At 42.0% G+C, this 72,089-nt stretch overlaps 1 protein-coding gene and 1 pseudogene across 2 annotated transcripts; one reads left to right on the top strand and one right to left on the bottom strand.

Annotated features, from left to right (window-relative positions):
- Nucleotides 1-12,760: 12,760 nt before the first annotated feature.
- Nucleotides 12,761-51,403, bottom strand: LOC148530741 (cathepsin W-like). 2 transcript variants are annotated; one of them, XM_088468435.1, is made up of 12 exons: nucleotides 51,332-51,403; nucleotides 50,832-50,886; nucleotides 44,704-44,817; nucleotides 44,373-44,515; nucleotides 41,042-41,135; nucleotides 40,448-40,528; nucleotides 33,106-33,225; nucleotides 32,156-32,220; nucleotides 29,705-29,786; nucleotides 22,920-22,922; nucleotides 15,159-15,217; nucleotides 12,761-12,868 (listed from the first exon to the last, which is right to left on the bottom strand). In XM_088468435.1, exons 1-12 carry the CDS (start codon nucleotides 51,401-51,403, stop codon nucleotides 12,761-12,763), a joined length of 996 nt encoding a protein of 331 aa, XP_088324561.1. The 2 variants fall into 2 exon arrangements, with proteins under 2 accessions (XP_088324561.1, XP_088324560.1); XM_088468434.1 differs by lacking the exon at nucleotides 22,920-22,922.
- A 1,261-nt stretch (nucleotides 51,404-52,664) lies between these two features.
- LOC148530740 (5S ribosomal RNA) lies at nucleotides 52,665-52,783 on the top strand (annotated as a pseudogene).
- Nucleotides 52,784-72,089: the final 19,306 nt, after the last annotated feature.

Genomic DNA, 72,089 nt, shown 5'->3' with positions numbered 1-72,089 from the left:
CACGCGATGCATTTTCAGTTCCTTTGTCAAAATATGCTGAACCCGTTTGAATGAGATGCCAAGTGAAGCCGAAAGTTCGCGTAAAGTTAACTTTCTGTCATTTTGCAACATTTCCGCAGCTTTGGCAATGTTGACATCTGTAACCGTGGAGGACAGTCTCCCAGAACGCACTTCATCAGTCACTCGCGTATTACTCTCTTTGAAATGCTTCCACCACTGAAATACTGTAGCATGGCTAATTGTTTCCCCACCGTAACATTTCATGAGTTTCATTTCCACTTTCCACTTTTTTCATGTTTAACACATAATTCAATCAGAAATCTCTGACGTAATCTCACAGACACGTCTTCCTCATCCGCCATGATGAAATGTACAAAGATCTTCCACTCACTGTGACCAAACAAAGAAGACTACGGAAGCCCAACTGCAGGTTCAGACACGATGTATGAGCTTCACAATACTCAGCACAGCGTTGTCACGTCTACCTATGGGACAGAACAACAGAGGCAGTCTCATTACTTTTCAATCAGCCCTCGTGTGTGTGTGTGTGTGTATATATATATATATATATATATATATTTATATATATATAGTGAACTAAGTTTGACTATAAGGGTCCATGTTGACAATACCAGGCAACCACAACAGATATTGCACATGACAGGTGTGGCTGTCTCTGATTCAATTATGTGAACACAGACAATCTCTGGTGAGTTTAGGCATGTTTTTCATCTCACAAATTTACTAAAGGCAAACTGGTAAGTTTGGGAGAGAGCTCTCTCTTCGCACTCGTAAAACTCGGGTGAGATCGCAAACTGGACATCGGGCAAACTCAGAAGTACTTTTCATCTAAAAGATACAGCTCGCAAATTTACCAAGAGTCGAGATAACAATCTCGGGTGAGATGACAGCAAACTCTCCATCAAATTAAAGTTTTAAACACCTTCGGAGCTGCGAGTTTGCCAGAAACATACACAGATCAGTGTTATTTGTGTATGTTTCTGCCTGTCAATATTAAAAATTGGGGTTTTTTCATTTTTTTTAAATGACGTAGAGTCCCCCCCCAAAAGCCATAACCAGCCCCGGACTGGTCAGCCAGTCCTGGTTCCGAAAACTACAGGGAACAAAATGAGTAGGGTTCCACTGTAATTTAGGAACCAGCACCAGGCTGCAGGGCCAGAGTTGGTTTTAAATATAGGGGGAAAAAAATGTGTAGGGGTCCCCCTATATTTAAAACCAGCATTGGACCCAAACTGACCGGGGTGTAATTCCACAGCCAGGAGACCCTAGTACCGGGTCTCCATGGCCAATGCATTCTCACCCCAAGCCAGTCAGGCCAAGCCAGGGATCTCAGGGGAGGTGGGGACCACCCAAGTAGGGGTCCCCCCTCTCCTAAAACCCCAGGCTTGGTCTGAAGCCCGTTGCACTTCTCCGCACCCCTGGAGCTGGTGGTGGGTACGGGGGTAATAAAGTATAAAATAGAAGTAAACTATTGTATTTTACAGTGGAACTACAGGTTCCACCATGCCTGCCCTTTGGCACTTGTGGAACTACAAGTTCCAGCAAGCAGCCGGCACTCGTACCTCCACTGTAAAATAAATGGTTAAATAACGACACAAAACACACACCATAGATAGTATAAATTTATTATACAGCTGGTCAGTCTACTTGTCCTATGTAGAAATCCGTTTGGCTGTACCTGCAAAAAAGATCATATACTCACCTCCATTCTGGCGCCACTCTCCGTAGCATCCAGGTTCTTGTCAAAACAAAAAAATGACTTATGGAGCGTGGCCTGGCAGCCATTCGAGGAGGACATGTGGTATCAGGGCTCCTGACCTTTCTGAATTGTATCCTCTATATTCCTCCCTTGCCTGGCCCCTGAGACCTTGCCAGTGCCCTACCTGAGTTTCTCATCATGCACATAGCAGGCAGTAGTGATTAAAGAGCTTGGAGAAGGCTCCTGCCTCTCTAAAGATTAAGGCCTACTGTCCTCATTGGAGCCGGGACCTTGATTTTTGCAGCGACCCAGGCACCCTTTGCTGTGATCAGCCAGCTCCCCAGCAGGAGTGAAGACCCTGCGCATACCTTGCAGCTGCTGGCACTATCCCTGCTTGGATCCTATGTACTGGGTCTGGAGGAGACAGTGGGTGTGGCCATATTTAATTTATTCACTGCACTACAGGCAGAGTCCTAACATTTCTTATTTTTAGCACTTGAGCACCCTCTTGTGGATAATTGCAGGACATATTAAAAGCCTCAGAGCATACTACTATTATAGATACAAGAGCACTCAAGGTCCTCCGATTCGCCCCAAGATGCGACTAGCTCTTATGCTCTAACACTGGCCGGGTACATGGCGGCCTAGGCCACTTTTCACTGGGGAATGTGACCAGCAGTTGCCTCACCGCTGTCTAAATACATGTCTCATCTAATTTACTGTGAGCCATGGGGAAGATTATAAAGCATTCTGCCAAAAAGGACCCATACGCAATTTTTTCCCAAGTATATTTAAAACTAACACTGGCCCTGCAGCCTGGTGCTGGTTAATAAATTACGCTGGAACCTTACTCGTTTTGTTCCCCATAATTTTTGGAACCAAGACTGCTTTTGGGGGTGGAGCATATGTAATTTTATTTTAATCATTTAACCTGTTTTTTATAGATTCAACACACAAGCAGCCTTAACATATCTCACTGATATGTGCAGACTGCTACAGTAGCTCGGGAGAGATTTTCAGAGAGAAAACACTGCAATCTCGGGTGAGCAAATCTCATCTTCACTTGCAACTCGAGGGAGATATCTCGATCTGCATCACCATTGGAAAACTCACTTTCAGCTAAACTCACTTCTTAGTAAATTTGCGAGATGAAAAACGGGAAAATCACCCGAGATTCGGCGATGCAAATCGAGATTAAAAATCAAAGCTCAACCAATCTCAAATCTTAGTAAATTTACCCCTAAGTCTATGCTTTCCTCTTCTATCCCACCTCCATTTTGCCTGTGTAAGGAGTCACCTGTGTAAGATAGGGAAAAATCTGCATATGCATATACATTTTTGGGGCAAACATGCAGTAGAACAATTATATTTGATACATATTAAAGAAACATATTTCCAACTCTGCATGAGTCCCTGAGCAATTAAACCTAATAAGTGCGAAATTACCTGTTTGGGGATATTATGATATGCACTCCCTTATTTCTCTAGAAGACAGTGGTTTCCGTAAATTGTCCACAGTTATTTTCAGTGTTTGTGGTTTCCTACTTATCTCTTCATCATTTTCACATTTGAAAATGCCTCGGATCACCGTGCACATCATTCATTGGAACACATAAAATATCTTTAAGCTGAAAGACATTTAGAAACCCATAAGGTCATATGCTTGCATAAAGAGATTGGCTTTGAGAAGCGTATAAAAACATGAAGATTGCCAATCATTCATTAATTTCTGTATTTCTGTGTTTAACCTAATGAAATGTAAATTTGATATATATTTAACTTTCACTCCTTTTGCTCTAGCTACACTATTTATAATGAACACAATTTAAGCAATTTATGATGAGCACTTTTTGCACTAGTGCACCTGAATGATCCGCTTAGTGCACATCAGGGTGTAATCTTACCCTCCAATATCAGGAGACACATTGATTTGTGGACAGCCAGATACATCTTCAGAGGTGCACTGTGCCCTGTAAAAGTCCAACTTCCTACCAATTTACTACCACCAACCAGGTTTGGACCCATGGCGAGTTCACAGAAGAAGATGATGTTTGCAGAGGAGCAATAATTTGCTTAGGACAAAGGGAAGTGTGGGGTGAAATGAGGGCGCTCTTGCAGAGTAATGAGTAGGAACATCAGTGCATTTAGCTTTTGGTAACACTGTAGAAATTACATTACTTTTTGTGGAGTAAGTTTATTGATGGGTACATTTATGATAAGGTACATTTTTAGGAGACTTCCTTGCCTTGTGTAGTAGATCACAGCATATTCCCTCTGCAAAAGTACATGAGAGCTGGTGGTCTTTGGAACTTGTTCTATACTTTTAATAAAATCTATTAATTGAATCTGATTTGAACCTCAATGTTGCATTTTGTGAGGCACCTTGCTACAGTAGCTATATAACAATATTATTGGCAAAAAAACCCTCCATTAATGTTTTAGTTCCACAGCAACAAAAGCAATGACATTTGCACTGCACACCTATGGAGGTTAGGGGTGAAGGGCAAAGCAACCAAATGATACATACAGCAGAATGTAACGGAACTAAAACAAGGCCCTTTAAATCCATTATCACATGGAGAAGCCGGTAACTACCAGCCACCTGGTGCAAAGAAAGAGTGGAACAACACAGTGGAGATCAAGAGCAAAACACAGAATATGGACAAGGATGGCAAGAGGTGAAGGATGTTACAAAGTACCTGGGCCTGCTGGTGAGGTGCAGCCACAACCCCAAAATGACATGGATTTCTCTTATTTACAGCAGTACAGCATGTTGTTAACATGGCCCCGTTGTTCACAATGGGGAATTGACACGCCCCCACATGATTGGCCACACCCCCACAGTGGCCCAATATCCTGGCAGCCCTATTTTAGTAAGATTATAATTGACAGAGATGCTGTTGAAATTGCCCGCTCTTGTCGTACTCTTATCCCAGTATGACTAAAAGCTATGCTAAAACAAATTATCTTTATATTTACTGTATTAATGCCCGATTGTTAGTGTTACTGTTGGTGTGCTACAATTTACATACAGTACTTGTCACTTCAATGACATCACTGATAGAATGGCAATCCAAATGCTCAATGCTACAACCTGATTGTAGATCAACAAAAAAATGTAAAAAGTGTGTCAGGATGAGGCAGATCACTACTGTTATGAGCCATCCTGACAACTCATATCTGCTGCAGGTTCCGTCCAGAGTTGAGAGGCAAAGACAGCAAAGTATCGGGCGCGCGCCCGCTTTATCCCAGTATTCAATATAAAAGCTACTAAAACGGGAAACTGCGAAGAGGGATCTGCGTAAAAAAATTAATTTTTCCTTGAATAAATTGTAGGACCCCCCTAAAGTTGTAAAAACATGGGGGATCACTATGGGTACCCCTGTTTTAGCCTGCAAATGAAAGTCGGGGATTTAAATAGCCGCAGCAGGTGTTTTTTCCCGACATTGAAGAAGTGTTGCAGAAGAGCATTTTTTTCATTTTTTTAAGTGGTCCCATCAAAATTGGGGTACATGAAAATGGGTACTAGCATATTTTTATGTCCCTAAAGTAAGTTTTAAAAAATTCTGCAACTATGCACCTGCCGCTAATAGCCTATTCTAGAATACACCTGCCGCATAATTGCAGAATAGCCCTGAACCTATTTCCCTATTTTTAAATTAATTTTTTTGGGGGTTCCTATTTTTTTTAAGCTTGCACCCCTAAACACCAATTCTGCACTTTTTTTCGCCACCTATTCAGTGGTGAAAAGTTATCCCCGTTTTTTTTCAAAGACTTTTCGAACCTGCGAAAAGTCTTTGAAATTGAATACAGTGTAAAAGCAAACCTGCGATAATGACATCATAGGTGCGAAAACATCGCAGAAACTGAGTTTTCGCTCCCATATTGAATACCCCTAACAGTTTCTTGTGGAAGTCATGCCATACGGTCCCTGTTCCTGTATCTGCTGTTTGGTATTCCTGGTTCCTGTCCTGAGTCTGCCTTGCATTACCTGAACCTGTTGCAAGTATACCTGGAACATTCATTGTGCTGCAATTCCACTCTGCAAGCCATTTGTGTTGTGTACTGCTGCTATTCCATCCTGCATGTACATATCTCTTGCTGCTATTATACTCTGCAAAACACATTATGCTGCAATTCCATACTGCCAGCTACAAGTGTATCTGAGTTTATTGCTATAACATCTTGCAATATATCTGTTGTTTGTACTTGCCACTATTTTATGTAGTTATGTTTATATGCAATCATATTGTTATTGTCCATAGTGCACGGTGCTCTGTGATAATTACCATGCAATATTATTACTTAGTATTACTGATATTCACGCTACCTGCTTATTAGTGTGCAATCTATCTTGCTTGTGTTCATGGCTGCAGGCTGCTCCGTGGTTATTACCTTGCACTACTACTCCAGTTTTACCTTGTAAACTCCCGCTGTTTGTATAAGCCCCAAATCTTGAGGTTAAGACCTGGAGGCATCGTAAGTATTGGTGAGTGCATCAAACTCTAAGGGAACAAAGGGCGGTTGTTATAGGCAGAAGCCCTCCCTTGACTGACTCTAGGGGACTTTTACAAACACAAGGGTGATCCATTACATTATCTCTGGCCTACCCCCTGGAGTAAATTTATTATGGATCCCCCCTCGCAAAATTCGGCTCAGGTGTTATCCATTCGGATACAAGTTTTTGGATCTATCTGTGCGTGTTAAAACACAGGAGGACATTTTACGTCGGCTCCACTTCAGGCGAACCTAAGATGCATTTGCCTGAACATTTTTCTGGTGAACGTAAACTTTTCTTGAACTTTAAAGAAAGTTGCAAACTGTATTTTCACTTTCTTTCATTTCACTTTCATTCTGGGTCTGAGACACAACAAGTTGGAGTGATTATTTCCTTGCTACAAGGAGATCCACAGACCTGGGCTTTTGGATTGAGTCAGGATCATGTTGCCTTGCAGTCTGTGGATGCTTTCTTTGCTGCATTGGGTCTGCTGTATGATCCTGACAGAGCTGCGTCAGCAGAGGCACACCTGCGCACCCTGAGGCAGGATCATAACTTATTGTGCAGAATTTAGGCGCTGGTCCATTGACTGCGGATGGAACAATCCGGCTTTCCGTAGCCAGTTCCGTCTGGGGTTAGCTGAATAAATGAAAGACTGTTTGGTGCAATATCCAGTTCCTGAGACATTGGATAAGTTCTTGCAGCTTGCCATTAAAACTGATTGACGGATGCAGGAATGAAGGATGGAAAACATGTGGGGGCCCCTATTAAATATGGACGAAATGGGGGTATGCGCAATGAGGACCATATCGCTCATAAGTGGTACATTGACAAACCGTGATAAGCTAAGCTCAGCACTGTATGTTAAATACTGAAAAGAGGACATAACCCATTTAGCTAGTGGTAAAGGGGTTATGTCTCATTGTGAAATGGGGCCCATGGGCTCCACATGAATAAAAAAAAACACAGGCACACACACGGAAAAAGCACACAATATACACCCACAGGAAATAAAACACATATAGGCACCCACATGAAATATTACTCACCAGTTGCTCAATCTTATCCACATTACACCGCACATAATGCCCCTGATTCACATTACACCACATAGTAGTGTCCCTTATTCATATTATGACACACAGCAGTGCCCCTTTTACACAATGCCTACAGTAGTGCCCCTATACACAATGCTCACAGTAGTAGTGCTTCTTATACAGTGCCCACAGCAGTAGTGCCCCTTATAAAATGCCCCCAGTATTGGTGACCCTTTTGCAGTGGCCCCAGTAGTGGTAGTGCCCCCAGTAGTCTTGCTCCTTATGCAGTGCCCCCAGTAGTAGTACCCCTGGAATTGGCAGTTCCCTCAGTGGTAGTGGCACTTATGCAGAGCCCATAGTAGTGGTGCTCTTTAAGCAGATTCCCCAGTAGTAGTGCCCTCAGGAGTGGTGCCCCTTATGCAGTGCCCCCAATAGTGATGCCCCCTGTAGTAATGCCCCCTGTAGTAGTGCCCCCAGCGGTAGTGTCCCCAATAGTAATTCCCTCAGTAGTACTGCCCCAGCAGTAATGCCCCCTGTAGTAGTGCTCCCAAAAATAGTGCCCCCTGTAGTAGTGCCCCCAATAGTCATGTCCCAACAGTAATGCCCCCTGAAGCAGTGCCCCCAATAGTAATACCCCTGTAGTAGTGCACCAAGAAGGAGTTCCCCCAGTAGGAATGCCCCCTTTATTAGTGCCCCCAGAAGGAGTGCCCCCAGTAGCCCCCTGTGACTGTCCTAACAAGTCGGGAAACGACAGAGCCTAAATAAAGTGTAGGAGATTCATTTGAGCGTACGTCTAGTCTCTTCTAAAAATGTTGTGTTATTACATGCTCAATTATCATTCAAGCAACGTGTAGTATATATCTCCACTTTGATCCACCTGTCCACTACCTTTTGATCTCGTTGTTATTCGACCATCTCAGATAAGTCACCATCTCTAAAATTGATCTGCGAGATGCCTACAGTCTCATCCGCATTAAGGAAGGCGATGAGTGGAAAACAGCATTTAATACTCAATCCGGACATTATGAGTACTTGGTCATGCCCTTCAGCCTTTCTAATGCATCTGCAGTTTTTCAGGACTTATTCAATGATGTTCTATGTATATTTTTGGGAGTATTCGTGGTAGTTTATCTGGCTGATACTCTAGTTTACGCTCAGAATTTGGAGCAACATAGAAGTGATGTCAAGCAAGTACTGTTGAAACTTTGTGAACACCAGCTGTATGTCAAACTTGAAAAATACAAATTTGAAGTGAAATTTGATGGGACCACTTAAAAAAATGGAAAAAAAAACCTAAGTGCTCTTCTGCATCACTTCTTCAATGTCGGGAAAAAAAACACCTGCAGCCGCTATTTTAATCCACGACTTTCATTTGCAGGCTAAAACAGGGGTACCCATAGTGATCCCCCATATTTTTACAGTTGGTCCTACAATTTATTCCAGGTAAATTTTGTTTTTTTTCGCCGGGTCCCGTTTTCGGAGCTTTCAAATTGAATACGGGGATAAAGCGGGCGCGCGCCCGATACTTTATCAAAGGAAAATCTCTGATGTGGAGCGAAAAGTCCAGCACGGACTTTTGCTTCCATATTGAATACCCCTCTAAGAGTACTTGGTCATGCCCTTCAGCCTTACTAATGCATCTGCAGTTTTTCAGGACTTAATCAATGATGTTCTATGTGAATTTTTGGGAGTACTCGTGGTAGTTTATCTGGATGATATTCTAATTTACGCTCAAAATTTGGAGCAACATAGAAGTCATGTCAAGCAAGTCCTGTTGAAACGTTGTGAACACCAGCTGTATGCCAAACTTAAAAAATGCAAATTTGAAGTGAAAGAAGTCTCTTTCCTGGGTTATGTCATCACCCCAAAGGGATTTTCTATGGATCCGAGTAAACTTCAATCCATTATCAACTGGGTACAGCCCATGAACCTGAAAGCCACTGAAAGGTTGCTAGACATTGCAAATTACTTTAGGAGGTTCATCAATTCTTTTTCTGTACCGGCTGCTCCAATCACCGCTTGGACGATAAAGGGAGCTGATACTGCCAAGTGGTCCTCGCAAGCTATACATGCCCTTCAGAGCCGGCCCTAGCCAAATTAGCTCCCTAGGCAAGAATTTGGGTGGTGCTTCCCTGTAGGATCCTGAAAAATTGTGTGGCCTCACAGAAGAGGGCGTGGTCTCTCCCTTCCCCATTGTGCTGCGCTCCCAGCACCCCTCACCCAGCACAGATCACATCACACAGCACCTTTCTACCAACACAGTATCCCTCACCCAGCACCTGTGTCCCAGCACAGCACCCCTCACCCAGCACAGCACCCCTCTCCCAGCACCCATCACCCCTCTCACAGCACAGCATCCACGCTAACCACTAGCCATCATCCAAGGGCCCCATCCCTGCAAACTGCCACTGCCCGCTCAGTTTGCTGCTGCCAGGTCCGATCGGAGCTGTCAGCTGAACTCCGTTCATGGATGCTGCACATTGACTGTAGCAGCTGCCATAGTCTCTGCCCAGCCAGCAGTAGGTGACCCGGCCATGCTTGCCCCAAACCTCTGCTGATCCTAGGTGGGCTTGGGTGCCCCTAGGCATTTGCTTAGTTTGTCTATGCCTATGGCTGACTCTGATGCCCTTGAAACCTTAAAATAAGCCTTTGTCTCGGCCGTCGTTCTCCACCTTCCAAATCCTGAATCACCTTTCAAGGTTGAGGTAGATGCCTCAGAAGTCGGTGTGGGAGCCATTCTCTCCCAAAAGGATCCTGTGGATAATAAATTACATTCATGTGCATTTTTTGGCCCTAAAATGTTTTTCTGCAAAAACAAATTATGATGTAGGCAATCGAGAGCTGTTGGCTGTTAAATGGGCCTTTGAAGATTGGAGACACTGGCTGGGGGGGGCTAAACATACCATCACAGTCATCACTGACCACAAGAGTCTGCTATACATTGAATCTGTTGAGAGAATCAATTCCAGACAGGCACGTTGGGCTCTACTCTTTACTAAACTCAATTTTGTCATCACCCATAGACCTTGGTCTAAATATGTCAAAGCAGACGCCATGTCATGCAGCTTCATTCATGAACATGAGACAGTGATGTCCAAGATGCCAATTATTCCTGCAATGTCTAGTCATGCTGGCTTAAACCAAGATCTTTCCACTCAACTTCAAGCTAAGCGGAAACTTTAGAAGGATGTTTGTATGTACCTGAATGTTTGAGGGGTGCCATTTTGTCAGAATTCCATGCTAATAAAGTGTTCGGGCATCCTGGTAATTTAATGGCTTTGGAGTTATTGTCGCATTCAGTCTGGTGAACTGCCATTACTCAGGATGTCAAAGAATTTGTTCAAGTGTGTGACATTTGTGGCAATAATAAAAGTCCTCGAAAACTTCCTGCTGGACAATTTATGCCTTTGACTGTTCTCACCAAACCACAGTCGCATGTTTCAATGGATTTTATTGTTTAATTGCCCAGATCCTCCGATTGTGATACCATTTGGGTAGTTGTGGACCACTTCTGCAAGATGGCTCATTTTGTCCCACTGACCAATCTTCCTTCTGCCAAAGAACTTGGTTGGTTAAACAAAGTAAAAGTGTTTTTCTTTGTGAAACTGAGAATTTCAAATAATGCTGCAATTTTTGTTGTTTATATTTCCATTTCTGAGGTCCCCAGCAGTGTTAATTGTTTTTTTCAAGAGTTATTGGGACATCTTTAATTGAGTGGTTAATTAATCTTTTGTGTGATTATGCTGAATATTAACAGCTTCAGTAGCCATTTTAATACTGAAGTGAGTTATCATTATTGGGCATAATCAAGGAGTAAAAAACTTAAACACATCCAATTCTTTCTTTGATATGGGGGTAAGAAACAATGTAGCATGGAAAAGATGCAGGATTATTTGGATTCCACCTCTGTTTCAAAATGTTTTATTCTATAGCTAGTGTACACAAATGGAAGGAAAAACAGCACTCTCAATAACAACTCAATCCATAAATCACATAAATAATCAGTATTTAATTTCACAAGTCTATAAATGTGATGCCACAGTACATAATAGCATGTATAAATAAATAAAAGATTGCGATATATAAGATAAGATCACCCTAACCATACCATAACGTGTATAGGGTATTATACTCAGTCCCAAGAAAATAGCTGCAGAGCTTAATTATTAGCTTAGTCCACATATATAGACAGTCTCTTGGTGTAAAGAAGAAAGGCTGGTTTCAGCATGTAATAATAATTACCAGGTCCAATGTCCAAGAATGTTGGGGTCCTTTTTAGCAATGCTGGCAGAGCTTTTGCAGATGATATAGTCCCCTGGAGCAAAGGTCCGGTTTAGCTGATGGTTGGTAAGTGGACACCAATAGCCTGATGCAAAGGAGGGCTCCCGCTATGCTTACAAGTGGTGATGGGTGAGTAAGCCAGTCCTCACTGGCTTACTCACACACCTCCTAAGGGACTGGCTTACTCACCCACCACCACTTGCTTGGAACTGAGTATTATACCCCATATACGTTATGCTGTGGTTAGGGTGATTTTATCTTAAATATTGCAATCTTTTATTTATTTATGTATTATGTACTGTGGCAACACATTTTTATACTTGTGAAATGAAATACTGATTATTTATGTGATTTGTGGATTTAGTTATTGAGAGCGCTGATTTCCTTCCATTTGTGTACACTATTTGTGAGGACTGACTATCCTCTTTATTCACAGCTGCTCAACTTATTACTGGAATTATACATCCCACATTAGCACCACTTTGGTATCTCAGCTATTTGCATCTTTATTCTATAACTATCCCACTTGGCTAGATGGTGTTTTTTTCACATTCATTTCATTAAAGCACCTGTTTAAACCATATTGAAATATATCGGCCCATTCATTTAGATATTTATATGTATTTTTTTTTTCTTTTATCTGCCTGGGCTTGAACTAATCCAGAGCATCTGAAAAACTTTCTGATGTTTCCAAGATTGGTTTTCTAAATCAGACTTTCATAGATTCACATTTAATTTTAATCAGGATATCGGTGATTTCATTGATTTTGCAATTATTATTCTCAGACTTTAGAAAAACTAATGATACATATTGTATTGTAGGTTGTTTTAAACATTTTGGCAACAAAGGAATTGACATGAAAATCATTTAAAAATGTAAATTCTTATCACTATTATCATTATTTCTACAGATCAACCTTTATTCCTTTAGTAGATCCCCCTTTAAACAACAGTGAAGCTATTTGTGGGGGGGGGGCATTAATAATATTTAGGAACCTTTTTTATACACAAAGATTACTGTGTTGAAGATAAACTACACATAAAAATGTGTAACAAAATCTATACAAGTCATAAAGTGTATATGTATATATATTGTGAAACATGTAGCACTTTGAAAAATCAACATACATCTGTTTGATAGGAGTTTATTTTATTGTCCTGCATATCCTTATAGTATCTTCTTTTAGATTGTGATACAGATAATCAGAGTACAATAGATTTCGGTCATTTAGGGCAAGTAATCCATTGTTTTCCATAGTCTTTCACAATGGCAGTTAAAGGATATTTTGAGATTCCACAGACGTTTTTGCCACGGAAAATTCGGAAATAACCCTGAGGAAAAAGAACATTAGTTATGTGGTAGAACAACAGAAATGTGAATGTAGAAATAAAAATTGCTACTAGATACTTGGCACCTCTTCATTTCCTATAGGAACGACAACATGCAATCCCCAGTGCAGAGGGTGATTTAGGAACAAGCTGTAATATAAAGCAGCCACTGGCAAGTATCTGAGGCACCTTCCCAGATATACTTAGGATGTAAGGGGCTAAGGAATAAACTTTACATGACACAGATCTGGGGCTACTAATTATTAACTCCAGCTCCCTGTCAGCCATGGATCACATAGGAAAATAAGTCCCCTGCCGTAAATTACAGTAACATATGGACACTTAAACATATCTATTGAAAATACAATCAAACAGACACAATCGAATATATACATGTATATTGCTTCACATAAATCTAACAAGAACAAAGGAGTATATATCTCTGCACACACATAAAAAATATATCTCATGAGAACCCCGTATTGTTATGTTTTTAAAGTTCTATTTAAAAGTAATCATTAACAAAAGCAAGAAGAGGTATGTCTCTCATGTGGCGCACACAGAATAATCTTTGTTTTACTTCAAAACTTAGCTGTTATTGAATATACAAGATGTTAAAAAGTCCTATTAAGGACTAAGGCCAGCGAAATAGAGGTTAAAAAATAGTAAAGTATGTGATGAATTGGAAAATGTGCAATCAAAAATATTTTATTCCTACTGTGTGTTGTTCTTGTTTATTGATATAGTGGAAAATGAGTTAATATAATTTCAATTAAATCCAAGATGCTGTGTGTATTAAACTTTTATAATATCATCTTTAAGATTTCTGACTTACAGTCCAAGAGGAGAAGTAAATTATATCCACTTATCCATAGTTTATAGGGTAATTAGTGAATGTTATATGGATTTACCTTTCATTCCATAGTAATATTATCTAGAATAAATGTAGATCCTTAGCAATGTGTTAATTCCAAAATATATATAACAATATTTTAGGTGTTCCTCCTGGAAGCACCACTCTGACTCTCTATATATAAATATACACTTGTTCATATTGTAATGCTTGGTTGCAATTCTGAAGGCAGATGGAATAATTAGTTTTATTTATAAATCAATGCAAAGTAGCCATTCATAGTGTACTCTGTCCTTATATAGAGGAAGAAATGCCACAGCTTGTTATCAGACTGTATTCCATGGAATTGGTATTTATATTGCTTAGCAACAATGTTGCAGGTTTCTCTCTGACTACCGTACTTTGTGGCTATATTTAGTAAAGCTTCCATGCACATTAAACCAGCAGTGTTATTTGACAATATAGACCAGTGACTGCAGATGGTGTTAACACCAATTATTTGTAGTGTTACGTATATTTAGATGGATCTTATAACATAATAACTTATCACAGCTGTTAATGTTAATTGTGTGTGGCAGTCTCACATATTTTGGCTGTCCACTTTTTATATGTTGATTCTAGTGACCTTTAAATATTCAGAGGTCTTATATTAAAGTTCCACTGAGTAAGATCCTATTATTAAGGATACACTTGAGCTATGGTATTATAGATAATCTCCATTAGTGTCATTTATGTGGGTAATTTGTTTGTGACACTGATGAACTTTGATTAACGTTACAGGCAGTCCTGTTCTCTGGTCAGCAGCTTTACTGCAGTGTGATTTGTATGGGTGGTTTATCTATGTATTAACTCCTGTGGTCAACGTTTCAATGAATCAACATTTTCATTACATTGTGTATATTGAATCCTCTAAGTGCCGCATTTGTTGCTATTTCTACTGCAGCGGGTCTGGACTGGACGCATGTGTGCTGGCAACAGGGTGAAGTTAGTACATCTATGTTAATGAGTGCCTGATTTTATTGGAGTATATATACCGCTCCCTAATTTATAATAGGCAATATGAGAAATTAATTACCTACTTTGCCTGGGAACCACTTAGCCCACCAGGACCACCTTATGAAGTTTGTTATCCTGAAACCTCAGAGAGCCAAAGAAGTGTCTAAGAATTTGATTGACATCTTCACTTGTTGGAGAACCATCCTTCCTCCATCCTTAAGCTACAAAAATGGATTTAGGTCTACAAATTATAATCTCCATTTGTTAAATGCCTTAAAGCCTAACCTGCCAAGTGTTCCCACAGTTTGAATTACCAACACACGTTTTAAGTAAGAAAAGAAACCGTTACAGGACACAGATTTATGCACATTTTTTATGTGTATGTTATAATGTACAAAGAGTTGTGAGTTTGGAATTGTATCATTACATGACAGTAATACTTACATTTTCCCCCCAATTACTGCCCCAGCTGTTTTTTACAATCCAATAAGGGATGTCCTTATCTGAATAAAAAAAGAAATAAAAGCAATTGCATACTGGCAGTTTCATTGGCTTTGACAAAAATAATAACCCTAGATTTCATTATATATGTGTAAGGGATATAGGGCCTGACCCGATATTTACGCTAAAACTATCATAGCTGCGATCTCTTATGGACCGCAATAGCGAAAATATGCTAATGTCTTCCAAAACTAGCATAGGGATACCAACTGTTGCCTTTTCATATTTGTCCAACTACATGCAACAGCTTAAACATTGCTAACATCAACGCAGATCGGCCAGTCACGCAGCTTCTGAGTAAAGTCTGACCTGACTCAAACACTGCGTCTCTCCTGACCAGCTGAGAGCTCTCATGCTGCAATGGAGATCGCAATGGCTAATTTATGCATCCAATGAAACACTGATTAAATGGTCAGACACGACTGCGTTCTTCTAACTACCCCCCGTTACCTCCCCCAAATGCTGACTACCTGTCACTTCGCTAACTCTGCGTCAATATTGACAGTGCATAAATCTTGGAATCAGGCCCTTAGATTGTAAGCTCCAATGGGGCACGGACTGTTGTGAATGACTTTATATTCTCTGTACAGTGCTGCAGAATATGCTGGCGCTATGTAATTAACTGTGAACAAATAAATATGATGTTTTTTGTGCCAACACCTTTGTTCCCTTTTCTCAACTACAGTCTCAATATCTCCTCCCCTCTAGTTAAGTATTCACCTATTATGGTATTAGACGTTGGGTAGAAGCTAGCTGGCATGCTAGCTTCTAATGGTAAGAGCCCATTTATGACAACCGTCTCTAAAATAACGTAAGGCAACTCTAAGAGAAGCATTGGATTTAGGTATGGCTATTGCCTTGGTGAGGGATCTACTGCTATGACTAGGTCCAACTACAATGGAAGTCTGACTGCAAATAGGCGTTTACAGTCCAGCAATGGGAATCTATTTACTTACAATAAATGCCCACCACTTTTCAAGGTGTTGTAACTTTTTTGGAATTACCTTATAAAATGCTTGATCTGCTTTACTGTACTCTGGCCAGACTACATGTTATGAGACCTGCTCAAAGTATTTCTGGAATAACTGTATGCCAGTAAGTGATATATTTCATATTTTTGGGAGTGCTCTGAAATTCAAGATCTGTGGTGTCAGGTGTTAGACTTGGTCTACAAGGTGTTATTTGTCAGACTACTACCATCCCGGCTCTAGCCCTTTGTGTCTATCCTTCAGATCTACCCAAACATAACTGCTGCTGTATAAACTGGGACATATATTGATTGTGACTTAGGGGCATATTTATTAAGATTATTTTTACAAAAATAATGTGAAAACTGGTGTTTTCACATCCTTTTCACCTTATTTTAGTATCCCATAAATTTATTAAAGGGCAATTAGAGAAGCTTTCATGAAAAAATACTCCAACCCCTTAACTTCACATATTTTTAGTGAGCAGATTGCATTTCCCAAATGGGAAATGTGATCTGCTCAGGTTTACTAAAAATATATTGTGAAAAAATACCGGGGGAAGCCCTGTGATAAAATGACACCTGGCCCCTGTGATCAGCTTTGTGGTCTAAATAGACCACGAGCTGATCACTGCAAAAAAAAATATTTAGAAAAAAATAGATACTTACCTGCATCCAGGTAACGGCGATCGGTGCTCCAGTGAGGTCCTCTCTTTGGGGCCCTGGTCAGCTGGTCCCCAGGCTCCTGCACTGTGACCCTGGTCAGCTTCTGTGGGGGGCAGCGGTCGCTCATGGGGGTGTAGCGGTAGCCGGAACATGCGCGGACGCATACTCAAGGTATTTTTTGTGAAAAAGTATGCAAGGTGGATTCGCAGGGACAGAGCTTTATCGCAAGCTCTGTACCTGGATGTGATTTTTGATACATCCTTGTGATTTATTCAAATATTGAATTGAAATATTGCCAATACATATCTGAGAGGCTGCCCCTAAAACAGCCATTGCTCGGTTTTTTTTTTAAAACAAAACCTTTCCACCTTCTATTTATAAGGTCATCCTTAAAGTACATTTAGCATTTAGTTAAGAAAACAGTGAATGGTCCCATATTGTACTTCTGCCTCCTCACCATTAATGACATGGATCAGGTGGTACGAATTTGTGAATGATGGTGAAAGAGCGGACCTACTGCTTAGGGATGCTTACTCATATATCTAGGTACATGCTTATTTTCATGTAATTTTGATTTATTTGTTGTATTCTGTTTATAGCTATGTACAGGTTATGTATGTGTGGTCTATGGTTGCCCCCTCCCCTTTTCCTGTGTTTCTTTTCTGTACCCAAACTTTATTTTTTAAGTTTACCTTTTTGAAAATTCAATAAAAAATATTGATGGCAAACATGGAGATTTATGTTCTTAGCTGGTTAAATCCTTTACTTCAAGTTCCATAGGGGACACGGGGACAACATTGGGGGTATATGGCTGTACATGAAGAATGGGCACCAAACAGTTAATCTTTATTAGACCTCAGAGCAGCCCAGCCTCCTTCTCCCCTATAACCCGCCCCCAGCCCCCGGCAGGCCAGTTAAGTTAGCAAGCCCAAGGCTACCATCTAATAAACGTTTTAGGAGTGTGTGCACACATACAAAGTGGTTATATAATAGTTTTTTCCCAGCAGCTGTATTGTATTGGAGGAGAAGGAACACCAGCTCACACACAGATACAAACACACCACAGAGTTGGTTAGAAGAAAACCCCCGCAAGCCAGGTGTGTAAGGGTGGGCACCATGTGTCTCCTATGGAACTAAAAGAAAAGGATTTAACCAAGTAAGAACATAAATCTCCTTTTCTTCTTCTTTTCCATAGGGGACACAGGGACAATGCTGGGGACATCTCAAAGCAATTCCCCTAAGGGAGGGGACACTCCTGAGCTGCACTGAGAACTCTCCGCTGAAATGCCGCTGGGGAGGCTAAGGTGTCAAAGGAATAGAAATGGACAAATGTGTGGACAGGAGACCTAGTACCCACCCTGCAAAGCTGCTCAAACGAGGTAACCTGGCGAGCTACCCAAGAATCACGGATGGATCCAAGGTCTGCTTCATAGCCAGCCAATCCCGTTTGTGAAAATCATAAAGCACAAAAAGATAATTGGACTTACGGAAATCCCTAGTGCTGTCTACATAGATCCGGAGGGCCCGCACCACATCCAAAGAGGACTCTTCCAGAAAAGAATCAGGCAATTGAAAAGCCAGAACCATAATCTCCTGGTTGATGTGGAACAGAGAAACTACTTTCGGAAGGTAGCCTAACCTCGTCTGAAGAACTGTCCAGTCTGAGTGAAAGACTAAAAATGGAGAGCAAAATGACTATGCACTCAAGTCTGACACTCTCCGGCCTGATTCTATGGCCAGAGGGAACAGTGTTTTCCATGTGAGCCAGCACATGTCGACCGACTCACATGGAAGTCTCCGGAGGAACAACAGGTGGGCTGTGTTAAGAACGGATGGTAGTCTGGTCAGATATAGTGCCAGTCTTGAGGGTGAATTTGACATGGACTAATTGTGACCACGAGGCTTATGGAGGTGGCACAGTTTTTTGAGCTGTGTAGGCAGCCTTGGGGCTGGCGAGCTGTGGCTCGTTGTGGCCGGAGGCCTGGAGGTGAGATGCAGCCTGTGGGCTGAATGAGCAGCCTTGAGGGCTGGTTGCGGCCTTTATAGTTGTGGCCAAGGGACTGATGGTGAGAAGCAGACTTTGGGCTGTTGGAGCAGCCTGGAGGGCTGATAGTGACCTGGGGCCCCAGGAACATTGCAGCCTTTGGGCTGATGAGACTCAGGTGAGGTATGCAACAAAAACGTGGGGCTGCTACCAGTGCCGCCGAGATGACACTGGTGATGGTGTGCTTAACTGTGCATCCGGAATGCAGAGTTGCTACCAGTGTCGCCAGGATGACACTGGTGACGGTGTGTAAGATTGCGCACCTGAAATGCAGAGCCGCTACCAATGCCACCGGGATGACACTGGCGACGGTGTGCTGAGTTGCGCACCTGGAATGCAGATCTGCTACCAGTGCTGCTGGGATGACACTGGCGACGCTGTGCTAGATTGCACACCTTGAATGCAATGTAGCTACCAGTGCTGTAAGGATGACACTGGTCGATGGTGTGTTGGATTGCGCACCTGGAATGCTAAACTGCGACTGGTCCCACCGGGTTGACACAAGCCACTGGATGGTGACAGACCCTTTTTGGGTAGGAAGTGCTCCGTGCTGCCAAGATGGTACAAGCAGCACGTGTGGATGAGATGCAGGTGGAGCCACATGGATGGAATAAACAGCACATATGAACAGCTAGACTGATTCAGGAACTTGACTGACAAGCAGGAGACTGGAAACGGAAGTACGAAAAGTTCTATCACCGGCATGGAGTGAAGGGCTGGCTGGAATTTAACAGAACAGGGCCCAATCAGAGCAAGTCTCCATTAATGATAGATTATAGTGCACCTGGGCTGTGCACAGACAAGAGAATCAATCAATGTGCACCTGATGCTGCACACAGACCAGGCAGTAATTAATGCAGTGCCTCAGGCTGAAAACTGCAGATCCTAACAGTACCCCCCCCTTGATGAGGGGTTAAGGAGCCCCTAGACCCTGGTTTGTCCGGAAAGTCCTCAAAAAATCTTTTCCTCGGGATAGGAGCATGTAATTACTTTTACGGAATCCAAGGGCACTCCTCCGGACCATATACTTTCCAGTGAACAACTGGAGGCTGCCTTTGGAAATTGTAGAGTCCAGTATCTTTTCCACGACAAACTCTCGTCCCTGAACAAGAACTGGTGGTGGTCTGATCGGACGTCTGAGGGAATATCTGGTGGAAAGGAACAACAGTTTTAAAAGAGAACAGTGGAATGTATTATTGATCCTGAAAGATCGGGGTAACGTAATGCCACAGGGTTTACTTGGGCAATGATTCTGAATGGACCGATGAATTTGGGTCCAAATTTTTGTGATCTTTGGTGCAGATTGATGTTTTCGGCTGACAGCCAAACCAAGTCCCCCACCTTCAGACTGCAAGGCCTACAGTGTCTGTCTGCCCAGGCCTTGGAACGACCAGTGGCTTGCAGAATTGACTGATGAACTTTCCTCCAGATGGATTGTAATCTGGAAACAGATGAGGAAGAAGGACCTGAACTCGGTGCAGACTCAAAAGAATTGCTCCTGGTATGAATTCCGAAATGCAGAAAAATGGATACGTTGAAGATGTTGAATGGCAAGAATTGTTGTAAGCAAATTCTACAAATGGCAAGAGACACCCAGTTATTCTGACAATTAGCAATAAAACAATGAAGATACTGCTCCAGTTACTGATTGGCCTGCTCCGTCTGCCCATTGGACTGCGGATGATATCCTGATGACAGACCGACCTGGATGCCCAGATTTGCACAGAAGCACCTCCAGAATTTGGCCACAAACTGGGTACCTCGGTCAGAAATGATGTCCAAAGGAAGCCCGTGTTCTAAAGACATGTTGCACAAAAAGACCTGCCAGTTCTTTGGCTGATGGTAATTTGCGAGAGGGACGAAATGCACCATTTTGTAGAACCTGTCGACAATGGTCCACCATGACTGTACAACGAGCAGGTGGCGGGAGATCTACCACAAAGTCCATTGTGATGTGTGTCCATGGCTTGAGAGGAGTATATAAAGGACACAACAGACCTGTAGGAGAGGTACGGAGAGTCTTGTTCTTTGCACAGACATCACAAGCTGCCACAAACTCTCGAACATCTCGAGGCATGGACTGCCACCAAACCGAGCATGACAATAGTTCTAGAGTCCTGGCAACACCTGGATGACCTCCAGCCTTGGAGGAGTGGGAATCTTTAAGGACTGCTTTGCAGGATCTTTCTGGAATGGAAACTAAGCCATGGGGCACTTCAGGAGGAGCCTCCGATTGACATCATTTGAGAGAATCTCATCATAGCAAAGTGAATCTGAGCAGAGGGAATGATAGTCTCCTCTTGACCAACCGGAAAATGTTCATCAGAAAAACTTTGTGAGAGGGCACCTGCCTTTACGTTCTTAGACCCAGGCCAAAAGGACATGGTGAAGTTGAATCTGGTGAAGAACAGAGCCCACCACGCTTGTCTGGCATTCAATCTTTTGGCAGACTCGATGTATGCCAGATTTTTATGGTCCATCAACACAGACATGACATGGTTAGCTCCCTCTAACCAGTGGTGCCAATCCTCGAATGCCCATTTGATGGGTAAAAGTTCTTGGTTCCCCACGTCATAATTCCTCTCTGCCAACTGGAACTTTCATGAGAAAAAGGCACACAGGTGTAAGTTATTGTCCCTTGGGTCCTTTTGAGAACGTATGGCTCCCTCTCCTACCTCAGAAGCGTCCACCTCCACAATACAAGGAAGGTCCGGATTGGGATGACGGAGGACAGGCGCACACACAAAGGCCGACTTGAGCTGATTAAATGCCTGTTTAGCTTTGGGAGTCCAATTACAAATTTTTGGTTAAGTCCACGACTGGAGAAACAATAGTGGAGAATGACTTAATGAATCAACGATAATAATTGGAGAACCCCAGAAATCACTGTATGGCCTTCAGAGACTAGGGTTGCTTCCAATCTATGACCGCCTTCACCTTATTAGGGTCCATGGAGAATCCCTGAGAAGAGATGATGTAGCCCAAAAAAGATATCTCCTCCACTTCGAACTCACATTTCTCCAATTTGGCATACAAATTATTCTCCAAAAGTCTTTGCAGTATTCGCCTCACGTGAATACGGTGTTGTTCCAAGGATTTGAAGAAAATGAGGATGTCATCCAAATATACGACTGCAATGACTCCAAGGAAATCTGTCAAGATGTCATTGATGAAGTCCTGGAAGACGGCTGGGGCATTGGACAACCCAAATGGTATGACCAGATGCTCAAAATGTCCCGAGTGAGTGTTGAACGCCGTCTTCGATTCATCACCTTCAGGAATACGGATGAGATTATAAGCTCCGCGTAAATCAATTTTAGAGAATATTGTTGCCTCCCGTAGCTGGTCAAACAAAACAGAGATTAATGGCAGTGGGTAGGCATTCTTTATGGTGATCTTGTTTAGACCACGGAAGTCTATGCAAGGCCAGAGGGATCCATCCTTTTTCTGGACAAATAAAAAACCGGCGCCTACGGGGACTTGGATGGTCATATGAACCCTTTCTCCAGAGTGTTCTCAATATACTCATGCATAGCCTTGTTTTTGGGAACCGACAAGGCATAGAGCCTACCCTTTGGGAGTCTGGTATCAGGAAGCAGATCGATGGCACAATCATAGGCCCGATGAGGTGGTTGAACATCGGCTTTTTTCTTGGAATAACCTCCACCAGATCACGATAGGGAGCAGGAATTGTGGAGGTTTCTGTAGAAACAACTGCGGACAGACGAACAGGACAAGAGAGACAGTACATGAAGCAGGAGGAACCCCACTGTAGAGTCTCCCCCATTTGCCACTGGATAACTGGGTTGTGTTTTTTCAACCATGGTAGACCCAGAACAATGGGAGCCATTGGGCAATGGAGAAGAAGAAATTACAATTCCTCCTGATGGAGCACTACCCCTAACAGCGGAGAAACACGTTAAGGAATGGGGACACTCTGTCAGAGAACAGCTGCCTACGAACGAATCTTTGCCAGATCGACAGGTGTTTTTGAGCAGAAGCAGATCAAATGTGCTCATTTACCCACTGTCTCTTGCGAAGTGTGCCTTTATTCATGTCATCAGCCTGCCTTTTGGAACAGCGCAAGCCGCTTAAGCAGAGCCTTCACAGCAGCAGTCAGTATTCATGGAATAGTGGAAATCGATCCAGGAGAACTCTCACTGCTCCCAACAACGGCAGTGGTAAGAAATCTAAATGGGGAGACCGTGATCACTCTCCTAAGAGATTTGTGACTTTAATACCCCCGTTTTATACTGGCTGCTATCTTGGATTAATGCAAGGACACGATTTATTAGAGAAGTTGAGTTTTAATCTAACTTGTGTCATTATTGATTTTTTTCTCTGGAGAGAGAGATCAAAATATTTTTCTTAAAGGCAATTGAACATTATCTTTTATTTTTTGTCTGGTTGGATATTAACTGGCTGTCCCCCAAATTAGGGTCAAATTAGACGGAGTTTATTCCTAATCAGCACGTTTTTTCTATGTGAATATCGTTGGAAACACAATACTACGTTTTCAAATGTGTATTAATACTTATTGTGCAAGCTGTCTAATCATTTTTTATTGACATGTTTATGGATATATTTTATATATTAAAAATTGCTTGATATTTTTATATCTTTATGCGCTCCTTGTTTTTGAAAAATAACAGTTTTTGTATTTATATCTAGAGTATTACAGATATACTTTGTAGGAGCAGTACAAAACTATTATTGGAAATTAATTGTAGAATATTACTAATTATATATCAATTTAACAATTTTAATATATGCGCCTGAATTTTGCTTGTGTTGTTTGTTAGAGACTGAAACTTGACCAACAGAGGACTTCAGCAAAGTGGGGAATAGGACAGAATTCCTAGGAGAGAAGCCTAGATGTAACTCTCCACTACCATCTAGACCATGCCTTTTCCTGATTTGACAGGACAATGTGGAACCATATGTCCTTTTGCTCCACAATGCAAGCAAATTCCTAGTGTGTGCCTCCTCCGTTTCTCCTCGACAGGAAGACAGAAAGCTCCCAACTGTATCAGTTCATCCTGTACTGTAGAAGGATCCCAAGGCAGAGAATGGGAAGCTTGAGATGGCAGGCTCCTCTCCAGCCTGCGCTCCCGGAGACATCGGTCAATGCGTACGGACAGACTCATTAATTCATCCAAGGTACCTGTGGGGGAATATTGAACCAGGAGGTCTTTAATCTGATCTGACAGACCCAAATGGAATTGACTTTGCAGAGCGGGGTCATTCTATTCAGCATCCACAGTAATCCTCCACCGCCTGGTTCTCCTGTCTCAGAGAAAGAAGGCTAGCTTCTGCCAGCGTTGCCTTATCTGGGTCCTCATATAATAGTCCGAGAGCATTGAAAAAGGAGTCTATGGTCTGAAGGACTGTAGAAGTGGAGGGCAAACCGAATGCCCAAGTCTGCAGGAGGAAAATAATTATCCCATATTACTGGACCTCGGAACCTGACGATTGAGGCCTGTGTTTGAAATAAAGCTTGCAGCTTTCATTAAAATTCATAAAGTTCAAGTGATTCCCCGAAAAATGGTCAGGCAGATTTGATACTACGGGATCCAATCCATGTCTGCTCAACTAGGATGGAAAGTTCTTGGACCTTCTGGGTTAGCACCTGAACTTGGATTGCCAGGATTTGCACTGGATTCTGACCAGTTTCCATGGCTAACCTTAATTTTATGGCCGGTGATAATCTGGTCAGATATAGTGCCAGTCTTGAGGGTGAATTTGGCATGGACTAATTGTGACCACGAGGCTTATGGAGGTGGTACAGTTTTTTGAGCTGTGTAGGCAGCCTTGGGGCTGGCGAGCTGTGGCTCGTTGTGGCTGGAGGCCTGGAGGTGAGATGCAGCCTGTGGGCTGAATGAGCAGCCTTGAGGGCTGGTTGTGGCCTTTATAGTTGTGGCTAAGGGACTGATGGTGAGAAGCAGCCTTTGGGCTGTTGGAGCAGTCTGGAGGGCTGATAGTGACCTGGGGCCCCAGGAACGTTGCAGCTTTTGGGCTGATGAGACTCATGTGAGGTATGCAACAAGAACGTGGGGCTGCTACCAATACTGCCGAGATGACAGTGGCGATGGTGTGCTTAACTGCGGACCTGGAATGCAGAGTTGCTACCAGTGCCGCCGGGATGACACTAGCGACAGTGTGCAAGATTGCGCACCTGGAACGCAGAGCTGCTACCAATGCCACCGGGATGACAATGGTGACAGTGTGCTGAGTTGCGCACCTGGAACGCAGAGCTGCTATCAGTGCCTCCGGGATGACACTGGCGACGCTGTGCTGGATTGTGCACCTGGAACGCAGAGTAGCTAACAGTGCTGCCAGGATGACACTGGCGGCGGTGTGCTGGATTGCGCACCTGGAATGCTAAACTGCGATTGGTGCTGCCGGGTTGACACAAGCCATCGCATGGTGACAGATGCTTTCTGGGTAGGAAGTGCTCCATGCTGCCCAGATGGTACAAGCAGCATGTGTGAACGAGATGCAGGTGGAGCCACCTGGTTGGAATAAATGGCACACACGAAACACAGCTAGACTGATTCAGGAACTCAACGGACAAGCAGGAGACTGGAAACCGGAAGTACGAAAAGTTCTATCACCAGCATGGAGTGAAGGGCTGGCTGGAATATAACAGAACAGGGCCCAATCAGAGCAAGTCTCCCTTAATGATAGATTATAGTGCACCTGGGCTGTGCACAGACAAGAGAATTAATCAATGTGCACCTGATGCTGCACACAGACCAGGCAGTAATTAGTGCAGTGCCTCAGGTTGGAAACTGCAGATCCTAACAGGCTGCACATGGAGGAATCCCTTAAAAAGCTCCTGATGTCAGGCAGCAATGCAATCCATCTCCGAAAAAGTACAGAGTAAGCGGAAACCTAAACCTTTAGGGACAAAAGGCAAAAACCTAAATTCAGACTGTGGGTTAAGGCCCTTGACTGAACACCAATAAAAATAAATCCTCCAAACCTGGTGATAAATCCTAGCTAAAGCAGGTTTGCAGGCATGGAGCATGGTTTGAATGACCGACCTGGAAAAACCCCTGGCCCTCAGAATGGATGTCTCAATAGCCACCTTGTCAAAGTGCAATGGGCTAGATCCAAATGGAAGCACTGGCACTGAGACAGGAGATCCAGCCATAGTGGAAGACAAAAGACACACTGAACTCTCAAGGCATCCACCAGAAGAGCTCCCAGATCTCTAATGTGAGAATAGTACCTTGGCAGGTTGTGGTTGTGTCAAGACTCCATCCAATCGGCATCCAGAAGGCCCCAGCAATGAACCAGAATCTGAAAAACATCTGGATGACGTGACCACTCGCCTGAGTGAATTCCTGGCAGCTTAGAAAGTTCAGTTCCCAATTCTGGACCCCTGGAATGAAGGCTGCTGACAGAGCTGGAAGATGAACCTTTGCCCAGCTGAGAATGCGACTCACCTCCTTCATGGCAATGCGACTGCAAGTGCTGCCCTGATTGTTGATATAGGCATTGGCGGTCATGTTGTTGGACTAAACTTGGACCGGACAATGTTGGAGTAGCGGCTGCACTACACAGAGAACCCAAAGACCGCTCAAAGCTCCATAATGTTGATCGGAAGATGGCTCTCCTGAACCATCCACAGTCCCTGAAAGGAATGGTCCAAGCTTCCGCTAAGAGATCCTCCAGCTGTTTTGACTTAGGGAACTCGCTTGTACACTGGAGCCTTGAATCTAGGTGTCGGCTCCTCATCCTCAATCTGCAGAACTAGTTTAACTGCCTTAATCAAGACCTCTAAATCCACTTGAGATGAGATTTCCTCCTGAACAGAGGAGACTTTCCCATCTGAAGTAATGGACCTGACCTCCTCCAGGTCTGAGCAAACCTCAGAGCCAAAGCATAGGATGATTGAGGGATGGCCCCCGTTTGGAAGTACGGTCCTTATCCAGCATCTGCTGGAAGGAGGCAGACACCTGCGCCAAACCCCGAACTGACTGGGAGTAGAAACTCATCTATAGTGGTTCCAAAGCAGGTGGCTGCAGTGGAGACTGCAGAACCGTGACAGGGTGGGGCCCCATCGGAGGGATGCTGTCAAACAGTCAACAAGCTGCGTCATTGACTGTGACACAGAGGCAGCCCAAGCCAGCTCCTGGATGGAGGCTGTGGATGGGACTTCTCATTGTGCATCTGTACTGGATCCTGTGGGGGGGAGACCAACAGAACAAGATCTACATGTGCATAACACAGGAGCTCCCATCTCTTTAGCCACCTCTTTATGTGTTTTGCCTTTGAAAGACATAGGACCTGATTCAGACCCATTCACAAAGGCACGATCGCTCGCTGCCGGGCGATTGTTGCTCAGTGTGCATGTGTATAAGTCACAGTGCGCATGCGTAAGCCAGTCACTGCGATGGGGAATCGTGCGCTCGTAGCACAAAGCCAGAGCGCTACTTTGAGTGACAGATAGTGCCATTTTTACAGGGGAAAGTGCTTGTAAATGGGGCAGTGGTGTTGTGAACGCAGGCGTGTCAGGCCAAGAAAACACCATTTAAAAGGCGTACATAATTAGCAAAGTGGCGTCATGGTACATGTATTTCAGCCCGCAGTGATCGCAGTAGGGCTACCTCAAGGGCTGTGAGTAGCTCCGATGGCTCTTGATGTTACCGATTAATCCAACAATTCCAGGAGATGACATGTGTTGCGAGGGGAAAGGGTGCGTCTTTATACACTAGCGAGCGCTCAGTGCCGTAGCTCGATAAGACATAGAGGGCATCCTTACGCCATGCAGTGCGAGCGTGGAATTTGAATATCCAGCCCATTTTTGCCAGAGAGCGGCCGCATCTAGCGAGCAGGTCTGAATGAGCTCATAGTACCATTAAAGGCAATCCCCACACACTACGCTGTAGTAACAGACGTATGCAACTAGGGGAAGGTGCAATGAATGTAAGGCTGCAAAAAGTAATACCAAGTGGGGCATAATAAAGGAGGACAAAGTGAACCCCTCAGCCTGTTAATACAAGGGTTAATTGCCAGAACACAGAGGGCCTCATTCAGACCTGCTCGCAATCGCTGAGCACTCGCAAGCGGGTCGATGTTGAGGCCCTGCGCATGCGCAGCGGCCGGACTGCACGTGTGCAAGCCCTGGAGCGAGAGAGAGATTCTGTCACTCCAGGGCTCACTACAAAAAGGGCGGCTGTCGATGGTGATCAACAGCTCGCACCGTTTTGTAGGTGAGGTGGGGGGGGTGGCTGGCCAAACGGAGGCATTCCTGAAGGAATGCCTGCCGTTTGGGGGCGGCCCCACTGACATCCCTCGTGATGTCAGTGGTGAGCTTCCAGCTCTATTAGAGCCGAAAGCTCACTGGGGCTTGCGGCAGACGAGACACTACCATAGGGTCTCGTTGCAAGCCCCGATGGTCGCGATGGTCTCGACCATCGCGACCATCAACCTGGTCACTCGCTAAAGCTGTGGGTGGTCACCCACAGCTTAGCGAGCAGCCAGGAGGCCAGATTTTAAATGTGAAGTGGCCGCCCTCATTCAGAGGGAGCGCTCGCATTTTGGGAGCGGCTCTGAATGAGGTTCGGAGACTTTACAATGTTAGGCAAAGGGATAGAAAAGAAAATACCTTTCTATAAGAACAAGCACACAGTGCATTCAATGCAATATATAATGGGTAGTGAGTGCTCAACAGTCCAAGCCCCAGTTGGCTGGAAGGAGCTAAACTGTATAATATGACCTGGGAGTTAGGTATAGAGGGAGACAGGAGCCCAGCTCTCCAGAGATCTAGCTGTAACCGGCTCATGTTCAGAAAATGGCCGCTCAGTGTCTCTGTAGGAGGGGGGGGAGGAGAAGGAACAACCCTCTGGCTGGAAGCCTTAGTGAGGGAGCAAAGCCAGGGGCCAGGGGAGGTTCCAATAAGGAGAGCCCACCTCCCCCTTACCTATGCTCCCCGGACGTCCAACTGCGGTTGGGAAACTCTGCTTGTGGAGGATCCGGCCATGGTCGCTGATCCAGTCACCAGCACTGCAGTCAAAAGGATGCTCTGAGCTGCCTACTCAAAAATAAGTGAAATAAAATAAAGATTATAGGTTGCAATGGCAGCCCCCTGTTTCAGTGTGCCCGGCTCCTGCTGGCACCCAATTAGGATTGGCCTGCCTGGGGCTGGGGGCGTGGTATAGAAGAAAAGGAGGCTGGGCTGCTCTAAGGTCTGAAAAATAGTTTGGTATCCAGTACTCCTGTACAGCCCTATAGCCCCAGCATTGTCCCAAGTGCTAGTCTGCCTTTGAGTGGTTTACACAGGTGATCTCAGGGTACATCTACTATAGACGATAATCCTATAAAATATACAGTATGATTTGTCTGGAACCTAGTATGCCCAGAGCCTTGTTTAGCACGTGCTCCACCAGACAGAAAGTCAGCAGATGGCAGAACTGCTAGCTCACATGGGGGAGATGTACTAAGCCTTGGAGAGTGATAAAGTACCAACTATTCAGCTCCTAACTGTAATTCAGTCTGTAACATGGCAGTTAGGAGCTGATTGGTTGGTACTTTTACTCTGTTCACTTCATCACTCTCCAAGACTTAGTCTATCTCCCCCAATCCCCCCCCCCATGGCCAGCTAATGAGTAACCCCAAAATATGAGGCTCCACGGCCTCTAAATTAGGCAGCAAGGAAGACAGCTTAGTATAATATAACTATAACTGTATGTGATCAAGGAAAGCATGGTAAAAGGTTTAGTATGATGTGGAATATAATTTGGGTTTAAGGCACATTTAATCCTTTGCTGTCTAAAAATGTAAGAGAATAAGCATTAGGATTACCTGTGGCATAGCCCACCAATAACACCATGTGGTTTATATTTGGGCTACAGGTACGAGGATGCCAAATTCCTTCCTTGTAATACTGTAACAATAGAAAGATGATAGTTTTATTTCATATATACAGTATATATATATTAATATATATATAGATATATGTATATATATATATATATATATATATATATATATACACACACACGATACTGTGCAAAAGTTTTAGGCAGGTGTGTAAAAAATGCTGCACAGTAAGGATGCTTTCAAAAATAGAGATGTTAATAGTTTATTTTTATCAGTTAACAAAATGCAGAGTGAATGAATAAATCTAAATCAAATCAATATTTGGTGCAACCACCCTTTGCCTTCAAAACAGCACTAGTGAAGTTTGTGAACAATAGTGTGTTGAATAAGCGGATAATAAGCCTAATTATAGTGTGATTGGTGGCTCTATATAAACTCCGTCATGTACCCAATATGGACACGCCCACTGACAAAGCCTTGAAGTGACGAAACGCATCTGGTTTGGAGGGTAGTGATGTAGGCGGAACTAATGTGACTGGCACTGTAGGAGAGGCTTGGACCGCAAGGACTTCCTGTGGATGTGGAGGAGACACAGGAGGCAATGTGAGTCCCTAAGGGCAGGGTTATTATACTGATATTCGCTTACCGATGTGAGTATTGCATACTACAGTAAATTTGTTACTATATACTTCACCATTGTGCTCCTCCTGTCTCCTTTGTTTTTAATATACAGATATTGTCCTTGGGGTGGAGCTAAGAAGGAGAGCGGCACTTTTAAGTGAAGTAGTGCTGGACATTTCTGGACACTGAATGTTATGGACACTGTTTTATTTATATAGATATATATATATATATATATATATATGTGTGTGTGTGTGTGTGTGTGTAAGTATTTATAGAAAAAAGGGATTCAGTGGTCAGACTTTTAAAAATGTAACATAAAGATCAGCTGCAGCATTAAACCATGGACAGGTGAAGTGAATAACATTGATTATCTTGTTACAATGGTACCTGTGATGGGGTGGGATATATTAGGCAGCAAGTGAAGTCACCACTTGAAGTTGATGTGTTGGAAGCAGGAAAAATGTCCACGCATTAGGATCTGAGCAACTTTGACAAGGGCCAAATTGTGATGACTAGATAGCTAGATCAAAGCATCTCCAAAACAACATGTCTTGTGGTGTGTTCCCGGGATGCAGTGGTTAATACCTAGCAAAAGTAGTCCAAGGAAGGATAATCGGCAATGCCAGTGACAGGGCCATGGGCACCTAAGGGTCATTGATGCGCATGGGGAGTGAAGGCTAGTGTCAGGTCCGTTCCCTCAGAAGAGCTACTGTAGCAGTAATTACAGAAAAAGTTAATGCTGACTATGATAGAAAGATGTCAGAACCCACAGTGCATTGCAGCTTGCTGTGTATGGGCCTGCGTAGCCACAGACTGGTCAGAGTGCCTATGCTGACCCCTGTCCACCTCTAAATGTGCCCACAATGGACATGTAAGCATCATTACTGGACCATGCAGAAATGAAAGAAGTTGGCCTGATCTGATGAATCACATGTTCTTTTACATCAAGTGAACGGCCGAGTGCATGTGCATTGTTTGTCTGGGGAAAGATGGCACCAGGATGCACTATGGGAAGAAGGGAAGCTGGCTGAGGCAGTGTGATGTTCTGGACAATGTTCTGCTGGGAAGACTTGGGTTCTGCCATTCATGTGGATGTTGCTTTGACATATACCACCTACCTAAATATTGTTGCAGACCAGAAACACCGTTTTATGGCAATGGTATTCCCTGTGGGATAATGCGCCATGACACAATGCAGAGGTTCCCAATCACGGTCCTCAAGGCTCCCCAACAGTTCATGATTTATAGATATCCATGGTTAAACACAGGTGACTTTATTAGTACTGCAGTCAATTTGATTTAATCACCTGTGCTCAACCTTGGATAGATCTAAAACCTGAGGTGTTGGGGAGCCTTGAGGACCGCGTTTGGGAACCTCTGCCACAATGCAAAAAATGTTCAGGAATGTTTGAGAAACATGACAAAGAGTTCAAGGCACTGACTTGGCCTCCAAATTCCATCTCAATCTGATTGAGCATCTGTGGGATGTGCTGGAAAAACAAGTCCAAGCCATGCAGGCCCCACATCGCACCTTACAGGACTTAAAGCATATGCTGCTAATGCCTTGGTAATAGATACCACAGGACACGTTCAGAGGTCTTGTAGTGTCCATGCCAAGACAGGTCAGAGCTGAATTGGCAGCACATGGGGAACCGACACAATATTGGGCAGCAGGTTTTAATGTTATGGCTGATGGGTGTATATTTCTGCAAATTACCATTGACAGAGGCAGTACTAATATTCCTGAGAAATAGCTATATTTTTCTCTTATAGCAGAAGGAATAGGACCACTCCTGCCTTCACACTTACCCTGAGCAAGGTAGCATTCATACACACACTAAGTGTTCCATTATTACCGACATAAGAAGCCATTCCTGTAAAAAAACACCATCAATAATTAAATTACGCCTTATGGTGGTAAGACCATATCAATAGATGGGCTATGGCAAAGCTGATTTTCCTCTTTTCACACTGTGCATGCTGAAACTAAGCGAGTCATAGAGTCCTACACATTTCAGTAGCATCTTAATTTGATGACAATGGGACCATTAGTACAGTATGTAGCCAAGTTAAATGAGGGTGTGTAGACAGAATTGCTGCACTAGGTATAGGGCTGGTGTAAGTCTGTGCTGATAATGATGATCACTATTTCCACAAGTGGCTGTATAGGGTCGGTGCGGTCACATGTGTGCACTCTGCATACTGCTGAATATCCACATTTAGTTCTGTGTCCACGGAGCAAATATAATTGCAGCCAACTTGCGTTTAATTACAGGGATGAAGGTGATTATTATATAGAAATAAATCTTGCTGTGGACTTAGAGGACGCTGCAATGACCAGGTTAAATGCAGTGTGTCTACAAGCAAAAGGTTGACAAGCAGTACAGTATGTTGACCCTGGAGGGCAGCGTCACAATGTCAGCAAGTGTAAAACACTACCTTAAGCCGGCAGTACAATGGTAATTCATCATGTTTGCAGTTGTATTGCCAGCAGCTGTAAAATGCTGTAAATACACTTGCCGACATCACAGCGCCGGCCTTCTGCGGTCCCCATTGTGCTTGTTGACCAGCACATTACTGAATTTTTATCCAGGGCAAAGGGGAAATCTATACGGCAGATCAGGTCAGAACATAATATACACATAGACTAATAATGGACCATTTGCTCAGTGTGTGCCTCACACGGACATTGCGTATATACACAAGATGAACAGTGTTAGTTTGGGGGTTTTATTCCAGCCAGTTATTGGAGTTCTTACCATATTCATTTTCAGGAAGCAATATGAAATTCCGAATCTGTCCAACTTTAGCAAACCTATTACTCATACAATTGTTTGTTAACCCCTCATATGGGTAATCCTTCTCAGTCACCAATCCACCTGCACAAGAAATAAAAGAAACATGTTCCATATATCATTTATAAAGTATATATGTATTGGATGATGCACTTACTGTAAGTTATATGATAGATGTACTTTAGACTTGTCTTTCACTGGATTTCAAACATGAAATGTGATTTACATGGGCACCTGTAGCTGTTGTGTCCAGCGCTGCCAGGCTTTATTGTTCCTCTCCCTCCCCCCCTCTTCTTATCTCGCTTACTGCCGTTTGCTAAATACTGAAATGATGTCATAACCCCTTTGGAGCTCATGACACGTTATCCTGCTGTACGCTGTCATCAGAAGATGGGTAGACTATGACCAAAAAGGGATGCACATGGTCAGCAAAATTACTCAGGTAGGCTGTGGGATGACCCAACCATCTGCATTTTACAGCAGAAATCGAGATTCTTCAGACCAGGCGTCATTTTCTGACCTTTGGATGTCCAATTGCGGTGAGCCTGTGCCCACTGTAATCTACGTCTTCCCGTTATTGGCTGACAGGAGTGGAACACTGTGTGATCTGCGGCTGCTATAGAAAGTCCACTTCAATGTTCATCGTTACACTTTTGTAATGCATGGTTATTGAATTACTGTCTCTTTCCTGTCAGCTTGAGCTATTTTGGCCATTCTCCTCTGATCTCTCTCATTAGATTGTTTTAAGTGAAAATTCCAAAAAAATCAGTAGTCTCAAAGATACTCCATGAACCTTATCTGCTACCAAAAAACATTCCACGGATATGTCACAAAGTGTATTGTTTCAGAACAGCACAGTAAATACAAACCTTTACCTTACATTTGATAATTTGATAGTAATTAGGATATATATGTTGATATGTCCTATTGGTGTAGACCAATAGGCACCAGCGTAATGTGAAAAGGTTAGTCCAGACAGTTTATCCTTAAGCAGGTTTGGTGGTTTATTCTGGATAACAGCGGTTGTCAGTAGTAACAGTATGTAACAGAGTAAACGATAATGCTAATGTAATACGGTTGCCATGACCTTCTTTGCTTATGGAGTTGTCTTTCTTTGAAGGTGTGGATGATGCGTATTTCCATATCATGGATGCTTGCTTTGTCTCCGGTGTCACATTATGTACCCACATTTCATTGCCTGTAACATTACACTGCAGGAACTGCACTCCATCCTCATGGTACCGCATCAAATGCATGAGAGGCAATCCCATCTTATTGGTTTTGGGAACTTCTGTGAGTTGTACCCAGTGTGAACACTTTCCTGTACCCCAGTTGTTCATGAACGATGTTGTGCACAGTACCCACTGAGATGTTCAGTTCGTCAGCAATATCACTAACTCAAATGTGTCTGTCCTCCTGAATTAGATCTTCAATGTGGCACAAACTGTCACCTGTGGTGGACGTGCTTGGCTGGCTGGATCGCCTCTCATCTTGAATGTCTGTCCTGCCGTTATCATAGGCAGTGCAACAATCCCAAACCTGTTTCCATGACATGACGTTATCACTGTACACCACAAGAAGTTGGTGATGAATTTCAGCTGCTGATGCGCCCTTTAGATCACAATACGCACCTCAACCACCAGCCCCAGCATCTTACAACTAATTTTGGGACAGTATGACTGATATGAGGTGCAGTCTAATGGCTGAATGAGGGGAAGCAGTGGCCTTACTGCTGTGGCCTGGAGGGAAATTAGAATGAAATAGAGAACATTACACACATGACAGGTCTTCTTACCTTACTTATTGGACCACCGTCTTATATTAAAAAAACACTTTGTTAGAGTAAAACTGTCTATATTAATTTTATACCTTAGACCGCAAGTCTTATTTCTATCTAACAGTTTATGTATATGCGACATATACTTTATCCATTAGGGCTGTATTCTTTTTAATTTCCTATATATGCCAAAAGTCATGGGATAGCAGTATGTAAGGTAATGGTAGGTGCTGTCACTGTACTGTGACGTCTTGAAATTGTCTAGATCTGCATCAGTTGTAATGTGACATCTCCTGAGTCAGTTTGAACACCGGCTTGACTGCTCATGGCAAGGTGACATGAATTATAAATAAACAATAATAATAATACATTAGCAGAGTTCAAACAGGGCATAATAGTGGGTGCATGATGGGTGGGAATTTTATTTCCAAAGTTGAACATTCCTTGATCTACAGTGTCACATGTGTACCAGGAATACCTCATGGAAGGCATTACCACCCACCGTGGACAGCCCAGTGGCCGACGACAGGTGCTTAACAATCATGACCAGTAGTGTCTGGCCAAAATTGTCCATGGTAACAGAGAATTGACAATGGCTCAAATCACATCCACATTCAATGCAGGAGATACCAGATGCATATCCAGCAGGACAGTGCACCATTCTTCCACTGGAAATTGGAGCAGAAGATCCACTAGAGTGCCCCTGTTAACACGATGATACTGGACACAGCACCTCCCCTGGGTTTGTGACATCGCTAATTGCACCCTGGAAGATTTGCAACATGTGGAGTGGTCCAATGAGTCATGGTTCCAGTTGCTTTGGGCTGATAATAGGGTTCCGGTGTGGCGCAGATCCAATAAGGCCATAGAGCCCAGTCATCAACAAAGGCCAGTGCAGGCTGGTGGTGGTTCCGGGGTGTGTTCACGTGGCATGGGTTTTGTCTGCTGGTCCACTTGAACACATTATTGACTGGCAACTGCTACGTTGCATTGTTTGATGACCATTTGCAGACCTTTATTTGCAGACTTCATGTACTCCCACAGTGATGAAATATTCCAGCAGGATAATGCACTGTATCATTGATGACCACCACATTTGCCCGACATGAACCCAATTGAGCATTGATGGGACGTGGAGGAGAGGTCCATTCGCACCCAAGATCCTGCACCTACAAATATCAGGAACAGTGGGAAGCTATCCAGATGGCATGGGTCAACATCTGTCCAGAGGTCTTCCATCCTCTTGTGGAATAAATGCCACATCGAGTTGCTGCACTTCGCCAGGCTAGAGGGGGTCCTACACGATACTAGGCATGTATCCCATGGCTTTTAGCATTTCAGTGTAGATCCCCTTTGAGTTCTACAGGAGGTTTTGACATCCCTAATCATAGCTGCTGGCTAACAATGTATCAGCGCCATCTTGATCTTTTTGGTTTTTGTTTTGTCAATGGAAGTACAGATTGGTTTTACATTTGACAGCTTATACTTCTCAAGTATAGCTTCAATGTATGTTTGCTGATCAATGGTGATTGTTTGTGAAATTCTTAGGCCTAACAGGTGATTTGCAGGTCCTAGGTCTTTCAGCTTAAACTTCTGCTCGAGCACATGCTTGACACTTGTTATGTGCTGCTTTTGGCCTGCTAGTAACAGATCATACACATATGATACAATGATGAACAGTTTCTGCTCTTGGTACTTGTGGTAGAGACAATGATCAGTCTTTGAACATAGAAAGTTAATTTCTATTAGTACAAACAACTACCACTTTGCTTTAAGCCAGGGGTGGGGAACCTTTTTCTGCTGAGGGCCATTTTGATATATATAACATTATTCGCGGGCCTTGTGCAGGCCATGCCCCCTCCACATGATGTCACACGGGGCCGGCCCACAATTTACGGTGATTACATCCTCAGGATGCTCCGGGGAGCTGTAAGGGCAGCAGTGTGACCGTCTGATGCATTCTATGGATGCTCCAGATGGCACTGCTACATTGATTCTGGCTGCAGGGTGCCATTCTTGGCACCCAGCTAGCCAGATGAGGCTAGCAGAAAAAAGCACCGAGGGCCAAACCAAATGATTCCGTGGGCCTTATCGGTCCCCGAGCCTGAGGTTCTCATCCCTGCTTTAAGCCATACAAAGCTTTTTTTAGTAAACACACTTCTCCAACTTGGAATATATCCTTACAGTAGTGTTCAGGGGGTTCCATGTAAATTTCTTCTACCATTACTCCATTTAAGAAAGCTGAGTCAAAGTCTAATTTGTATAACTATAAGCATTCATGACAGATATGACAATGACTAAATAATGTATTATAGGCCTACCTCCCCCTTTGCGACCAGACAAACTTTATAATGGGCAATGGTTCTGTCTGCATTCAGCTTTTTACAGCTGATAAATTTATTCTAAACTGTTTTCCTATGGATTGGCCTATTAACTACAGCCCATGTACTGGGTGCTGACAGGGGGAGGGTGGCTTGAGTTGGCAGGCGTGTCTAGGGCATGCCGGTGTCAAGAACTGATGTAGCATGCAGCTCCACGGACAGCTGCAGCTAAATACTGTTGGAAATTTTGAGCAACCATAGGGTTGCTTAGAAGTCCATGGCTGTGGGTGATACTCGCTGGGTAATGCACCTTTGTCTGCACAACAGCGGATTAGAGCTGCAGCTGGTAAGCGTTTTAGTAGACAGCCCATCGGCAGCTGTATAAGCATCATTTCAGAGTAGCGTCTGCAACAGAAGTCACAGAAGTCTTTGAATCAGGCCAAATATATTATATATGTTTGTAGTTTTCTGTTCGTAACTGTAAAAATATGTATGTATGTATGTATGTATGTATGTATGTATGTCTTTTTGTAAGAAATAAATAGAATTAAAAAAAAAAACTAAATAATTTATATAAGAAAAGTGGCATTGGGCTGGTGATATTTCTTGTGCTTTATTTTTAAACATTGATTTTCATTAAAAAGTATTTGGTTAGTAGCTATAAGAATGGCACATACTGCCTCCTAATATAGCTGATTGTAATGTCCCATTAGTGATCATCCAGTGTTGCACTGCAATTTTACCACTATCTATAAAGCACACTTAGATCAGATTCTCTCATCAGCCTGATCAGAATAATTGCTCCTCTATAAAAAACAGTGGTCCTGATGCAAAGTACTACGTCAGTTTACCTATTGTAAATTGCAGGATTTGGCTCTGCACATGCCAGGTCATTGGCGAATGCATATGCACCCATGCAGATTTGCATGATTCTTCTACTGCTAACACCTGCTTGCACCTGCATAGGTGAGTCAGTTGTGTTGTAACTAAGGATGTGCAGACTCAGATTAGTTCGGATCTTCTCGCCCAATTTGGATTTTTCCCGCCAAAAATCGGGTCTCAGAAAGAGGCAAAACGTCATCTTTCATGGACAAACATCATCTTTCATGGACTTTTGTCCAGGAATGATGATGTTTGACCATGAAAGATGACGTCACCAGTCTTAGTGAAATAATTATGATTAGCTGATTGTGAATAAACCACTGATGCTTTCTTCATTGGTCAGACATATATTATGCATTTATGGCATATTTTAGATACGTCTTTATTTCTTATACAAGATGAAGAATAGTTGTCTGCTGTAATAGAGAAGCTTTTTTATGTTTTATTAATGCCTAGTGATTGTGTAATTTTCATTTACAAACAAAACAAATAGTTAAACATGGGTGTATCTGCCTTGCAATAAGATGGCTGCATGTGTTACCGATGTAGATCTATACACCTCCAGCGGCTGATTCTGAGATGGGAGCAACGCAAAAAAAAGGAGCAACTTTCCACCTGGACAAACCATGTTGCAATGCAAGGGGTGCAAATACATTACATCTTTTGCATACTGGGTGAATATTGGCTGCTTTTGTACATACAGTAACCCACAAATGCTGGACAGCTTTATTTGTACACTGCAATTTAGATTTGAATTAGGAAACACCCCTCTCCATTCTAACTATCTCTGCACATTTTTGATTTGCTCCACTTGCAGTGTAACATACTGTATTTTTGCCAAGGTGCAAAGTTGCTTCTTTTTTCTGCTTTGCTCTCAACTGTGAATCAGCCCCACAGTGTGTACGGCTCAGCATATGGTTGGAAATAAACTATTCTTCTGTACGTTTTTTTTTTTACTGTAAGTGAAGCGACTAGGGGCATATTCGATTAGTTTTGCACCCGCGATACTTTTCCGCCTGCCGGACTTTTCACGCCGCCTTCTCCTGTTTTAGGTGTGAAAACTTTTCTACGTATTCAGTTACAAAGGACGCGACAATGGAACCCGGCGAAACTTAAACAGGCGGAAAGTCCTGTGAAATATGGGTAAATTAGCCTGACGCCCCCCAAAAGATGCACTAACATTGGGGATCAATGTACATGCCTCCAATTAGCCCTAATTAAGGTTTTTGGGGTACTTTAGTGCTGTCATTTGCTTCTAATTAGCGTATTTGCACAAGTGGTGAAGAATAGCATTAAGCTAATTTTTTGGGAGAAAATAACTATTACCAGCAAATTTGGGGTACTTGAAAATGGGTGCTAGCATATTTTTAAGTTGCTAAAGTGAAGTTTTAAATCACCTAAAAATTCCACCTGCCGCAAGCCCCTGCAATAAAAAACCACCTGCCCCATACTTGGGGCCCCCCAGAAGTCTATTTCGCTAGTTTTTAAGTTTGTCCGCCAACTTTGATCTTTTTCGCCCCCAAAATGAAAGTACTTCTTTGGGGTGTTCTAAAGTAGTTTTTGACACGGTTTATCTTTGGTGGACTGTCCCAAGGGTGCAGGGGGGTTTCCAGAAGTTTGCAACCCAAAACCGCAATTCTGCATTTCTTTCCGCCTGCTATTCATAGCCGAAACGTTTCCGCTGATTACATTGCATTGACTTTTCGCCTAAGAAAAGTCTTTGGAATTGAATACAGTGGAAACTTTCCGCCTGGCGAAATGACATCATCCGCGATACTTTTCCCCGGATTCAGACTTTTTGCAGACAATTGAATACGGCCCTAACTGCATTAGCCCAAGTGTCATTCCGTGAAAATCTATGCATGTTAACAATATCACTTCCAAAAAATCTCTTTTGTGATGTCACAAACAGCATTTGCACGACAGCACTGATGCCAAATATTTGTAAACTAGTGTATTGGACCCGACATATGCGTTGTCACCTCCCACCACCCCCAACCCCAACCCCTTTCCCGCACTCACCCACTCTGTTTTGTTCTGACCCATCCGATACATCCCACCATTCCGAAAGCCGCCCGAGTTGCTCTGTCCTGCCTGCCCCCTTCCCCAGCATCCATACGTACCCTATTCCCGGTGGCCTGTCTTCCTCTTCTAGGTATGTCCCCATTTCTAGGTCTGTACTTCGCCGTGGGAGCCGTTGGGGCGTGGATGGGACGGACCTTCTATCAGTATTATATAAATAACTCTCTCAGAAACATCATTTTATTAGTACATGATTTGGGCTGGTCCCAGTTTTGCATTCTTTTAAAAAGAGAGAACATCTTACCTTCACGCATTACAGTCACATAAGCATCCCATCCATATGCTCCTTTGCAGCCAGCTTCACACGGTCCACAGTCTAGAACCTCTTGAACACAAATAAAGTGCTAATGAGTGAACGTAATCGCTGCGGTGATGTGAGAGAGAAATGTGGGAGAAACTACTGTAGTCTGATTTTCTCCACTTTTTAAAAAAAAAGTGAATTCATCGGTACAGCTCTGTAATCTGTTAAACAACATTTTTTTCAAATTACATGTTACAGATTTCAATTGAATTTAAATACATTATTTCACCAGCGCTGCTTTACCCATTCATTTCAATGGGATTTCCAGCATTTGTCCTACATAGAGAAACCCTATGGCAATTAATGGGAAAGGAGCTCCCCTTCAGTGTTTTCTTCCCCCCTCAATAGAAATTCAAAAATCTATTGTTATGGGGGCAAACCAGAGAGTCTACAAATTGTTTCTTTGTAGGCTGTACGACAACACTGGTAGCGACTTGTGTGTGTCTCAGAATCAGCCATTATATGCTTCAAGCGAAATGTGGTGACTACTGAACTTGATATGATAGTTTGTAATAAAATACAATACGCTGAACTTACGTTGCACAGATAAATTCATCGGCTTTCCATGAATGGCATATTGCGCCTCAATGTTACCGACAGAAGCAAAAGCCCAACATGAACCGCAGGTGCGCTAGAAAATACAGGACATTTGGATGTTACATACTTCATATTGTACATAATAATGTATGTTAGGTTTATTGGTTATCATAGTTTATTAAAAATGACACATGGTTGGTAGATGTAATCAGGAGACAGCTCAGGGCTAGGAAATAAACATTGTGTAATATGCACAAATATCTGTGTTACTAAAAGAGAAAGAAAAAAGCTTTGTCCTGATGTGTGATGCACATAAGATTGATTATTAACATAAAAAAGGTAAATCTTTATTGGCTATACATTAAAAAAGTAGGTGCAAATAGCACCAAATTCAGCGAAATAACAGTTAGAAATTGTAATGCGATATAAAGTGAAAAAGATGTGATAATATATATAAAGGTTTTCCATATTTTAATAAAATCAAAATAAGTAAGACCTCAGAAAATGGTCTTTAAACCTGCAGTATACTTGAATTATAGGAGAACCTAAATGTACCAATATGAAAATCTAACTAAATGGGGGGAGGCACCCCTCTACCCAGCAGTATCACCCGTATTGATACTGTATCTAATATGTGATCTCTTAGATATTGTTATAATTCACCGTATCTGGTCTTAAGTTCACCCTTTATATATCAGAAAATCATGCATCTGATCTATCTCACATTTCATTAATGTGTTAATGATGTGTTAAATCTGTAATATAAACCAAAGAGTATTGATAGTCCACCATTAGATTAATGCATCTTCACCTTCTGATAGTAAATACTGATTGTAATCAGTGGTGCTATTTATCAATGGGATGTCAATTATATAGTGTCTTAACCACACAATTTAAAGGGGACAATATCTAATATACATGGCTCACTGATTGATTAATACAATAATTGTGAGATATATCAATTGTTTGATGTCTTATTCAGTAGTCGGTTGAGGGAGCAGTGTTTGTTATTATTCGCTTTGTATTAACTATTCAAACATTGCTTCTCCTCCCCATGCGTTTTGTATTCTAATAATAGGATCAATCACATATTCAGTCCCCTGAGCTTAAATATATATGACTGTTTACTAATGATAATACAGAAATTCTCTGTGTTGTAGCCCGTACAGCCTTGGCTACACTAGTAACACTACACATTTTAGAGACTGCAACAATGTTGCTATTCACAGATTGTGAGACAGATGAGCTCTCTCCATAACCGTGTCCTGTTACAATGCAGGTCAGTCTGTATAATTTACAGTTTATAGCATATCACAACAATTTGCAACATATTGATTCATATTAAACATATTAAACATAGAGCACACACGGCGAGCATGCCGACGCATGTTTTGCTGTGTGCTCTTTCAAGGTTTGCCTTGAAAAGCACACAGTGAAACGCGCGGCAACATTTAGGTAGATTTTCATATTGGTACGTTTAGGTTCTCCTATAATTCATGTATACTGCAGGTTTAAAGACCATTTTCTGAGGTCTTACCTTCTTCTATACAGAGCTCCACTTACTAATATTATTAATACATGACCGCTTGATTTAACAGCATATCAGAAACAACAAATATAATAATTCAACAAATTGAGGCACACGGTGAGGTCTTACTTATTTTGATTGTATTAAAATATGTAAAACCTTTATAAATATTATCACATCTTTTTCACTTTATATCGCATTACAATTTCTAACTGTTATTTCGCTGAATTTGGTGCTATTTGCACCTACTTTTTAATGTATACCCAATAAAGATTTACCTTTTTTATGTTAATAATCAATCTTATGTGCACCACACATCAGGACAAAGCTTTTTTTTTCTCTTTTAGTAATTGTTATCACTTGTCAGATGGCAGCACCCACAAATTGAATATAAATCCAATTCATCAATTATGGGGTTTTTTTACAATTAAAAATAAGAAAAGTGTGTAGATGTATCTTTCCTTCTGTTTTTTTGCACAAATATTTGTGTGAAAGAAGAAAACTGGAAGTAAAATGGGGTTTCAGGAAAACAGTTACCACTAAACAAACACATTACAATTGATCTTATCTACTTATTAAACACAAAAAACCTGGGAAATTAAAAACCAATAAAAGTTAAAGGGAGTTAAAACTTTAAATATTTGTGTTGATTAATTGCACCTAGTAATTCCTATGCAGTTTTTTGAGAAACCCAGAGGGTGTGTTTGTTACCTCTTTGCCTGTAAGGTATCGGTCCTCTGGATCTGGGTATAATTCTCAGTAACATCATACCAGTACCATTTATATCACCTCACTTTCTGCCGCTGCCAGTAACCATGGCCATCAGAACGGCACCAATAAATTGTTGCCCTGCAATGGCGTGTGACCATAGTTTCTAAACCATTTGATGTTTTAACCCATCAATGGTGCAGTAGTGCACATGTGCACAGTGTAGGGCTGGTTTGCACTTCTGCAAAGGAACACTGCTGATAGGTCAGTGTTTTTCCCTGTGGAGTATTATATCATCACACATAGGGGCAACACACATCAAAAGAAGCATGTGATGGTGGTAACCCAGCACATATCTGGCATCGAAAGGCAAAAGCACCTCCATTGGATTGGAAACATTGATAGCTGCCAACCATCGACCTGGGTGGTGGGCGCCATTTGCACTGCTCTCTATGTGGCCCAGCCATAGTCTATGATTTTATGGTAATGCATTGCCACAGAATCGGTATGAAATACTGACGGCTGAATAGCCGCCGGTTCTCACGCCGACGCTAGAATCCCAATGATCTACAATCCCGACTGCTAACCCTCCCCTCTCCTCCCCTAGCCCTCCTTTAGTGTGCCTAACCCTAACCTCCCCTCAGTGGTTCCTAACCCTAACCTCCCCCGGTAATGCCTGACCCTAACCTCCCCCTGGTGGTGTCTAACCCTAACCCCCCCTTCCCGCACCCTAAACCTAACCCTCCCAGGGGAGTGCCTAACCCTAACCTCCCCTCCCAGTAGCCTAGCCCTAACCCTCCTGGGGGGTGCCTAAGCCTAATCTCCCCCCGGGGTGCCTAAATCTAACCCCCCCATGACCGGGCAAACTATATACTTACCTGGCTGTGGACGATCAGGATGCCGACGCCGGTATCCTGATGTCTTTCTGGATATCGGCATCGGTATTGTGGCGGGATTCTGGCGTCAGTATATCGGTATCCCGACTGCCAGGAGACTAACTACATCCCATTGCCACAGTATGGATTACTGATATATATTATAGCAGCACTTGCACAGTGATGGTTTAGTAGCCCATTAGGTCTGCATATTGCTCACCTGGTTTTTCACTTGTGAAATGACCCCTGCTTTGCGCCAGTCACATGATGGCAATACTGGTGTAGCCTCTACTCTGGATTCCTTCAAAGTGCTTGGTGGGAGGACACCTACTGGATTCAAATAGTTTCTTCTGAATTCCTCATCTATGAACAGGATGTCATAATTAGAACACGAGAGGTTTATAATGAGCTATTTAATAAGATTATAAGCGTGGAAATATCAGATATATTTCGTATTCAGCAGTAACTTACTGAGGTAAGATATAGGAATACCAACTCTCTGAAGGAAAAGAGAAGTCACAAATCATAGAGTCACAGTAATGATACCCTACCTGTGAGATCACTAAATTTGGTCAAACCATACTTCGCTGTCCCCAGTTCCTCTTTCGCTAAGCGGCTTGCCACAGCCAAGTTCTTGGAGAATACAGACAGCCGATACTGGAACTCTGTGGTAGAGGTAGAGATAAAGCACAGTGTACAATTAAATGAATTACTGTTTGGCACACAATGGGCTATTGGTAGAGTGAACACATGAATAATCCTTGTTTGATTTGTTATTCCTGGAAATAAAACCTGGATAATGATGGTGCATGCATGTATTCACCCAAACTATGGAGCTGGGTCTGAGCTGCAGGTATCTGAGGTTGGTTCCATACTGTGCCAGCCTGCTTACTACCTTGTGCTAATACTAGTATCGGCCCGTGTATGCCAAGTATACACATCACTGTTTTTCCATCCTCAGATGTCATCATTAGTATGAGGACTTGTACCCACTCTATGTTGAGTGCACAAGTTCCATTGGAAACAGGCGTCCCATCTCTACATGCTACAAGCGAGCACGGAAATCGCTTTGCACGCCAACGGACAGATCAGATGCATGCAATCACATGGTTGCCATCAGGTTACCGCTGAGATATGGCCTGCCATTGGACAGATAAGACCTGCAGTCTCCATCTGTGTGTGTATGAATGGAATGGTGAATGCGCAGTATGCTATTGCTTTTTGCAGCGCATGCGCAATTTGCAGATATCCGCGGGATGTGTCTGCATTTGGACTCAGAATCAGGCCCTATGTGTCCATATTGTTTTAAGAGATTTTGGGTTCATTTAAAGCTAACCCTGACTTATACCAGCTGCACCCACAATGATATTCTGATTACATTATTCCTAAAGAATTAATGGCCAACAAAATCCTAAATGATGTTACCAATAACATTACATAAACGTTTCAAAAGATTATTACATCACTGATCTGTGATATACTGTAGCATCTCCTATGATATCCAGGGGCCCCAAGAGGGGGGGAGCGGGTACCCCCAGACACCATCCCCCCTCCCCCTTCCCTGTCAGCTGAGCAGCCCAGCACACGCTGCTGTGTGCTGGGCTGCAAAGGGAGACTGGTTGTTCTGTTTGCACTGTGCCGAGAGGCTCACAGCGCCCCCCTCCCCAGCGGCGCTGTAACTAGTTTTTCTAGCCTAAGGGGGCATGGCCGCACCTCCCGCTATTGGGTCACGCCCCCTTCACCTGGGACGGCTATTAGTGACCCTGTTGATATCAATAGTCAAAACATTCAGGTTACCTTAATAAATGAATGAGTAAAGGGAACCAATAACTGATGGACTACTGTGGACTTTGATCAAATTTCACCATACAAGACGCACAGCTGTCAATAAGATGAGTATTTGGCTGTGAGTCGTGTGGTTGTTGATTGACAGCCACCCGGCTCACAGCCAATAAGAGACCGCTTACTTTACAGCGGCCTCTGATTGGCTGTCGGCCCAGGAACTGACGTAACCTACGAGGTATTCGTTATTTGCCATTGAAAAGATGGATTATGTGGAAACATCTCTTCACTGCCCGTGGGTTACGTTACTCGATTTTTTGTTTTGTCGGGCAGGGACTCTACTGGAGAAGAGAACCGACCTGCGAAAGGAGGTAGCTGAGCATTTAATTTTTTTTTTTTTCAGGGATAGCTGTGGATTTCTACTCAAGAAAAGGACCGATCACCGGGGAGAAGGTGAGTATGTATGTGTGTGTTTAGTATGTAATACAATTGTACTTTCTATGGTGTGTGTGTGTACTGTCATTTTTTTACTATTTTTTTACAGTGGGGGCACCGATGCTGGCCGTCTGCTGGCACTTGTAGTTCCACAAGTGCCAAAGTGCAGACATTCTGGCACCTGTAGTCCCACTGTAAATAAACAATAGTAGACATCTATTATTAACACTATTACCCCTGCATCCACTGGCCAGGGGTGCAGGGAAGAGCCTTGCTTCAGCCCAGCCCTGGGGTGCTCAGGAGAGGTGGGACCCCTTCATTGGGCTGACTAGCTTGGGGTGTTAATTCATTGGCCAGGGTGGCCTGGTGAAAGGGTCTCCTGGCAGTGGTTTTACACTCTGGCTAGTTTTAGTCCGGTGCTGGTTTTAAAATACAGGTACTCCCATGCTATTTTTCCCTGTTTTTTTTTAAACCAGGACTTTCTCACAAAGCCAGGTGCTGGTTCTTAAAATACGGGGGAGCCCTACATGTGTTGTCCCTCATATTTTTAGAACCAGAACTGGCTCCTGGGGCTGGTTATGCTTTTGGGGGGGCGGGAACATCACATCATTTAAAAAAAAAAAAAATTAACCCTTATTTTAATCATTACAGGCAGACACATACACGGATCACACTGATGCTGCTCAGGAGGGGGTCTATTCCAAACTTCTATTTTTTACCCGTGTTTGCATCAATTACACCCGTGATTTTAATCATGATTGTTGGTAAATTCCCGTGTTGTATTCCTATCTATGGAAAGTATTGCCTTGTTCAGACTATGGTGTCATAATCTCTATTAGTATTTACAGGTCCATTTTAACTTCTGTTCACCTCTGAAAATACAGAAAAAACACCAGTTTTTGGCAAAATAAATTAGCGTGTTTGTAAAAATGGCAAAATACTGCCGTGATTGCAATCTCGGAAAGACACGGAGCTTGGTAAATTTACCCCACAGTGGTGGCAGTGGGATGTATAATATACGAAGTGGTGGTGACAGAGGTATAGTCGGGTCTCTGTGTGTAGCGTACAGTCTCCAATGTAAGGAGAGATTCAAGGGCACATCTTTCTCTTACACAGGATAAAGGAGAGAAGACGCTCAGAGAGTCACGCACGCGCAGTACACTTGTCAAGATAGGGTGGTCATGCCTCCCACGGTTTAGGGTCCTAGAGCCGGGATGGAAGGAGGAGACAACGCAGAACGCTCTCCTCCATCACTCTCCCGGTACTTTTTTTGGACCGTAGCCTATAGGCCACAATGACTAACACCATCTGCAGGTGTTGTTAGTAACCGGGACAAAGCTGGTAAATCCAGCAATAATGCAGTCTCCTTAGAAACCAATGCGGTCCCCTGTATATACATAAAGGAGATACTTCATATTTGCAGGTATCCCATGGAAACGGGTGATTACAGAGGACATCCCAAAAATTATTATTTATAAATAGGCCCCATAATGTGTGCAAAGCTTCAGAAACACTGGCATGGGAGGGCTTCTGTAACGGGTCACTGATGCAACAAGAAAAATTACTACACCATGCTGTCTTTTTCCTTGACAAAAGCCTCAATAGCCTCAATAGCAAAATAGGAATTTTAGTGATAATTTGCTGGCAGGAGAATGTGTGCAAATCATAAATGTCAGCCAGCAAGTACAAATCTCAGATCTCTGAGCAGCTTCTACTTCGGAGCATGGATGTTGCAAACGCTACTGATGTGTGTGTAGTTTAGGTAGGGCTGGTGCCCCTTCCCCCCCAATACCTTCTTCCCAGCCTCTCGCAAACACACAACTGACATTGTAAATTATTTAAGGGTCTATTTACTAAGTAGTGTTAGGAGACAGAGAGAAAGTGATAAGAAAGTGATAAGGTGCCAGCCAATCAGCTCCCAACTGTCATTTTTCAAACACAGCCTGTGAGATGACAGTTGGGAGCTGATAGGCTGGCACCTTATCACTTTCTTATCACTTTTCACTCTGTCTCCTAACACTGCTTAGTAAATAGACCCCTTAGCTTCTTAACAAAAAAAATATGCAAACTGTGTGTGCAATACATGAATATCCTGGCTCTGATAGTTCACACATGCAGAGTGTAATTGAAGACTGGATTTGGGCCTTCAGAAGAAAGTGAAAAAGTAATAAAAAATAAAATGTTTAAAAAATAGAGAAAAAATGTATAGTGTGCTGTATATGTCTATTAAAGAAAAAAATAACACATGATATATAACTAAATTTTGCTAGCTCTGCTATCGCCATCCTAAATGCACATAAATATTATGCAAAGGGGTTTATCATATATTATCAAGATTTTGGCAATTCTATTGCCAAAATCTTTTTTGGCTTATTTAACAAAAAATACAAATTAGCCAGGTCAGCTGGGCAATGCTGAGTTTCCCAGGGATACTGGCTGGGAGCAGAAAATAACAACGTACTGCATTGCGGACCAGTCAGTTGTGATCCTGCTGTGCATGCGTTACCTGTTATATATTATGGTGGTGCTATAATAAGGACTCTGCAACACCTTACAAAGTACAGAAACAGTTTGAAAAAGTGACTTATAGTACAGAACATTGTAGGACATGAACAAGGTAAATAAACATTGCTGCATCAGCCATAATACCAGTGGCAGAATAAGGGTATTTAGTGCCGTGGCCAAAATGAAAAATTGGTCCCCGCCCCTCTTCTTCGGCCCGCGCATCATAAATGGACACAGCCACCTGCTACCTAACTGTATTTAGATTAATAAGAATGTGTAGTAGCTTCATATAGTTAGAATTCACAGTCTTTCACTTTACAATTGGTAACAGACTACAAAGCATGAACGTATTAAGGGGGTCATTCAGACCCGCTCGCGAGCGGCAGTACGCTCGCAAGCAGGCCGATGTTCCCCACTGCGCATGCGCATGACGTAGGGAGCTCCGTCGTGCGCATGCGCGAGACTCGGCGAGCATTCCCATGGGAACGCCTACCGTCTGAAATCACTCCCACTGATGTCAGTGGGAGTGATTTTGGCTCTGATAGAGCCAAAATCACTCCAGGGCTTGCGGCAGGGAGACCCTACCGCAGGGTCTCCATCGCAAGTCCGATGGTCGCGATGGTCAAGACCATCGCGACCATCTTTTTGGCCGCTCACATATGCTGTGGGTGGTCACCCACAGCTATGCGAGCGGCCAGGAGGCCGCTCCATTTTCATGGAGGAGGGCCCTGATTCAGAGCGAGCGCTCTGGTCAGAACGTCCGGCTCTGAATCAGGCCCTAAGTTCGCTTCCCAACTATGACTGTATTTTAGGAGTTCTAGAGGACCGAGTTTGAGAATCTGTAGTCTAAAGGATAACAGACAATTAATGTGACCTAGCATACTTTGCGAAATGTCCACTTTGTTTCTTTCCAGGACATAAACTGAATATAATTTCCCCTCTCCAATTTCTTTTACTCCCTTCCACTTTACATACTCTGGAAATATAAATCATTTTTTTTTCAATGTTCTTTTGTTCGTTAATACATACCTATTGTTACAATTGCATTGGGTATAGTAATTACACTTTTTCGTTGCCTGTGATTTTGGAGCAATCGTGGCCAACTCTGCATCATCCACAAAGTATCTCTGTCTAATAGAAACCCTTATCACAGTAGTGTCCTTGATGTGAAAGATTAACTAACACTGGATACACACTGAGACCGCCGGCAATCGTTCAGACTTTCCAGACACTGTGCAATCTTGCAAATGACCAAACGATATATTGTATTGTTTGGCCGTATACTACTTATCGTTGCTCCTGTACACACTAGAACAACCACCTTTACGTTCACTAGCTGGGAATTGGCAAGCGGTGACGTCTTCAGAGGCCAAATTGGGACGGCATATAATCATGACGTCTAGTTGTCTGTACACACTAGGCGATGTGCACCATATCAGTAGCAACGTCGTCAGGTTTGAGGTGCAGCACATCAAACCTGACAATGTCGCATGCGCCTGCGAGAGCGCGCATATTGTGCGTACATACTGAGCGATGTAGGCGATCTGTCATTAGGAATGGCAAATCGGCTTGATATCGCTCCAGTGTGTATCCAGCTTAACTAACATCTTCCTGTCAAAATATATACACATACAGTGACACGTTTTTAGTCAAAGTACCGACACCTGAAACGTTCACACCATTGCGGCGAGCAATAATACGATAATCAATAGGAAGTCATTGCTATAGCAATAATCCAGCTCTCTGACAAACAAACAAAAAGGTACAAACAAATATATAAAACATTGCATATCATTATTGTCAGTTGAGGAATAGTATAATAAATTGAGTGAACCTCTGTATCAAGCATTCCAGTCCCAAGCTGTGACTTCCCAGTGACAAAAGCCACAATAGTCTCAGGGAAGCTACAACACACAGACGTTTATAGTAAGTGTCACCTGGATGTCTGAGTACTTACCTTCTTGGTCTTTGTAGCTCTTATTAAATTGTTTGATAAAACTCTGAAATTCTGCCTGTAGGGAAAGAACATAAAGTCAATTGGAGACATACACGCACACTTACATATATGGCAAATTGGTACAAAGCCTTGGAGAGAGATAAAGTGGGGAGAGATACAGTACTAACCAATCTGCTCCTACCTGTCATTTTTCAAACACAGCCTGTAACATGACAGTTAGGGGCTGATTGGTTGGTTCTTTATTTCTCTTCACTTTATCTTTCTGCAAAGCTTAGTACATCTCCTCCTTTATCACATACTGAGAAGGAAGGAAGGAAGGAAGGAAGGAAGGAAGGAAGGAAGGAAGGAAGGAAGGAAGGAAGGAAGGAAGGAAGGAAGGAAGGAAGGAAGGAAGGAAGGAAGGAAGGAAGGAAGGAAGGAAGGGAAACTACAAGTGGTAGAAGCTCAACAGAAAACACAAAAGAGGGAGAAAATATAATAGTTTCAAAATGGACAATCACCAGTTCTGAGCTTCCTATGACCGTAACTGTGCAGAAGACCATCAGGACACAGAGTGAGCACAGGGGAGACATCTCCAGTAAGAGGCACTAATGTACGAGTATTGCAGAATAGACTGGTTGCATGAAGAGAAGAACATTTATATAGTAGATGTCTAACTAACCAATTTTGCCACAAAAGGAAACATGACTAAACTTAAAATGTGTGAAGAGGACGTCAACAATTACCAGTAAACATCAAAACTGAAACATGATATCCTGAGCACTATTTCTGTCTCCCACCCAACTCTGGCTCATTGACTTAACTCTTCTGTAGATGGCAAAATAAAGGCAGGGAGTAACTAAAGACGATGTTCCCTCAAATATTCTCCAAATTATAAGATTATTTGCAAAAATTTCTATTACTTCAAGTTCTGATAATGATCAGATTCTCTTAAACAGCAAAGGAGAGATTCCGCACAGAACTTTTTACTGTAAATCATTTATATGTATAAACCAACTATAATACGTTCATGACATGTCATATATTGTTTATTATATTTGATTGTTGGTGGTGCTCCCAAAGCACAATTATAGTATATAGCACAAAAAGGAAAGGGGAGAAAGTGAGGGCTTGTTGCTGGGGCTCTTATATACTTTTGATTATAAGTGTTTTATATATGTTGAATATTATCTGACGACAACATTTTTGGACAGCACAATTACAAGTATATGGACAGTGCATGCCATGTTTTCTGGGATTCTGTTGATCTGATGCACATGCTATAAACTTATACAGAATCTGAAAGAAATCTGCTTGCACCGCTAATGTTTATGGAGGAATTTGCTTATATTCTTTTATAGGTGGTATAGTGTGGTAATTGATCTATGTTAACCTTATCTGGTCTATGAGAGATTTAATTTTGGTAGCTTATATCGGTTGAAAGATATAGAAGTTCTCCTCTATTTTAGAACTTGGACTATCGGTACAACTGTTATACAATATGCATTTGTAGAAGCTATGCACTCAGAGTGAAATGAACTAATTCATGCATGAAAGGTGTATCATGAGATTCAAATAACAAATTACACAGTTGAACTGTGACACATTGTCAACAAGATATTCTGTGCAACACTTATGCAAAAATGTGGTAATGCACAATATACAGTACATTGATATTTTATGGGTCTGCAATTATATGTGATGAATTGAAAGAATTAAAGTACGCTTATGCACTACTTTCTTTGAAATTTTGTGTTATTTAACAAATTGGATTTCTTATGTGAGATAGTCCTACAAATGATTTTGCTCTGTGTGTGTACCCGGGCATTTATACTTCCCTGACTGTACAATTAAACCTACTGCCATACCATACTGAATATGCCCAATCTCGTCTGATGTTGGAAGCTATACAGTATTGGGCTTGGTTAGTACTGGGATGGGAGACCACCTGGGAATACCAGGTACTGCAGGTAATTAATACAGGAAGTTAATTGGTATTAATGGTACACAACATTGCATCAGTTTATTGAGTTGTTAAGGGTTACCAGGGTATCTACACGCTTAAACAATACAATATCTGTAAGAGTGTGTTAATATAGGAGATCTTTTACCCTATTTGAAATATTTTTGCCACAGAGTGTAACATAAAGAAATATACCTTATGTACACCTAATACATTTATGTAAATTATACACTATATCTAGTGAGAATACAAGTTATTTTTGAGGAAATATATTAAAAATATAAAAAAATAACATAAAAATAAAAAAATATGTAGCATGTGTGCCCTCTAATTAATTTTTAAAGTACTATTAAAAGTTATATTTTATATGAATCTAATATGAATTCATATTTAAGAGTGCCCCAGCAACAAGCCCTCACTTTCTCCCCTTTCCTTTTTGTGCTATACACGATCAGATTCTCTGCAGAACTGGGATGAGCTCTGACTATGATCATTTAAAACTGAACGGATATATTTCAGCTGAAATCTGTAACTCACAATAAGCTAGGTTAGAAACAACTGTTAATTAGTGATGTGCGGTGAGGTAAATGGCTGGGGAGGCACTGACTAATATCAGAGCCAGATTAACAGATACATATATGAACCCAAGGATTCATGTGGGCATTATACAAAGGTGCAGCAGTATATAGTGCTGGAAATTTGGTGTGTTTTAATCAGGATAGTGCGGAAAAGGAAGACAGGGGAGGCAGCGCCTCACCTGCCATACACATTTTACTCCAGAGTTTTGACTGTAAACATTATCAGAACAATACAAAGAAGATATTTATAATATTTTCTTTACATTTTTCTTATTATTTTTATAGTCAAAACTCTGGAGTATACTGAAATATGACAGGAGAGGCTCTGCCTCACCTCACCGCACATCACTGCTCTAAAGTACTTATCACAAAATGGAACATTTTGTTTTGGAATGAGTTCAATGAGTTAATAAAAAATAATAATAGGTGAGACACTTAGGGGTCTACTGATCAATAAATATTTGCGGGATGACTTCCGGTGGGCGGAGCAACTGAGTTGGCCGCGTTTTAGCTGAGCTCCGTACCTGGCATATCTACTTGGCTAAATTTTGCTCACTCAGGCAAAGTATCACTGACCACAAGTGTTCCCCTAGACAGGGGAATATACATGGAATATACATGGGACAGCCTGGGAACATTTGATAGCCAGAACGGAGCGCATATATATCCCCGGAGTGTGGCCCCCTTAGCGCGAAAACACTTGGTGCCATCTTAAGCCAGTACACCATTGTGGGACTGTCCTTACTGATACCCCTACCAAACGGGGTCTGCACACGGAGCACCATGATGCTGGGCGTCTTTAATACCTGGCGCAGAAGATTGCTCCCCCTGGAAGTGGTGAGGGACACCTTATGATCGCTGTCACCCCAAGTGCCGCTTACCTGTAGGCGAATCGGTGGTTCCTCCATTAGCCACGGCAGCCTGGTTCTACTGGAGGGACGGCAGTGAGTGGTGGTGATTGACGACACATCTGCTGTTATCCTGTGGGTGGTGACTCACCGGCATCAGCGATAGTGTCCCCTATCTGTCCCTCCTATCAACAGTGTGTGCGGTCCAGGGGCATACCATCATTATCCCTCTCTGCTCACTGACTGAGAGCTCAGGAGCCTGGTAGTAATTGGGTCGTTAATGGGCCCCATCCACCTGGGCTTATCTGGTGCCACTGCTGCTGGACCCTTGTGATTGATGTGGAGTCAGCGGCTGCCTCCAGTGTCCCTGGAATCGAAGTGTCACCTGCGGAAATTCCCTGGCATCTTCCCCCGTTCACACGCAGCAACTGTTCTGATGACGGCTGTGTCCCCTTCTGATGGTTTGTGCAGGTCTCTGCTATTCATTTTTCCTGTGGCTGGGTGAAGTTGTGTTGTCCCTTCTGCCATTTACAGGGAGTCCAGAGGGTCGAAGGGGTTGCTGTTGACCACCATATCCTTGAAGGGTTCTGGACTTCATTATTTTCCCACCTTCACACCCTGCTCTGCTGAAGTGACATAGGTGAACTGTATGCTCGATTTACTGTATATTACAGGGGTTTTGTGAGTATACTTATTACATACTTACAGTGACAACCACGTATTGTTGTTGAAGTGTTTATTGTATATTTTATCTTGGCCACTTATTTCTGGTCATATATTCTCTGATCATAATTCTCTCTTTCCCCTTTTTCTGACATACATTTAAAGCTAGCTTAATCTGTTAGGAAGGTGAATTTTATTTGTTATACAACTGCTGCCACCTACTGTTCGCAACACAACCCATACGTATTTTGGTTTTAGGTGGAATACAATAGTTTATAGCATCTATTTGACCTTTTGCTATTTTCAAATAATTGTATTTGGTATATGGAGAAATATTTTACTAAATCCATACCTCCACTACCACAGAGAACACCTTCTCGCACGATGGTTAAACCAAATAAAACCCCTGCGAAGGCAGGTGCTTCCCCTTCCTCACCCACATAGACTTCACCTGTTGATCAATCTGATATGAGGAAAACTGATTCTGTAGTCCCAAACCCAGACATAGCGGTTGCATTGCTAAGCGCTATCATGCCTAAAATAGATGAAAAATATGAAACACTTAAACCTTTAATGGATAAGAAATTCCTTGAATTTCTTCCAGAAATGGAGGAAAAATTGGATCAATTTGTCCCTAAAATTGATAAGAGGCTAGATAAAATTCAAACCTCTCCAGATACAGCTTTATCCAAAATATCGGAACATTCTAATAGATTAGATGCTGTTGAACAGAGAACGAGTGACGTGGAAGATCAATTGCATACTTTACAAAAATCACACGATTCCTATGTAACCTCCCGCAAGTTGCTACTAGAAAACCTCGACGTAACAATCTGAGGTTTATAGGCATACCTGAACAGGTAAAGGGATCTGCTTTATTCGAATATTTGGGAGAAACCTTAATCACAACTCTTGATATCCAAGATGATGTAGGGATACCTCAAATAGAGAGAGCACATAGACTTGGCCCAGAGAGAGAGGGTCCGGTAAATAGGCCAAGACCTGTGATTGCGAAATTCTTAGACTATAGAGTTAAAGAAAGAATTCTATCAGCTTTCAAAAGACAGAAAGACTTTTGAAAAATCACCGTATACTGATTTTCCAAGATTTCTCTGTTATGGTTGCACAAAAACGCAAAGAGTTCTCCCCAATATGCAAATACTTGGTGGAACACAATAAGAGATTCGCATTACTATATCCAGCAAAACTGAAAGTTACTGACAATGGCCATACACTATTTTTTGATAGCCCTGACAAAGCACGTACACATTTTTTTCCGATTCTCTCTCCCAGAAATTCACCTAATCATTCTCGCTTGAATTCTTCTATTAATACTTAAAAATTGATTGGTGATTTGATGTTTCTTTAACAAATTCCATTATTCTCCTTTTGTGTTTTGTTTCTATGTATTCTGTAAAAATATGGAAATTCTTGGTGAATGGGAATGGGACATCCCACTTCATGTCTTTATTTACATTATATTGTTATTTGTTTTTGTTTAAATTGTTTTTTGTTGGTATATACTCACTGAGGTCTGAGAAATGTATTCAGACTCGGTATAAAAAGATATGAAAAAGTTTTGAAGCATATTTTATATTTGAAGTATTTCAATGATACGGTGTTGTTCTATGAACCAAGCCCGGGTTCTGATTTTTTGTCATATTTACAATTAATTCTCTCTGCTGGCTGGGACAGGGGGGATTTGGTTATTTTTATAATATACCTTTTAGGTTTACCCTTTAGCATAGATGTTGGATGACTGCCTCCATAAACAATATGACATCTTCTGACTCTCAACTATTTCAAAACATCAAGGTTACTTCTTGGAATGTAGGGGGGTCTCAACACACCACTTAAGCGCAAAAAAATAATTATGTCATTAAAAAAACTAAAACCTGACATAACTTTCCTACAAGAGACTCATTGGAAACAGGGTAATGATTCTATTTTAAAGGACTGTTGGATTAATGAGTGTTTATCGGCCTCATACCGTACAAAAACTAGAGGTGTAGCTATCCTACTTGCTAGACATTTACCATACACCATACTATTTTCTACCTCAGATCCAGAGGGACGCTACATATTGGTGGACATTCAAATTTATGACACCAAATACACATTACTAAACCTATATGCCCCTAATAATGACCAACAGGCCTTTTTTCAATCTGTAACTCAACTGTTACATAACAGAGTCAATTTTAATTTAATAATAGGAGGAGATTTGAACACAGTAGCCAACCCAATGATAGATAAATCATCAACTCCAGCAAACCCTTTAACCACTCATTGGACACATGTTCCACAACTTATGAATGATCATAATGTAACGGATGTCTGGAGACTACATAATTGCACGGACAGATCATATACTTTCTACTCAGCAGTTCACGGATCTTTTTCACGAATAGACTACATCTTAATATCCACAACCCTTCTTTCTGACATAGTAACTACCTCAATAGGGGACATTGCAATATCTGACCACGCACCAGTATCAGTTACTTTGGCTATAAAATCCAATTATTCCCACTCCTTCCTATTTCATATCTGTATAATTCTGAACAATTCCGTAAATATTTGGTGACAAAATGGACAGATTTTATAGATAATAATTTAAAACACTGGGATACCCCCATTTTATTCTGGGAAACGTCCAAAGCGGTAATGCATCCAAAGCGGTAATGCGGATATCCTATCTTACATAGCAAAGAGAAATAAAGATAACAAGGCACAATATGTAGAATTACAAAGAAACCTACAAATAACATTGACGGATTATATTTCCCAACCAACTCCAGCCACTCAATCGACATACCTAGAAGCAAAACAACTTTTAGATAGTTTTGTGCTTGCACAGGCACAAACAAAACTAGATCATACGAAACACAAGTACTTTAAATGGGGCAATAAGACCGGCACATTGTTGGCAAATATGACAAAAAGTTTTAGAAAAAGACACCATATAACTGCCATTAGAGACACTCATACACAGTTATTACTTACTAAGAACACAGACATAACTAAAATATTTCAGGAATATTTTAAAAACCTGTATACCGCGAATACCCATGATCCTGCCCTATTGACAAAAATATTGGATGAAGCAGCATTGCCATGCTTAACACCTCTACAATGTGAGGAACTAGAAAGCGATATCACCGAAACTGAAATAGCTGCTACAATCTCCTCCATGCACCTTAACAAATCTCCAGGCCCTGATGGCTATTCGGTAGAATATTACAACATATTGCAACATGAGATGGTCCCAACCCTATGTGCGTTATTTAAAAAAATAAGAGAGGATACCCCTTGTTACCCAAATTGTAATCAAGCATATACTTCTTTAATCTCGAAACCTAATAAAGACTTGACTTTAATGTCGTCATATCGCCCAATCACCTTGCTAAATATTGATTTCAAAATATTAGCTAAAATATTGGCAAATCGCCTTCAGACTTTCTTTGCTGCCCTACTTACCCCTCATCAATTAGGCTTTACAAAAGGAAGACGTTCAGTGAAAGGCATACGCACCGCAATAGCAGCAGTAATGGCAGTTAATTTGCAACCTGAGACCCCACCTATGCTCTTGAGTCTTGATGCCACCAAGGCTTTTGATATGGTCTCATGGCCTTATCTCCATGCGATTCTGGATAGAAGGGGATTTGGCCCAGTGTTTCAGTCACTTATCAAATTTTTTTACACACAACCAACAACATCACTGCTTATTAATGGAACTATAGGGGACGGAATAACGATGACTAGGGGCACTAGACAGGGCTGCCCACTTTCCCCTATGCTTTTTAACCTGGCACTGGACCCTATGTTAAGAATATTGCAAAGCTGGACACACTTTAAGGGAATTATGGTTGGTACAGAAACTGTTAAAATGTCGGCATTTGCAGATGACGTTCTCTTATTTATCTCTGAACCCCGGAGAATACTCAGCTCGTTAATAAGGTGAATTTCGGAAATTGGATCAGTTTCCGGCTTTGAAGTAAATTTTGAAAAATCAAAGGCACTTTATTTGAAAAAGGGCTGTGCGAGGCCATCTTGGTTTAGAGAAACTCCAATTGAAAGGACAACTAAATGTATTTCTTATCTGGGGATCCAGTTACCTAAATACCTGCAAAACCTATACACAATCAATATGAAACATATTTTACATAGTATCAAACAAGATATTGAAAGATGAAAACACCTCAATATTTCTTATATGGGTCGTGCCAATTTAATAAAGATGATTCTATTTACTAGACTGCTCTATCCACTCCAGTCTCTTCCTATTTTACTGACCAAAAGGGACACAGCAGAAATAGAAAAACTGATGAGAACATTCCTATGGAAGGGTGGCAGGGCCAGAATTAGTATGGTGCGTCTTCAACAACACAAATCGAATGGGGGCATCAATATGCCAAACATTACTTTGTATGGGCATGCTGCACATCTCCGTTATCTAAGAGATTGGATTCACAATAAAAATGAATATGCCAACACGACATTGGAAACAGCCTTTCTGGGCAATATCAACATTATATCCTTCTTACATAAACATGATGAGGGAATACCGGAATCGATTCAAACCAATCCCCTTCTAATGACTACCAGAAAGCTATGGCATATTTTACGCCACAAACATTTATTGAACCCATATTTTTCTTTACACCTCCCACTTCTACACAACCCAAATTTTCTACAGGTAATGCGGGACACCCTTTTACATTATGGCATAGAGGAGGAATCACTTCTATCAGACAATTGATGGACATCACTTTAAGAAAACCCTTAACATTAACCCAAATTAGAGAGAAATACCTAATTGTTAGTGCCTCACCCCTGTCATACTACCAAGCACAACACTATATGGCTCAACTCTCCAGAAAATTTGCCCCGAATGATTATATTAATGACCTAGATACGTTCCTCACTACGGAGAACCCTCAAAACAAGGCCATATCACAACATTATTTGTTCTTACATAACACTCTAGATTACAATACTCAACATACAGGTTTAGCACAGTGGAAGGAATACTTTCCGTCTTTGTCCATAGAGCATTTATTACGATCATTTGAACAATCGGTCAAGCTAGTGCCAGCAACTTCTTACACAGGACTTTTCTTAAATATACTACATAGAACCTATCTCACCCCTCATCGTAGACATGTAATGGGACTGTTGGAGAATTCTAACTGTCTTCGTTGCGGAGCACAGGATGCGGAATTGATGCACTGTCTCTGGAACTGCCCAATTATATGTGGCTTTTGGGTTTTGGTGGGAAATTATGTCAATAGATATCTGGTGAATTGCCTTCCATTAACACCTGAGTGGGCAATTTTCGGTATTACACCTACGGAAACTAAAGTACCAAGAGGGGTTAAAAAACTATTAACTATTATCTCAGCGGCAGCAAAGAAATGCATTTTACAAATATGGTTACAAGCCACTGCACCTACACTAACGATGTTTCAGGGAAAACACTGGAGTGGCTTGGAGCCACGCTCCAGAAAGAAAAGTTCACGGAAATGTTCTTTTCCACTTGGGAAAGTTACATCGAAACGTTGTCTCAATCATTGAAGGAATAATTATAGAAATGTTTTAGAAACACACTCTGGTATGAATCACGTACTTGCGCAAATGATCCCCCAATATCACTTTAACATATAAAATTATTCTGTTGGGAGTTTTGAGAAGATGTCAGGAGCCCGGGCTTACATACATGTTACATATCACATATCTTATAATACGAATTTGTCAATGTTTTCCGTATATATATATATATATATATATTGTTTTATTAACTGTATTGCAATGACGTATTGATGAAGATATTTACTGATTATTTCATCGTATCAGATATTCGATATTGATCCTTTTTCTCTTTTATGTTTATGTTATAATTGTGTTATTGTTTATATGAATATCTATTTTGAATGTGTACTTTTGTAATTTTGTATACAATTATTATGCTTCAATAAAGAAAATTTTATTAAAAAAAAAATATTTGCGGGATACCCCCTGAAAATATTAAGTATTCTTTCATGTACAGGGGATCACAGCAGACATCCACCACAAAAAGCAGGTCCCACATGTTTCTATGGGAGCTGCTTTATTGCTGAATTTCATTCCGAAGCTTGGCCCTGGCGCTGCTGTAGCCTATGAGGCTATACTTTGCAGAAATTACCAGAAGACGGTTCTGCAGGAACCCTCCCCAACAATAGCTGCCACACATGTGCGGTCAGCAGATCACATATGCACAAAAGTGCTGCAGCGTCCCAATAGAGAGGTGAGGTGATCGCATTTTTAATACATCCTGGCAAATCGTAATTTTTTTTATTGCAATTATTGGGTCCAACAAGACCCGATAATTAATAAATATGACCCGTGGAGAGATTCTAATCAAGCTTACTAACAGTGCTCATTGAGCTCCCTCACTTACTTATCTGTCTTTTCTTAGAATTACATTCAGAGTGGTTAATCCCATTAGGCGCTAGTAAGTGCAGCTATATGCTCACAGATATTTGTTCGCAGCCCAATAGGACTCCTTGTTGCTGCTGGTGCTGCTGCAGCATCCCCATAGTGATGGAGGTGCACTAACTTTACGTGCATGACCTCCAACCTAATGCACTACTGCCATAGGTGCAGGGGCGCCTAGAGGGGGGGAGCGGGTACAATTTACCCGGGCCCGGGCTTCCAGAGGGGCCCGGAGGGGGCCCGGGTCCGGCGCCGCCCCCCCTCCCTCCTCACTATCTCCCAGCACACAGCCTGTGCTGAGATGCAGTGGGAGATTGCTGTGGCTGCTGCTTAGCAGCTGCGAGCAATCTCCTATGCGTGAGGGGGGGAGCAATCACACTGATCGCGCCCCCCTGGCTTTGCACCGGGCTGAGTGGCTCGCAGCGTCCCCCTCCCCGGCTATGCGGCGCTGCAAATGTATACTTGTTTTTACTTTTTTATTCGAGGGGGCATGGCCACGCCTCTCGTGATTAGGCCATGCCCCCTCTTTACCGGGGCCCGGCAGCGCTCTCAACGACCCTGCATAGGCGTGCGCAGGTGCCAGCACAGGGGATGCCACTTCAGCACTTCCTCCTCTGATGGGACATGGACTACCCCGTCCCCCCTCCCTCCGGGATATATACTTCTCACCTGGAATCAAAAAGCCATCCAGGTGACTAGTCTATGTCCCATTGGGAGGTGTGAATGGGGTAGTCCATGACCTGGTGGAGGGGGAAGTGCCGAAGTGACATCCCCTGAGCTGGCACCTGTGCACGCCTATGACTACTTCGCATGTGCAGCTTTACTACGTCTTCTTCTCTATCCTCCATAGGACTAGGAGGTGCCCCTGAGTGTCCCGTGAGGGAGACCGTGCTATAGAGACATAACGGTGCCAGTACCTACCACTGTGTCACCACCGCTGGGCAATCTATACATTCCACTGCCACCGCTGAGTGTATATACAGGTGTTTGCTCCAGACACTGCAAACCACCTGCATTAACCTGCTCCTGGCTGGATCTGTCATACAGTGTGTTCCTGCATTGCATTCTTGCTGCATTAACCCTGTGTTCTTTCTGGTTAATAAACCAATCCCTGGTTAAGCCATTCTTCGTGTGGACTGACCTCTATCACACACCGCTGACACCTATCAACACGAAGATTCTGCCAATACAGGACAAGATCGGGCCCCGAGGTGGGCAAATTGCAGAACCATTGCCAGCATTTCTATGCCATTGAAACGGCATCTTGCCCCCTCACACCTAATAGGATTGACCCCAGAGAATGTGCTGAGTGATATCTGTTGGAATGGAGCTGTGGGTGTTTGTCAAAAACAAATTAAAGAAAATGTTGGGAGCGCAATAATAATAAATCTAAAAGTTTAATATCAAATGATCTAATTTTGAATAAGAAATATACATTTAAACAATGTCAATATGGACAATTGTATCATCAAATCATCTGGTAAAAATATATCAGCAGTAAATGAATTGACATAAATGTATAAAAGAGAAACAATTAAGACAGTAATACCCTACAATATGGAAACATGTGGGATATGACCAGTTGAAGATTGCATATGGATCTCTTGAAGATTATCCATTAATAGACATACTTTAGCTCCAGATGTGTATATGATCATGAAAATAAATAGTCTTGTGCAAAGTCATATGAAACAATGTCGCTTTTAATGTTGTTATATCTATGCACCGATGTGAATGGTTTCACAACAGAGCAATCACGGATATTGGGTAAAATCTGAAAAAAAATAATTTGTCTTGCTGGTAGCGAAATGTATCCACTCTGAATGAGCGAGACAATGTCTCTCCTGATATTCGGCTGCTGATAGTTAAAGTTAAAAAAAGTTGTTTGAATAGTCAGCGTTAACCTGTAGTCAGTGTTGTCCCAGCTGACTGCGGCATACGGAGGGCAGTGTCCGGATTGCCGCTCCGGCGATGTGAACAGCCACTTGGAAAAGATCCTTGTCCTGTATCCCGTGAGTGGAGCTCCGTCCGCTGAGCAACAGACAGGTAGCAATGCTGGTTAGAGGGTCAGTCAGCACATACGGTGTGTCCCGCTTAGTCTAGGACTTTGTGAAAGGAGGTGCTGTAGTAGCCGACAGGTTTAAATAATCCGATAGCATGTGAAGCGCCGTAGAGTCTCATAAATGAGATGACAGTAAATCTGGCCACACACTAGACCAACTTACATCCAACCAGCCAACTTGTTGATTGATTGGAATGAAAATCAGGTAATGTATGGGAGTAAATGATAATCAGCAATTTGCTCCTAAATGCCAGAAAACAGATGAAAATGGTCGTTCAGACAAGTTTGCTAAATGTGTGATCTAAACAATTTGTTGAAACAAAAGTTTTTGTCCATTTTCCCACATTTGGGAGCAAATTGCTGATTGTCATTTGCTTTCATACCTTACCAGATTTTCATTCCAACCAATCAACTAGTTGGATGGTTGGACAGAAAATCTTTACGTGTGTACCCAGCTTAGACTGCTTCTTGAGGAAACGGCAGGAGCCGAGAAACGCGTCAAGCTGGTCATTCCACTTGCTACAATTGCACCCTCTGGGTTCCCTCCCTTTGCACTGACATCCGCCCGGCATCTCCAGCTTATGCTGTAGTAATACAGCTGAACATTGAAGGGGCTCCAACTGACACACACGGCCACGAGTGAACTCGTCAAAAGATCTTATCCGGACAGACCTGCGTTGTGGAAATCCCCTAAACCGGAGTTTGAAGGTACCATATTGACTTCATTAATGGCACACGACTGATCCTCTCTGCTGGTGTGTGCACCACATTATTGTTCCTGTACCCCACAGTAGATCCCAGCATTGGGACTATTATACTGTTCAAGCAAACCTTATTTTCATAGAAGGAGACTGTATTAGCGGTGCTCATTTGAGAAGGAGCGGTGCTCATTTGGGAATTTATTATTAATAACATCACTGTGCATAAGGATTGAGATTTGATTTTAATCCCTTTATTTCTGGCTGCTCACATGGATGTACCATGAACTAACTCAGCCGCTGATACTTATCAGATTATACACAAGACTGGAGGATTTCTATTTTATTCATCCCGCCTGAACTGGACATTATTGTTACATATTGGCAACATAGTTGCACTTTATTGGAGAATTGATACCTCAGTCATCAATTATGGCAGCTTCCAGACTAGGGTTTACAAATCATCCTTAGGATCACTGTATCCATTGTTTTGTCATCATTTGGCTATATCTTTTTTATCTTTTTTAGCTAATATGTTCATGTCACTGATTAATGTCATTGCTATATATGTGTATTTTTATTAATTATTTTTGTTCTCTGGGTATTTTTATTTTCATGTCTATAAAGATTTTGTATTTTATTCTATGATTTGTGAGACTCTACATTCTTGATGGTCTGTGATATTTCTTCTTTTAGTGGATTTATTATTTAATTATTAGAAATACCTAGGCCTCTAGAGATAGCGCTCCTTTTTGTCTTGTAAAGTTTGTTAAATGTTTGATCTAAACTATTTGTTCAAACAACAGTTTTGGTCCATTTTCCAGCGTTTGGGAACAAATTGCTTATTGTATTCCTTACCAGATTTTCATTCCAACCAATCAACAAGTTGGCTGGTTGAATGTAAGTTGGTCTAGTGTGTGGCCAGCTTAAGGCAAAATCTAGCACGTTTCTCGGCCTATGTGGTCCTGGCCGTTTCCTCAGAGGTAATAAACCTTACTTCACAGGGAATTCAAGTTATACCTTTGCCAATCACTATAATTAAGGACAGGTGTGTGATATCCTTTGTCTTAGTTCTTTCATGATATAGAAAAAAACACCCTGTTCTTTGGGTTGTTGTATCATTTGTTAGAAAGTGGCTAACAGCACTTGTCTTAATACTTAGTTAAGATAGAAAGGCAACAAAATATAATTAATTTAAATATGTACATACATATCTTATAAAAATATAATAATAATAAAAAATATATATAAATATAAAAACTTACTCTCAATAAATCTGTAACATAAAAACCTAACAGAGAATTAGATTAGAGAATATTTAAATTAACCTATGAATTTTTCTTAGCAGACTTATGTATTATAAAGATATTAACAGCACCTTATTTATAGAAAATACACAGATTTTGAGATTTATTAATCTAACAATAGGAGACCAGTACGGCTGGTATCTAATTAAAAATGAATATACTCATGTGACAATCAAACATAGAAAATTAGTATAAGTAATTAAAAATTGCACATTAATTTTTAGTTTAAACTTAAATAAGCTATAATACAATATGTATATCGTAACATCAGTGAAATGACAAGAAAAGAAAAGAAGGAAATTCTAGGACATATGTTACCATCGGACATGTGAGATGAAATGCAGCATGGACAAACCCACCCCCTTGAGATATATTTAGACTCAAATGAGGGGGAATGTTGACGTCGCACCAAGTCTAAGTACATAGAGAGTAAAAAATAGTCTGTGTCTCTCACTAATAGGTTGCCTTCTAACATCTAACCCAGTTTACTCATAGGGATCTATGGCGTAGACTGGTATACAGTGGAAGGAAGTTCATATGTTATTAAGTTCAACAGTATTATTTAGACCTAATGGTGTCAAAGTATTTAGTTTAAATATCCAGTAGGCTTCTCGCCTACATTATACTTTAAACCTGTTTCCGTCTCTTTGTGTGGGGTTCACTTTCTCTATGGCCATAATGGTCAGACTTGTCTTATAATTTTTGAGGCAGTTATTGATATGCTGAGAGAGGCTATGTAATTTATAACCCTTTAAAATATTTAATCTATGCTCCAAAAACCTAATGTGTAGGCTGTGAGTACTTCTGTCTACATATTGAATGCCACATTTACATTGTATCATGTAGATCACATATTCTGATCTGCAATTGAGAAAACTTGTGATGTCAAAGCTTTCATGTGTGGTGAAGGATGTGAAACTTGTGCAATTGTTCCCCACATATTGACATTTGATACATTTGTCATGACCACATTTAAAAAAACCTTTAATTGTTCAAAAAGGCCCATGTATAGGTTGGTGTAACTAGGGACAAACTTGGTCCCCATTGCCGTGCCTCTTGTTTGAAGGTTAAATTGTGCATCAAATGAGAAAAAAATTGTGCTCCAAAATAAACCTTATGGATGATAACAAAAAAGTGTGTGCATCCTCTTTCAGTCCCATGTCTGTGCTTAAATAATGATTAACAGCAAGTAGTCCAAACTCATGTGGAATGTTTGTAGATAGTGATTCGACATCACACATTAGTAAAATATATGTGTCCTTCCATATTGTAGTATCAATGAACTATAAAAAATTAGTTGTATCACTGACATAGGACGGAAGAGAGGAAACATATTTTTGCAAGTGTGTGTCTACATAAGCTGACAGATTGGTTGTAAGAGAACCAATCCCTGAAATAATTGGGCATCCTGGTGGAGATTCTAGTGACTTATGCACTTTTGGCAGATGATAATAGGAATTAATGGATGTTCTACAAAAAAAAATTGAAAAATTTCCTTTGAGATCACATTAGAGCTGAAAGCTGTATCAAGGAGGCCTCTTTATTCTAAATTAACAACAAAACCTATGGCTGGATATAAAGAATAATTAAAAGATTGGTTGTCCAGTTGTCTGTGAGCCTCTAGTATAGTGGTCTCCAATGTGCAGCTCGCGAGCTACCGGTAGCTTGCGGTCTTAATTTTGGTAGCTCACCTAGCTGCAGTACTGCAGAGTCAAATAGGAGGAAGGGACCCCTGATGTGTGCATCCGCGTGGCATCGACTCCATGGGCAGAGCCAAAGGGAAGCATGTCAGGTGATTGCTGCAGCCTCACCAGCAATCACCTGATATGCTTCCCCATGGTTCCACCCATGGCGTCTACACTATGGCGGACAAAATGACTCCTGCCCAGCCCGGCTGAAAAATCACAAATAAGCCCTGTTTATAACTTTTGCTCCTCCACTGCACGTACCTCCTTGGAGCCGGTAATTAACAGTAAAATGTGCCTGTGCTTAAATTTTATTTTCAAACTATAACAATATCACTGTAATAATTAAATGCATTGTTATTTTCTTTGAAACATTTGTTTAATTTTCATTAAATTACCTCAATTGTTTGATTATTAGCCGGATTTGTTTTTTCTACAATTTTAGTAGCTCTTCAGGAGGCTTCATTTCTCTAAAGTAGCTCACACCTCAATTAAGGTTGGCGACCACTGCTCTAGTATGTAATCCTCGACATTCTGGTCAACTAGGCCTCCGCCTTTATCGGCTTGCTTGATAAAAATATTTTTATTTTTTATGAGGCTAGATAATGCTAATCTTTCAGCTATAGTCAAGTTATGTCTAAAGGAATAATGATCTTGTTTAGTACAAAGTTCTCTAAATTCATTCATAGTGGTGGTATAGAAACTTTCTATAAATGGACCCCTATATTTTAAAGGATAGAATTCTGATGCTTTTTAAAAAAAAACTTTGACGTCACCTCTTTTTAGAGTATCATATATCAGAACTTCATTATATCTCTCAGTATTGCCACTTTCTTGCAAAAGGGATTCTAGTGTTTCTAGGGCTATAGTATCATCATCATTTAGAACAATTGGAGCCCCTTCTATATTTTGCCTTTCTAATTATTTCAGACAAAAATACCTTTTTCTGCTCAATTTACATGTGTATTTGTTGAGATTGACAAAAAGTGTAAATAGGTTTGGATTAGTGTTGGGGGCAAATTTTAATCCCTTGACTAAAAGATTTTGTTCAGCAGGGGTTAGTTCTTTTTTGGACAAGTTAAAAAATGTTTGTGGTAACTAGTTCCATCTTACATTTCTCATTTGTTTTTGTGACCCTTCCTCCTCTGCTTCTACATCCTCTCTTTTTCTTCTTTTTACAGTTTGTAGGGAATTCATAAAAAGGGCGGTCATGTGAATCATTCTTTCTGGTAAAGTATGAATGTCTATGAGGATCTTGTCTTCTCCTGTCTGTAAATTTATTGGGGGTAATATCTTTTTCCGTGAGTACTTCAAACCTGTAAGAATGATAATGATCATTCCAAGAATTCTTTCTAGGATTACATCTAGATGTGTTGTCATAGTAAGTATGCCGTTTATGATATGGTTTCTATTGGAAAGCATCTTTCCGATTCCTGTCTTTTGGTGTGTATTATTCTGAATGATCTTTATATAGGTTTCTACCATTTGTTTTTAGTGACTGGTACGGTGATTCTTTATAATAGGATATAGATGATTTCTCTGAGAGGCAACTCTCTTTTGTCTATTAAAAGTGTGTACTCTGGGCCTGATTCAGACCCGCTCGCAAGCGCTATGCGCACGCAAGCGGGTCGATGGCCGGGGAGTGCGCATGCGACACGTGCGCAAGCCTGAGAGCGAGCAAGAAATCACTCGCTCCAGGGCTCGCAACAAAACGGGAAGGCTGTCGATGTTGATCGATAGCTCGCCCTGTTTTGTAGGCGGGGAGGGGGGTGGCTGGCCAAATGGAGGCATTCCCGAAGGAACGCCTGCCATTTGAGGGCGGCCCTACTGACATCACTCGTGATGTCAGTAGTTGAGCTTCCTGCTCTATTAGAGCAGGAAGCTCACTCGGGCTTGCGGGAACAAGACCCTACCACAAGGGTCTCATCGCAAGCCCGATGGTCACGACCATCGCCTGGCCACTTGCAAAAGCTGTGGGTGGTCACCCACAGCTTAGCGAATGGCCAGGAGGCCGGCTCCAAAAAAACACCCTGATTCAGAGCGAGCGCTCTGAAAGAGCATCCGGCTCTGAATCAGGGCCTCTGTCATTTGAGTAGTCAGTATACAGACTATCTCTGTATAATTTTTTATCTTTTATCTGAATCAAGGATTTTTCATAGTCCTCTATTTTTCTATTCAATTTAATATTTTTACTTTCAAATTCTGAATGTTTTGAACACACTTAGAAAGAGAGTGTTGTGTTTTCTCAATCTCTTTTTAGATCTCATTCACTTTCTGCTCTCTGTATTTCATTAAAAATCGCATTAAGTGCTTTTGAACATAGATCTAATATTTAAAAGAACAGGATTTAAAAATCCTCAGACCTCTGGAGATCATGTCTTTCTCTAAATATTTTTCAAGTATTACTTGATCCCACCAGTGTCTTGTATCTGATATAAATAAATCCGCTAATTTGTTGAACAATTGATATATATTTGTCTTATTTTCATCTACAAAATTGGTACAATTTGGTAGATCTTCCTCTAGATACTTTTGTCTACGTCCTAAAAGTTCGGATAAACTCCTAAGTAGTGTCACTGTGTAACAGATTTATAGCATTCAAAATAAAAACCACAAAATTAAACAGATGTTGGTTATTGATCAATAAATAATTACTTAACAATTAACATTTATTGGTGGCCTAACTAAAAAACCATATGCTGTGGTTTGAGGTCTGGTTTATATATATGTATATAATATGGATGCAGCTCAACCACAAAAAGGAGGTGGCTAACCTCTAGAGAAGTGTACAAACAAATTAAACAAAATGTTGGGAGCGCAATAATAATAAATCAAAAAGTTTAATATCAAATGATCTAATATTAGAATAAGAAATATAAATATAAACAATGTGAATATGGACAATTGTATCAATCAAATCATCTGGTAAAAATAGATCACCAATAAATGAATTTACATAAATGTGTAAAAGAGAAACAATTAAGACAGTAATACCCTACAATACGAAAAAATGTGGGATATAACCAGTTCATTTCATATGGATCTCTTGAAGATTACCTGACAGGATCCAGCCTGGAATCGGCCTTTACTCTCTGCCGGACTGGTGCCTTTAGGCTCCAAGGCATGCAGACATCAGTGGCAGTGGTGGGTTATGGCTGAGGATTGGACTTGCATGCGTGCGCCCGGACTCCTGTGGGCGCAGCCAAGTTGGTTCATCTCACCTGACCAGTTTCCTCCAATGGCAGTCCTGCTAGTGTCCCAGCTGATCTCAGGATCCAATGACCAGCTGCCTAAGGGTATTTAGGACCGACTCCTGCAACAGCAAGTTGCCTGATCAACAATTGTCACTCCTAGAGTCTTTGTTCCAGGTTCCCTTGGTTTACTTGTTTTCCAGTGTTTCCTTGAGCTACAGTGCAACCAACATCCCTGCCTGTGTGCCTAGTCTCCAGTGTTTCCTTTGAAGCGGCAGTGCAATAATATCTCTGCCTGTGTATTAGTTCCAGTGTTTCCTTTGTACAACAGTGCGACCAACATTTCTGCCTGTGTATAAATGACCAGTGTCTTCCGGAGCAGCAATGAGACTAACATCTTTGCCTTAGTGCTTCATTTCCAGCGACAGTGTGATTACATCTCTGCCTGTGTACTAGTTCCAGTGTTTCCTTTGAGCAACAGTGCAACCAACATCCCTGCCTGTGTATAAATTACCAGCATCTTCCAGAGCAGCAGTGCGACTAACATCTTTACCTGAGTGCTTCACCTCCAGCGACAGTGTGCTTACATCTCTTCCTGTGTGCATTATATGTGCCGTTCCTTGGTGCAAAAGTACGTCCGCATGCCACTACCTGTGTATCCTTTGAGTGCCATCCCGTGGTGCAAAAGTGCATCCGCACACCACTACCTGGGTATCCTTCGAGTGCCACCCCATGATGCAAAATTGCGCTGCACACCACTACCTGTGTATTCATCGAGTGCCACTTACAGTGTACCTCTCTAGTGTCAATTCCAAGTACCTCTCAAGTGCAATCCAGTTGTGAAAAAGTGCATCAGTACGCTATTCCTGGAGTACTCCTCAAGTACTATCTTCTGGTGAAACTCCTTGTGTAACAGTGCCTTTGTTAGGAACTTTCCCTGGGCCATTGATATCTTGAGTCTCTATTCCCACGGATCTTGGATACCTGGTCAAAGGACCATGCCCTGCCTGCAGGGTGCAGCTAAACCCATATCCCCCTTGGAGGGGTCACTGGTGAACATCTCCCTGCAGGTTAGACTCTGCACCATTGACCAGGTCTCGCCAACATCCAAGATCTGTGGATGAGGAGTTCTGATATCCAGGCCTCTCACCCCGAATTCTTCCAAACTTAAGATAACAACTCCTCAGTAGGGGATTCCACAACGGCAAACCTGTTTGATCAGGCCAAAGAAATATGGAAGTCGTGGTTCTCTGGATATCAGGGCTATTCAAGCTCTTGCCTCTCATTTAAAAAACTTGGAAGTAGCACAGCTACAACTTACACAGAATTTTCAGGCACTGTATAAACAATTCTCTAAAATCAAACCCCTCCTGCTTTCTAGAGTTCTTAACTCCGGACATCTGGCTACCTTCCAGCAATTACTAGAGCAAGTACAGGATTCCCTCCTAAAATGTTTTCAATTTATTCCTGAACTTCTAAGTGTTGCCTTCAATTTTTTTGGTTCCTCCTTCACACAGAGTGAAATCAGATATTGGAGTTTCCCATGTGCTAAGCTTTCTGAATGTGAGCGCCAACAGCATAGAGAGCTTTTTATGTGTCTATATTGTGGGAGCTCAGACCATTTTATCAGAGACTGTTCCATTCGCCAGGCTAACTCTGATACCAAAGGTCAGAGATCTTGTTACTAGTTCTCTTTGTTCCCCATCAGCAACCAAACTTTCCTCAGTTTCAGGCAAGAGGTTAAGATCCACCATGTTAAAGAGGGTACAACTTTTTTACGGGGGTCCCGTAACAAGTCTTTCAGTGTGGG

This window comes from Taudactylus pleione, unplaced genomic scaffold (assembly GCF_031769625.1).
Source record: "Taudactylus pleione unplaced genomic scaffold, aTauple2 ptg000085l, whole genome shotgun sequence".
NCBI classification, from domain to species: Eukaryota; Metazoa; Chordata; class Amphibia; order Anura; family Myobatrachidae; genus Taudactylus; species Taudactylus pleione.
Note: the sequence above shows the minus strand (reverse complement) of the source record. Positions and strands in the feature narration are given on the sequence as shown.

What these genes read in the sequence shown, in the direction of transcription:
- LOC148530741 (XM_088468435.1), bottom strand. Translation starts at nt 51,403, where the DNA reads ATGTCTCCCCTGTGCTCACTCTGTGTCCTGATGGTCTTCTGCACAGTT. An exon ending in TGTGACTGTAATGCGTGAAG is followed by an intron (nt 33,226 to 40,447) that starts GTAAGATGTTCT and finishes TTTCTTGTGCAG; the next exon opens with GTGGATTGGTGACTGAGAAG. An exon ending in TGAATGCTACCTTGCTCAGG is followed by an intron (nt 29,787 to 32,155) that starts GTAAGTGTGAAG and finishes CTATTGTTACAG; the next exon opens with TATTACAAGGAAGGAATTTG.